Genomic DNA, 72089 nt, shown 5'->3' on the forward strand with positions numbered 1-72089 from the left:
CTGTTGCCTTAGCGTCTCATTAATAGCCTATTAATATTGTTAGAATACTGAACTAATTGGGCTTTTAGTCTGATCAAATGAGATTCTTTATATATGCTTAGAAGGGAAGGGAGCTTGCTGTTCAGTTCACATGGAGTAGATTGTATCTAGACCTGCGTCAGAATAAGGTAGCTGCATCGTCTGCTGTACTCCTTCTGGCTAGAGAGGAGAGGTGCAACTTTTGAATGCTCCACTAAGTTAAAAAAGAGTTTACTGGCAAGAAAGCTGTGTACCCCAGTTCCCTCCTTGCTACATTTTGATTAATGAGTTGAGGAACATTGCAAAATTTTATTTCCAACTTCCAGTCTGAAATAGTATAGTCCTGTGATGGCGAACCTATGGCACTCCAGATGTTCATGGACTACACTTCCCATCAGCCCCTGCCAGCAAGGCCAGTTGGCCATGCTGACAGGGGCTGATGGGAATTGTAGTCCATGAACATCTGGAGCACCATAGGTTCGCCACCACTGGTATAGTCCATTTTATCATATCATGACTACTGCCTTATTCTACTGCTTGTGTAATCCGTGCCGCAGCTGGCAACTTCTGGCAGATGCCTGTACCATACAACAATTACTATCGGTTTTTACTGTAGAGCCAATTTTGATTCACGTAGTGACTTCTGGCATGGGTGGCTTCTCTTATTCTCTTCCATTTCCTTAAGGAGTTGGGCCTTTTGCTTCACTCTTTTGTAGAAACAATCATCTAGGATGTTGTGCACATTCAAGAAAATATTGATGGTTTTTTTTCATTCCTCTGAACACTTGCCTCCCCATTGTATGATTGCAGGTTGCATTTTGGGGGCTAACAACCTTTCTGGTCTCCAGCTGTTATTGTCTGTACCTTGGCATGCTCACCGCCTGGCTGTCACTTGGAACGATGGGTTTGTATCTGTCATAGTAAAAATGTTCTTTATTTTGTCTGTCTTCCAGCTGTACTTGTAAGCTTGGTATTTACTTGGGTTTAGATAAATAATGTCTTGCGGGAAGGAAAGTCCATGTTTGCCTGCTTGTTAGCAGCTGTGCTTTGGGGAATAAATCCTTCTGCATGTTCATTCAGTTGTGGGCGATTCAAATGAATATTGCCAGCATAATATTTTTTATGATTTTTTTCCCCACAGTCCTGTTTTTTAAAGATACACTGCAGACTTTGAGTATCTTTGGGATGGAATGAAATGTTCACATTAGTTGGTCTTCAGAACCATCTCTGAGAATTGGACTCCCTTGTCAGCAATCAGAGTTTTACAGTGAGCTATCATGTCTGCTATCAGAGTGCTTTTTCCATGGCAAGTACAAAATATCGCTAGCTCTTTATCTCTATTTCTTAGCACCTTGATAACTGCTGTGTATTTTAGTGAGCAATTTTTTCTCCAGCATATTCCAGGGGGAAAATGTGTCTCCCTGTGGCGGTACATATAGAACTATACTGTATTAGATATGGAAATAGGCTTGATTTATAATGCATTGACCAAACTATCTCTATCACTGTAAAATTCTATGTTGCTGGCTCCGTTTTTCTTTAAGCTAAGATGCTGTAAAAAGCCAGACTGCCTGTCTTGTTGATTTGCATATGTTTGCATAGAGTAAAATCAGAGGATGAGAAAGGACCAAACCTCATACCTCATGTACTACAGACTGTTCTTTTAACCACACACCCAACTGAACAAAAAGAAGAATCACTATCATGAGGTATTTGGAATCCTCCAGTGGCCCTTATGTTAAAATCAGCTAGGGGAGGAAAAATGTAGGAGAAAGACAAAGCACCATGGAACAGCATGTGTTTAGCATGCGAGAGATCCTGGCTCAAGCACTGCATGTGACTAGATGCCAGACAGTCCTGGAAGGTGTGGTAAAGAGTTACAAATAATAAGTTAAGAAAGAGTTGATATTTGGAGGAGAGACCATCTTCCTCCTGGGGGTGTCTGGGAAGAAGACATTGTTCCAGTTAGAGCCTCTAGGTCCAAGATGTAGATTTATAAATAAAACCTGAAAAGTTCCTTCACAGATGAATGAGATCTGTTTTTTGCAGAACCTAGAGGATCTTCCTAAATTTCCATTGTAACAGAAGGAATCCCAGAAGTATTTGCAACCTTGTACCAGTGTACAAGGATGATGGATGCTAATCAGATTTGCAGATGTCACCAAATTAGGAGGGGTAGCTAATACCCCAGAGGACAGAGTCAGAATTCAAAATGACAAACAAAATGAATTTCAACATAGGTAAATGTAAGATTCTACACTTAGGCAGAAAAAAATGAAATGCACAGTTATAGAATGAGTGACACCTGGCTTGACAACAGTACATGTGAAAGGGATCTGGGAGCCTTAGTAGACCACAAACTGAACATGAGTCAGCAGTGCGATGCGTTGGCAAAGAAAGCCAATGCGATTTTGGGCTGTATCAATAGGAGTATAGTGTCAAGATCGAGGGATGTAATTGTAACTCTTTATTCTGCATTGGTTAGACTTCACCTGGAATATTGTGTACAGTTCTGGGCACCGCAATTCAAGAAGGATGTTGACTAGCTGGAACGGGTCCAGAGGAAGGCAACCCAAATGGTAAAATGTCTGGAATCCATGCCCTACGAGGAGAGACTTAGGGAGCTGGATATGTTTAGTTTGGTGAAAAGAAGGTTAAGAGGTGACATGATAGCTATGTTTAGATATTTGAAGGGGTGTCATGTTGGTGGGGGAACAAGCTTGTTTTCTGCTGTTTCAGAGACTAGGGCCAGGAGTAATGGGTTCAAGGTGAAGGAAAAGCGATTCCACCTAAACATCAGGAAAAACTTCTTGACAGTAAGGGCTGTTCAACAGTGGAATCCACTACCTCGGAGTGTGGTGGAGTCTCCTTTGGAGGTTTTTAAAGAGAGACTCGATGACCATCTGTCAGGAGTGCTTTGATTGTGTGTTCCTGCATTGTGTGTTCCTGCTGACTTTACAACCATTTTTGTATTTGTATTTTGATTTATCCTCCCCCCCCATCCCCACAGGGCTCATGGCTGCTAACAACATATCAAAACAATGTACATTAAAACAGAGTAAATACGAATAGAATACATGAAACTAAAAATAAGAAACAAATATAGATGGCGACTTAAACACATCAAGCGTAACAATTTGCCAGTAACAATAACAGCAGTACTATATCAATACATATCAATTCATTTCATACTGAGAGACATGCAGCAACTAGTGGTGGCTAATTTATTTGCAACCCAAATTCTAACACCCCCCCCCCCGCTGCGAAACACTGGTCTGTAATGGCTGCACTTATGATTTAGCGGCTGAAGGTCCTTCATGCTGCAGTCGGCTTGGGCAGCGGCGGAGGAGAGTTTGGCGGAGAGGGCTGGTAGCAGGAACTCTCGGACGATGCCAGTTTGGGGATACCCGGTCCGTCCGGGGTTCTGTGCGGTGGTGACGGATGAGGTGGGCACCACTCACTCACAGTGAGAGTGGTGGGAGCACTCGAGCGAATGGAGCAGACCCAGCTGCAAAGCGAGAACAGTTTTCAGCAGCAGCAGACTCCTCCAGACTCCCTAGAGTTTATTTATTTATGTTTGTTTTATAAATAAAATATACTTTATTTATATTTATGTTTTATGTTGTACACCGCCCAGAGCCCCTTGGGGATGGGGCGGTATAAAAGTTTAAATAATAAATAAAAATAATAAATAAATAAATAGAGTGGTGGCAGGGACTAGTGGCAGAGTCCCCTGCCTGGCGCCTTATAGAAAACCTTCGAGCAGGAGCCCTTGGGTGGTGGCAAGTGGAGAATATTCAGGCATCTTTATGGTGGTGGCGGAGGAAGCGGAGGCTGCCTGCAAGTGGTGAGAACACTTGGAAGGAATGAGCCCGGCTGCAAATTAAGTTCGGTCTACAGCAACAGCAGCCTCTTTTGGACCCCCTGGGGTGGCAGCAGGGGCCATTGGTAGGGATCCTTGGCTGGCACTCTACAGGAAGCCTGTTAGAAGCTACTGACAAACAGGACCCACACTGCAGCTGTAGAACTTTTGGCTGCCTGTCACCTAAGAAGGGGTTAAGCCACATAAGTGACCAACAGATGTAGTTATTGGCCAGAATTAAGATCTCTATATCTTGCTGCCTTCTGTCAGTCCCTATATGCTGGACTCTGTCTTGAGTTTTAAGATCAAGTTGCAAGGGGTGTGTGTGTGTGGATAGGGTCAATTAGTTTGATAGGGTAGATAATCAGACGGTTCCCTTTAGTTGTACTTTGTCTATGTAATAGTGGGGTAGTGAGCAGTATAGCGTTTAGGGCTAGCTTAGGAATATAGTGACTTAGCTTAGTAATAAGCATTACTGTTAGTTAAGTATTACTATTAGTATTAGTTACTGAGCTAGGTCTCATCTTATATTTATTATTAAGTTATAAATTAGCTAGCTAGTGGGGTTTGTATTTTGATTAGTCCTAGGCAAATGATGTCTTTTTCTGCTTGCACCCATGGACAGGTCATAGGAGGGTCGGGGATCCCAGTCATTGTGGGGCGTGGGAGATTAGTTTGATAGGGCCCAGTCCAAATGCAAGACACAGGGGAAGATACAGTTATGCTCGCTCTTTGTCTGACCTGCGGCCTATCCCAAGGGATGCAGGTTGTGTGGTAGGGGTTCCTTACTTTGCTCCGAGGCTGCTATTGATGAACGCAAAGTCTATCAGCAACAAAATTGCTTCTCTCCGGGATTACCTCAGAGAGCAAGCTGTCAACCTCGCATGTGTCACGGAAATCTGGGTGAGGGAAGACAGTTGCTCTCAATAACCTCACCCTGGATGGTACCGTGGCAGTCCAGCAGCCTCAGACACAGGGCTGGGAGGATGGTGTGGCGATACTAGTTTATGATACTATTCACTTTAGGACATTCCCTGTCTTGGTGATTGATGGCATTGCCTTCATTGTGTTTGGGCCTTCATTGGGATCGCCCTGAGAGGCTGGCTGTCCTGCTGGTTTACTGGTTGCCTAGTTCACCAGCAGACAGCCTGACTCTCACTTCTTCCCATGGGCAGTAGGCGGCAGCTCACCGGGTCAACTTCTTTATGGCTGGCTGGCAGGCAAACTAATAGGGAGGCTCTGTCCCAGGCAGGGTTGAACAAGCTGGCTGCCTTGGGCTGCTGGTGGAACTCCTGCTGTTTCTGCCAGACTCCACCCCCTGCAGGTGTTTCCAAATTCACTTATATAACAGTTGTCATTAAAAGTAGGTTAGTCCAAATGTTAAAACTGGAGTTTGTATCTCAGGTGCAAAACAGATGCACTATATTTATTTAGGCACAATATTTATGATGTCTGCCGAGGAGAGATCTGAAACTTTTAATTACTGCACAAAGGTCTCATTGATTATTTGTAAGTGAACAAGTTAAATTCAAGGTAATTACCATGTCCATTTTTAAAAAATTCCTACCGGGAATCTCTGTTAGGGTATCTCTGCTTGATATGCTGCTTGGTTCTGCAGTATATTGCATGGTATATATGGTTGTTATTTGTGCTTGTATATTGTCAGGCATCCTCAGTGTTAGCCAAGGAAAATTTTTCAGTATATATCTAAATGGACTCAGGTATGCAAATATGCTCAAGGCAGAATTCTGGGGAACGACTGTAACCATAATTACATAAGCTGTTAACACCTTTGCAAAGTGGATTGTGAGACCTGGATTTACAGAATGAAGAATGCTTAAAATGTTAACTGTTGCAAGCAAAATTATTGAAGCCCAGCTCTTCCTAGTGTTGCCCAAACCTCTGTTTATATTGTTTTTAGCACTTGGAGGTAGATGATTGGCTGCATATGAACTGGTATTTTTTATTTGGTTTTGATTTTTGGGGGGAGGGGGGGAAAACTCCTGCATCATCCAATGCCTGCTTATTGCTGATCTGTACTGAAAACAAGATATTAAAAAACCTGACGGCAGAGATCTGGTTTCCCCCCAAATCTTTTAAGTGGCTTGTATTCCATTAAATCTGTTTCCCCCCCTCTCCTTTGATTGTACTGTTGGAGCGTAGCACAACTGAACCCAGGGTGCCAGCATCTCCTCTCTCTCTCCTCACCTCAGTCTGTAAGCTGTTTCTTCTGGCTTTGTTGAGGGATCTTGCTGCAAATGCTTCTGGCTGCTGTTCCTGCATTAGCAAAAAGCTCCTTCTGTATGTCTTTTGGAACGAGCATCTGCTGACTGTGCAACTGGTTTAGTGAAATTCTACTTTAAAATTGATGGACTGTTGATCAGCATGTTTTAACTGCTCATGTGCCTCTTGATGCCACTGTAAGCAATGTAAACGCAAAGCCATCTTTCCAGTAGTTTCCATAAGGGCTTATTAACCGTAGATAAATTTGGAATGAATATCTCATAGTAATTTATCATCCTCATAAATTCTGGTAGGTCTACCTTGCATTGTGATGCACATATTATGGCTAGCTCTTTAGTATCACCGGGCTTCTTTTTTTACATCAGTCATTAATTAAACTTTCTTTCTGTATGTCAGTGGTACCTTTTCTGTCCGAAGGAGCATAGGCTAGCCTGGCAGAAGACTAAGGAGGATGCATTCCATCCTTTCTCATGGAAATAAAAGAATGGTTGTAGGGGTTCTGAGCCTTCCATAGCTAGTCCATAATCTTTTAGTTATCAGTTTCTGCATTCAGGTAAATATCTGCAGAAGTTCTGCCTGAGTTAGAAGTGTCTGTCAACCATACGGCTGTCAGGGTTGTCACATCATGATCTATCAAGACCCTGGAAATTCAGTGATCAGATCTCTGGTGTGTTTTTCCTTTATAGATAACAACTCTTGGAGGGTTTTTGGGTCAGGGCCTGGCTGGCAGAAGGGAATTTAGCTCTTTCTTCCCTTCCTCGTGTCATTCTCTTGACTTCAAATGGCTCCTAGAGTTCATGTTTGCCCTTTTGGGGCTGGCATGCCGGCAATTTTTCTGTTTTTCACACCAGGGGAAAGAGTTCTAGGAAAATATTCGAGGTCAGGAAACTGTTACAGATGAAATCTCTGGTGTTCTTATACACTGAAGGCTCACTGTCACTCAGGGGCTCCTACAGATATTTGTTCATGATGCTAAAATGTGATGGAGACAGATTTTGGGTCTTCTAACAATTTGATGTTGCTCAGAGAACCCAGTCTCACAATCTTGCTAGGGTGCATTGATGGTGAACACTTTGCAATTAAGATGTGTTATGCCATCACAAAAGTTCTAACGTAATACATATCAAGGAAAATAAAATATTGGGGGTTACAGAAGAAATGTCCACTTTGGAGTTACGAAGCAGGGAGTATGTCATATAACTAGACTCCATAGATATTGCTGTCATGCTCAAACCCCAAAGTAAAATATGATCTGCAGAGTAAGAAACCCAGGAGGTCAAGAGGCTAGAGATTACAGCAAATCTTGTCCTTTGGCCCCCCTGGAGTCTACATGCTGGTGAAAATCCTCCAAAGAAATCTACTATAAAAGACAGCAGATTTACAAGTAGAAATTACAACCTGTCTGTCACTGACCCCAGGAATTCACTTCCATCTGCATCCTCTGATGCTGTGTTTTGTTAAAGCAACATCTACTCTAAGGCTCATTGCCGGCCTTAATCCTAGTTCTGGGACTCATATTTCTCTGTCCCTGGTCCTGAACCCCTTTTGCTTTTTCTGACTGACTCTTTGCCCTGGGGCTCAGAGCCAGCCAGTTACCAAAGTCGGGAACTTAACACCACACTATCTTGCAGAACTCTGTGCAGGTGCCTGGTGGGCTACAAGCAGAACTGTGGCAGCTTGGTATGGCGTGTTGTCATACTAGGAGCTGTTTGTTTGTTGCAGTGTAGCTGTTTTCCTCTGCAGTGCCAGCCTAATGGACTTAAGGCCAGGATTCACAACTCACATACTTGCATGAGGCAGAATTGATCTTGATTGGAAATAAGTAGGTCGTAGTGCAAAACTTGGGAAGGCTGAAGGCAGCAGGAAAAGAGGAAAACCCTGCATGAGATGGATTGACTCTACGGTATAAAGAAGCCATGTGTAACGTAAGGCACTCATATATAAGTTCTGCTTTCTGCGCTGCCACCAATAATATTTTTCCTCTATATAGCCCACTCAATACTGATTTTCCACACGGTCCCCACCCTGACTGGGGAACACAGACACACATGAACAAATAAAAAAGGAAGCTGGAGAGGTTTTATATAACAAAAACTTAGAAGCGTTTATTTGCTGGCTTAAACAGAGGCTTCTCAGGTAAACTGGAGAGGAAACAAGCGTGTTGGTTTCAGAGAGAGTTTGCTTAAACTTAACGGTTGCAGAAGGAAAACTTATTTTCTTGAGATGTTACTTCACAGATACTAGATGGTCTCTGCTCCACACACACCCCTTTCTACCGTTCATATACCACCCACAGTGCTAAGAAGTCTGAGGGTAGGACTGGCACACACTAGCCACCCTACCCTCTCAGTCCCCTACTCGGAGGCCTAAAATGCCCCCCTTCCGGGACCCTGGACTTCCTGGTGACTGGGTTTATAACAGGGGATGGACAGACTATTTCTGGGCAGGCTAGCTGCCAGGCACCTGAGCAGCGGTTCACACTCCACCAAGACTCAGGGCCTTCCACACACTCCCTCAAGCTTCCTCAGCTTGAGTCAGAATCCTTCTCTTGTCAGAGCTGACAGACTGCCCAACTCTGCTCTGCTCTCTGACAGACTCCGATCAGCACTCCACTCCACTCTCAGTCCTGTAAGCCCACTGGCTCCCCCTAGCTTTTTGTAAACGTTACTGGAGCTTTCTCAACCAATCAGGTCGGTTCTCTTTTTCTGGCTGTTGCTAAGGCCTTCTCCCTTTGGCCCGCTGCACGCCAGCCCTTCAGGGTGGGGCAAGTTCATTACACCATGACTCTCAAGTCTGCAAGAACCGTGCAAGGCTGTTAAAGATAGGATGTTTGGAGGACACTGATTCATAGGGTCACCATGAGTCAAAAGGGATTGGATAGCATTTAAGACACACGCACACAGAGCAAAACATATGACATTATTAGGCTTATCCTCATGAGTCTTTGGCTTTAGGCTGCTGGAAACTTGGAAATTATCTAAAGTAATAAAAATAAACCTATTAATCATTAGGGTAGCCAGGACAGAAAGAGGAAGAGAACAAGCACTTCTCAAGTTGTGTGCAGGGAGTCAGCTGTTGTATCTACGCTACTAAAATGCTGGACAGTTACTGCAACAGTCCTTCCCTCAGGCACTCCTGGAAGAGGATTCATGCTTAGAATATGTACAAAACTGGGGAAAGATTGGCTTCTTCCTTTGGCTATTCCAGTCCCTGAATATCCCAGGATTCCTCTTCCTCAGAGCTGTTACTGTTGCATCCGTACTCTTTGGGTAGGTTGTTCCCCCGTCCACTCTTTATTAGTGGACGCAGGGAGGATGAGGCAAGCTTGGCCTGGGTGAGCAGAGTCGATTCCTTCTTCAGTCTGGGAAGAATGACTGAGGGGTGGAAACTTGCTGACCATTTCTCAAGGCACCATTTCATTAGAAGGCATTTTATTTTCCCCCTTCCTGCTGATGGGGCCCTCTCCATCTTTCTTTCTTCCCTTCCTGTTTCACCGGCACCTTCCTTCCTAAAGATGCTGCCTCTTCACATAGAGAAAACGAACATATCCTTATCAGGCCTCTTTAAATAAAGCCATGCATCATCCTTCAAAGCTGCTAGATCACATCAGAATTGTGACGAGAGCTTGGGAGCCAGAGGGGCTATCTTGGCAACCATCCTAGGCAATCATGTCTCTTGGCTGCTGTCTCTTGTGATGCTGTTTCATTGGTATCCAGGTGCCTGATACCATTGAGATGGACCCTCCTTGGGTAGCTAGTCAGGGATATGAAGTCTGATAATGCTTGCTGATCTACCAGAGGTTGCTTTGAGGGGTGCAGCCCATGTGCTAGAGGGTTGCATGGAGCCCTGAGCCATATGTTGCATACCCTAGTATAATTTATTTAAAAAACATTTATATCCCACCTTTCCTCATGGTTCAGGGAATAGCTTTGTCCTGATTTTATTGAGTGTCCTATTCCTAACAGTTTCAGGTGGACAGCTACATTGGTCTGCAGTAGGAGAACAAAGTTCAAGCCCCACCAGGTTTACAAGATATAAACTTTCAAGAGTTGAAGCTCCTTTTTGAAAACCATGGAAATCTTCTTGGTCTATAAGGTGCTGCTGAACTCAAATCTTGTTACCCTTAAAACTGTACTTAAGCAGTTCCAGTTAATTTGGCCCCAGATAACATGGGGGATGTATACATGAAACTCAGAATTCGAACGGTAGAAATAGAACTCGGGGGGGGGGTGTCTTGTGTAACTGAGGGGAAGGGAGATTTGAATCCCGCAGTCAGTCTTGTCAGTGGGAACAGGACTTCCTCACCTTCCTCCTCTGAATTAAGCCCAAATCTTCCTGCCCTGCTTCTCTTGGTGGGCAGGGGACTATTAGAAACAACATGGAGGGTGAATTGGGGTTATATAGTTGGATGAGGGAAACAGCAGAAGTTGCCATTCTCCTTTCATTAGTGAAAATTCCCACGGGATCAAAACCATAATCTTTTTAAGCTGTAAGAGAATTGTTCACTAGAATGAGTAGACATTTAGAGGAGTGTAGTCATGCATATGGGAAGAATTGAACAGACTTGTTGAAATGTACATTTAGTTTACCAAAGTGATTCTTCTAAATGGAGAGGAAAGTCCACGTTCCACAAATAGATTATTTATTGAGAAGTAGAGATGGGTTTTTGTTTGTTTGTTTTTGCTTTGGACTTTTTGATGGAAGTTTCCAGGGCATGATGCAGTATTTCTATCTAGAGATATGGCAGTGACAGTTCACTCACTGGGACTGATTTATTTGCATTTTTAACCAATATATACAGACAATTAGGTTGATAAATATGGCTAGTCACTGAGTCATTTTCATTTCCATAAGGAAAGACATAGGCTTGTTGTCAAATGGGTTATGGATTTTAAATATGCTCTGTCATTTAGAGATGCATCTAACCTGGATGACAGATTGTATGCAATTTTCCAAAAAAGAATTTGAAATGTGCCAGTGAGAATAATAATAGTTTGGGTCGGGCTGACATGCAGGAGGCACGCGGGATTCTATAAAGTGCTGAGTTTTGCACTTCAAGTGTTATGAATATTAATTCACATTGCAAAAAAAAAAGTGGTGGGGGAGATTCCTATGACACCATATACCAAAAAACCCGTAGGTGGATCCTATGTATTCAGAAACACATTCTACTACTTGGCGCCTACTCCGCAGTAAGTACACATAGGATTGTAGCATATGAACTCTTACTAGCATTTGCAGAATTTCATTTTGCCATGGATCATACCTTGAAGGTTCAATTTCATGGCCAAATAATGCTACTGATCTTAAATATCTGCAAGATAGTATCACAAATGTACCGTTACTGTTGGCATACTAATGAGGGAATATGTATGATCAAGTAGAAGGTGTTAAGTATTCTATTTTTCTACATCAGTGAGGCTCTTTTTTTGGTCATGGTCATCTCTCTGCTCGCTGCTGTAGAGAAGGTGGTGACCATTTTAGATCCTGACAAGACAAGATTTTCTATGTTTTCCAGCATGAACTGGTAGAAGCAAAGTAGGAAGCGCATGAAATTGGTTGTAGGCACAGAATGGTAGAAAGTGACTACATCAGGGAAACTCAGCATGCCTCTTTGACATGCCACTTGTGGCTCTTCTGAGCACAGTTCGCCAATATGACATCCACCCTATGTTTTCGGAAAATGGGCAAGTCCCTTGCATGGTGAGGATTGGGGTTGACAGTTGTTTCCCACCGGCTGCCACAGAAACAGAAACGTTGTCAGCCAGCAGGCCTCATGCTGGGGGTGAAAGTAAAAATGGCTGTTGTGGTTGATGGTAGTTGCAAATGTGCCATGACCTCCAACTTAGTACAAATAAGTTACACAGAAGTTCACCTTTGGATTAAAAGACAGGTTTTCTGGGAGTTGGGGTGTGTGAGTGCGCGTGTGTGTGTGTGTGAGAGAGAGATTCTTAAATCAGAACAGACTTTGTGTTTTGATTCAGAGAGCAAACCTTGTTTCACAGTTTTCATCTGATGATGTTCACAATTAATGATTTCATGCTGCTTCTGTGGCTTAAAGCATGTTCATGCTTCTTTGACCTTTCAATGGCAACCACAGAATTGTAATTCATTATTCTTCTCTTTTTACGCCCCCCCCCCACCTTTATGTGTTGCCAAATTGTCATGAAAGACCTTAATAGTTGAAAGGTGGAATATAAATATTTTAAAGAGAAATGAGTAAGTATTCCTTTTGTTGGAATAAATGGTGATATCCTGGGGGAATGCTCGTGGGCATTATTGATAGTCTGGAAAAGGCTGAGGCCTTTTAGAACCAGTAAAGAGGGGTTATAATCTGCCCTCATTTTTGTGCCTGTCATCCCTCTTGCTTTGGCTTGTTCGAACTCCAACAGATGTTTCCTGTTCCCACAGACACCTATGCCCCCGCCCCCTCAGCTGAGGTCTAAAGCTTCAACTTCATATTTGTCTGCACTGATTCATCCTGACAGGGTCATTTGTTCCCATGGGTTTCTACTCTTAGTCTATGGGATTGCTTTTTGCCCTTTTATAACTTCCCTTTACCAGTTCCCTGATCTTTCCTTACCTCCCTCTGACTTCAAGCTTTCTTGCCCTTTGCTGTTCTGGAGCATGAAGCAATCTGTTCAGTTCTGTGCTAGGAATAGAAAAGCGATTTCTTCTGCCGTTCTATTCACTATATAGTACTATCCTATATACATCGTTGTTGGCAGAGCTGGTGGGATTACTGCAGGCTGTGGAATTCAGCTCAGACACAGAGTAGTTATTTAGATTTTATTTTGAAATGTGTATCCATGCCGATCTAAGTGTCTTACAAAAGTTCACTTCCTTATATTAGCAAAGTGATTTGTTTGGTAAACACACCTTTCTCCTCATGCACCACTGGCCTGCTTTCAGCCCACAATGTACTAGGTGCTCTGTCCCTTACCTACCCCATCAACATTCCAGTTCTCAGCATGTCTGCTTGTCCAGCGCACAATTTTCTTTCTCTTCTTCCTCCCATGCAGGCCCATAGTTCAACAATACATACATATCTACAATTTTGACATTGTGTATGCTCATTTGTGGGTGTTAATCTTTAGGAGTGTGAATTGGCTTTAACAACCTTCTGGTTCTTCCCCATCCTGTAATGAATTGAGCACATGCATCAGTATCATGAGCTCATATTCCAGTGTGAAGTTTTTCTACAACTGGGGAAGAGAGAAAGCCAAATTTTCCTCCCCTCCAACTCAAGCAGTTGATGATTTTAGGAAGGATTTGTGAACAGATCTTTATGCCATTAATGCTGTGATCAAGGATTGACATATTATTGCTGTTCTTGTGATGCATGGAGTGTACTTTGAGCACGTAGTACAGTTTGGAAGCATTTCCTAATTGTTGTGTTTATGGTATAACTGATTAAACGCTAGGCATGGATTGTTCTTGGCTCATGTTCTCAGCTCTGTCTAGTGATTGATGCAACTTCTATTGGGAGTCTTTATCCATTCAGTGCCCTGGGAGCTGGATCCAAGTTTCTTTTCATGCTTGACAGGCAGAGATTTTACTCCTGATTTGCTGACAGTTCTGGGTTTCCTTTATTTCTAATCTTGCTTCTTTGAAGGGGGTGAAGGAATCACATCCTGCAGTGTTCAGCATCAAGTCACTTAGTACCCACATCTGCATTCCAAAGGCAACACAGACATTTATAGCTCTGGTAAAGGTTGAATTGACTTCCCATGACATCCTGTGACTTGCTTGATCATTTTGCTTCCACTTTGGATGAATCTTTCATTTAAAAGCCATGTGAGATTGGCTGGATTTTCACTGTAAATAACAAATAAATGTTTCTCCTTCGCTACTTCCTCCCCCCTTGAGGTTGCATGTGGCTTTCAAGATGTATCTGCAATCTCTTCTTAATCCTTTTTATCTCTTTCTTCCTGCCATGTGAAAAGCCCATTCTACCTGCAAGACCGTTAAGCCTACAGGCCTTTCTAGGAAATAAGTTTAGTCCTTAATAAATGTACATTTATTTCTTGTCTGTTTTCATGTCCTCATGCAAGGCAGTGGGGTGCTATTGCTGTTGTTGTTGAACATATTATTATGGCTGCTGGCTGGACATTTCTTTGTTAGGCTAATGGCCCAGGTTGGAGTGCTGATTAGGAGATGGTCTCCAAATAGCTCTCTGTAGCTTTCTTGTTCAATGATCCATCAGATGTTGGAGAAGGTGACATCCCTCTCACCAACTGAGGATATGTTTGCATGCATGTGTGTACGAGAGGAAAAGAGAATGAAGAACAGTTTGGAAGAGATCGAGAAAAATGAACAGACTGTGATTGGCTGAAATGGGACATGGGGAGAAAGACAGAGAGTTGGTTTTTTCTCCCTGGAATCTGACGTGAGATGGTGATCTTCTGTTTTGGGGGGAGTTCCTCTTTACTGCCACTGGTGCACTTTCTACATATCCATAAAGAAAACAGATATTACAAAGACTCCATAACACTGTAGTTCTAACAGAAACTAAATTTGGGTATTGCCCCCCCTGGAAGTAGGTAGCATGTAACAATATCACCCAGCCTCACACAGAGTCAGATCTTTGGTCCTTCCCCCCCCCCCCGCCAACCTCTATTTAAAGGATGTTTATGCCATCTTTTCCCCCTTCAGATCAGTTCAGTTTTGATTTCAAGATGTCAAACATCTGCTACATATTTTTTAAAAAGTAAAGATAGTCCCCTGTGCATGCACTGAGTCATTTTTGCCCCATAGGGTAACAACACACCATGGACATTTACCAGGCAGTCTATGTTTATGGTATGGTTAGTCAATGTTTTCCCCAGTCATCTACACTTTACCCCCAGCAAGCTGGTATTCATTTTGTTATCCAAAGTGGTGGGAAGTCTCTCCCTTTTAGAGTAAGGAATTAGCAGGAACAGAGTCTTGGCTTAGCTCGGAATCTTGATTGCCTATGTACACGAGAGTCAGCTTTCACAAGAAACTCGCACGAGAGCAAAAAGTTTAACATTTTTTGTTTAGGGATAATGGGGGTACACAGTAAAAGCAGCAGAACACACATACACATTCCTAGGATGTAAGCAGTTGTGAGGGAATAGGCCTGGAATAGATGAGGAATAAAAGGGGAGGGGCAATAAAAGTTATAGACACCTGATCTTGGAGCAGAATGGTCCGATGAAAAGAACTGAGTGACTTGCACTTAGCTCTGAAGGAACAGCCCTGTGGAACAGTATAACAGACAGAAAGATGTCCAGAGATATTGAACACCAACTATTGGGAGAGTGGGCTTTTTATAGGGAAAAATGGACCCTCAGGGTTATGCAGAGGGTTAATCTTAATCTGCAGGGTTATGCAGAGGGTTGAGTCATTGACAGGTAGATGCCATGGGGACATATAGGGTCATGTGTCCCCGAGTGCCCACCATTTGGTCATGTGCGGGGCAGAAAAATACAGGTTCGTTTGTATTTTTTGGTATTTTTTAGTGTTTTTTCAGTTTTTGGCCTTCAGGGGATGCACTGTTTAGGCTAGCAGCACCACAATTTGAGGGTGTTTTCAGGAGACTTGCCTGATGTTATCACCCAGTTTTGGTAAATTTTAGTTCAGGGCATCCAAAATTATGGACCAAAAAAAGGGGTGCCCCCATCCCCCATTGTTTCCAATGGGAGCTAATAGTAGAGGGGCTACCCCTTTGAGAGTCCATAATTTTGGACCCTCTGAACCAAACTTCACCAAATCTGGGTGGTATCATCAGGAAAGTCTCCTGAAGATACTTTGAAATGTTGGTACTGATGTCTTAAACATTGTACCCCTGACAGGCACCCCCCAAATTTCCCCAGATTCTCCCTATAAATCCACCCCTTCGACATGGATTTAAATGGAGAATCTTGGCTCCTTAGTTTAAACAACATTGAAAGTGATGCTGTTTTGGGGTGGATTCCCACTCCCTCAAAACAGCATTCACTTTCAATGTTGCTTAAACTAGGGAGCCGAGATTCTCCCTTTAAGGCGGATTTAAAAGGAGAATCTGGACTCCCTAGTTTAAACAACATTGAAAGTGATGCTGTTTCAGGGTGGATTATCCCCACCCCATCATCACCCTGAAACTGTGACGAAGGGAGGGGAAACTGCGCCTGGGACGTGAACTCCCTGCGTGTCCCCTCCTGCCCCCTCCCGCCCTGTCCAATATCTGCCCCTGCCCCACTGCACCCCTGACACGCCCCTGCCCCAACACATGACTGCAATGGCGGTGCCCGGGGCAAGCTGCGTCAGATGTCCTCATTGCAGCTCTGTCTCTGTCCGGAAACAGCACCACTTTCAATGTTGTTTAAACTAGGAAGCCCAGAGTCTCCCTTTAAGGTGGATTTGAAAGGAGAATCTGGGCTCCCTAGTTTAAACAACATTGAAAGTGATGCTGTTTTGGGTAGATTCATCAGCATCCTATGAGCTGTCGATCCTCCGGAACCAGAGCCCATGCCGGCATGTTGACTTGGCCCCTTCCAGCCCTGCCTAGCAGTATACCTGGGTGCTGCTTCGTGAGATTGGCAGACGGTTCGATCTCCCCCTCCCCATATCTAGGGAAAATGGAGCACATGTGGGGGGAGGCAGAAAACTCAGATTTTGCCCTGGGCTTCATTGTCCCTAGATACGCCTCTGGTCATTGGTCTAATGGTTTGAGACATCAGTCTGAGGTTCCAGACTCTGGAGTGTCTCCAAGGGGGAAGGTGGCCTTTGAAATTACAGCTGATAAACAATAATGCAAATAAGGTGGTCAATAAAGGTATTAGTCCGAGGAAGAAACACTAGTTAGTACAGTGATAGTGAACCTATGGCATGGGTGCCAGAGGTGGCACTCGGAGCCCTCTCTGTGGGCACGCGCACACAGAGTTTGTCATGTGGGGGCGGAAAATCACCCACCCCACAAACACACATCTAGGCTGGTCTGGGCCACTGACATGTGGTGAGCAGGGACGTGGGTGGAAGTTTATTCAGCCCCTGAAATAGACCTGTTCGACTCTCCCGCTCCTTTCCCCAGTGAGCCTTTGCCGTTCCTTTGCGAAAGGAACACTGTGGTGAGCAGGGAGGACTCGGCTGGCAGGCCTGGTGCCTGTGCTCTGGGTGGCTGTTGCCTGAGGGGGGGCGCAGAGGAGGCAGAGAAGCTAGAGAGGCACAGAGCAGTGCGTGCAGGACTTGCTGGAGGTTAGAGCAGGCTGGCCCCTGCTCGAGCGGGTGGGGCGGAGGAAGAGGATGCCAACCTTTTTTTCTAAACTAAAACCTCCAGCATTGAGGGTTAAATTGCCAGGTTGGCAGCACTTTGCGATAAATAGAAGTGGGGTTTGAGAGTTGCCCAATTTGGGCACTCTCGAGGTCTCAAAAGGTTTGCTGCATCCACTGAATTGAGTGGTATAATAATAGCTCACTGGGCAGGTAAGTGCATTAACACACTCATTGTTTTCACCCGGGTGTATGGTCCAGGGCTGGAGATGGGATCTCTCTCCAGGGCAAGGTCTTTGTGTTGACTTAATTCGGACAGGAAGGGTGTGAGAGAAGCATTGTGCAAGTAGATTTGGAGGGAGACAAGTCCAGACATAGTTCTTTCTCCTTGGGTGCACTGAGCCAATGCAAGGAATGGGCTCCCCATTTTGGCACCCCAAGGATTGGCTGAGGTGGATAGAAATGCCACTGTCTTCCAAACGGGATCCCCTTGGTCCACCATGGGTCAGCCTGGCAACAATTTCACCAACCTGGGAAGGAAGGAAGGAAGGCTGAGTCAACCTTGTGCTGACTACCTGAAACCTACTTCCATTAGGATCTAACTCAGATTGGGAACAGAATGTTTGACAGCAGAACTGGAACTTACAACTCTGTACTACAGAGCTTTTTAATATACTGTGTAGAATGACTGTAACAGATGTCTGGCAGAGAGAGTGTTCCTAGTCCTGCTACTTGAGATCCATTGAAGAAGAAAAAAAGTTTGGATTTATACCCTTCTTTTCTCAACTGCAAGGGGTCTCAGAGCAGTTTGCAAACACCTTTGCTTTCCCTCCCCACAACGGACACCTTGTGAAGGCTGGTGGGGCTGAGACACCCCGAGAGAACGGTGACTGGCCCAAACTCACCCAACAGGCATCATGGAGGAGTGGAGAATCAAATCCAGTTCTCCAGATTAGAGTCCACCACTCTTAACCATTGCACCACGCTGGCTCGATGATGAGCATCTGTTTTGCATTCAGTCCCCAAAATCTCCAGGTAAAGCTGACTGAAACAATTCTGGACTAAATTTGACCACTGGCATGCCTCTAAAGCAGCTTCACATAGCCAGTCTTTTTTCTAATTAGTACCCACCCACACACGTGCACTATAGATATGACAAATGAACATGAAATTAAGCAGATATTCTTGATCAGAGCACTACGAGTCTTGGATCCAATATCATCAGTCCTTATTAATTTTATATTTTAATCGGACTGTCCTTTTTACAATGCCCCTGTAAGGGTTGTCATTTGCAGACTGACAATTTAGATTAGGCTTAGTAATAGATCCTTGTGAATTATACTGCCAGAAAATGTATGGCTGAGCAAGGAGTTTCCCAAATTGTACTATGACAAGCTCTGGTCCTTGCCTTGATATGTTGGTATCCATGCCTAACTGTTTGACGGTACTTTAAGATACTTCTTCACCATCATAGATGAACTCAGTACCTCAAAGCGCACATAAATACAATTTTGGCATTGAGGGTTGGGGGAAACTGTTGAATGTTCACGGGTCTTGTCTGAAGTGCACAGCAACATGGTTGCAGTCTGCCAAAGTATTCTGTTGGTGGTCAGATCAATGAAAGATCTGTGGTACAAGCCATACCACCACTGTGACCTGTGGAGGATAATTGCAATTTCATTTTTCTTTCCCAGCAAACATGTTTTCTTTTGTAGTCCGCTGTAGGTCCTCTAGCAACTACTTTGTTGCCATTTCTTAATGTATACTTCTGAGGAACTAGCTTTCCTAATTAATAATATCATGGCTCCTTTTTGGCTGATGAAGTGGGGCCCAGGGACAAATCAAGTTAAGAAATACATCAGAGTGGCTTTTGTTCTTTTTTTGTCTTGGAGGAAACAAAGGAATTACTTTTTTAAAAACCTGTGTACCAGAGAACAAGGAGAAGAACGAAGAGTAATGCATTCCACAATGGGGAGGTTACTGCTTCTTCCTCCTTCTATGTACAGTCTATAATTAAATCCAGAATAGAGCACTGTTGGATGTGGGGAGGGGGAGGGGGTGGGCTCCTGACTTCAAAAATATTCACTCCAGAAATAAAATTCTCTTCCTCGCCTTCTCAAGTGGATTAATTTCCATTTCATTGTTCGTTACCATCTTTTTAGCATTCCCCTCCCCCGCTTCCCTTTTCTCATATGATTACCTAAGAAAGCAGATTCATATTTCCTATATTAAAGAATACAATACAGGCTTGATCTTTCTATTGCTGCCTCATTGACGGGGTAACTTGCAGGAGGTTGTATTCTATGTTTCCAAAAGATTTAAAAGTTAAGTGTATCCTTATAACATTTTTACCTGACTTTTCCTCTGAATAGAACAGTTCACGTACATTTCTTACTCAGATGCAGCACTTCTTTAGAGTTGGCATCTTTTTTGCAGTCGACTGTGGTAGATGCTTTCTGACCAACCTCTGCATCCTTCCCCAACATTTTGCTGATTGATTTCTAGAGTACTAATATTTGTTTCCTTTGCCCCTTGAAAGGATTGGGTAAGGGGACACAATTCCCATGGCCCTGGGCAGCTATGGAGCTGGACAAGTCATGTGGTGTGTATTTGGGCTGAGTCATGATAATGTGAGGCAGAGGCCTATGTTGGGGGGAAAGGGCATTCACCCCAGGCACCATTTGCCTGGGTCATGTGGGGGCACATTTTGACCATTTGTCCCCTGCCCCCCCCCCCCAGCCAGGAAGGCAGCTGGAGAGCATGACCTCATGTTCGGTGGGCAAGTGGGGGCCAGTGAGAGAGTGGGCAAGCGATCAGGTGAGAAAGTAGGCTGGGGGAGCCTCAGGCCTCCCTCCCCCCACCTGGGTCTCCACCTGATTGATCTACACACAGTGGCGAGACTTGGTTGTGGAGTGAGTAGTTTCCTATGGATCAATGGGGGGTCTGGGGCAATGGAGTAAGTTGCCAAATGCATTAGATTTCCAAGCAAAAGTCTTCCTGCTTGGGCTTGTAGAGGAACTTTGCTTGTCTTCCATTTTGAGGGTTGGATCCAGGGAGTTGGTCGATTGTTCAGCTAAAATCTGCTGTTCTTCTTAGCACTGAAAACTTGGTGGACTGGGGATCCTCTATTGATTCCCCTCTTTTCCTTTCCTCTCTCTCCCATACATTCCAGCAAGTCTTTATCTGCCCCTCCTGTAAACAACATTTTAGGAACTCAGGGTTTAAAAACTCCTAGATCAGTTTGTTGGAAAAACAAGAGGAAGGGGGCCAGCCGCCGGGCCTGGCGAAGATGGAAGAAAGCAACCCGGGTTATATGGGCCACCTGGGTCTCCATAGAAAGAGACGAATCCAGGTGGACCCCCAGGAGGTCGCGCCGGAGAGTCGGCCAATGTGACTCCCTCCCACGTGACTGAAAAGTCCGCCCTGGCCGGCCAAGCCAAAGGATCTCCGTCTTCGATGGATTCAGTTTTAACCTGCTCTGTCGCAACCAACCAGCAACCGCCTCCAGACAATGCTGTAGAGCCGCAGGGGCGGCGGCTGCTCCCCCCTCCATCGACAGAATGAGCTGAGTGTCATCCGCGTACTGATGACAGACCAGCTAAAACTCCCGTACCAGCTGAGCAAGGGGGGTGCGTACATAGATGTTAAATAATGGCGGGGATAATAAGCCCCCTGGGGTACACGCAAGATAGCGGGCACTTCCGGGAGGCTGATCCCCGCACCTCACTGCTGATTCCGACCGGAGAAGCGAGGCAATCCATTGAAGGACCGTGCCGCACTCCGGAGGCGGCCGAAGTGATGGGTCAAAGGTGAAGTGATCGAAGCCATATCAAGCGCTGCGGTAAGATCTAACAAAACCAGCAGCGCCGATCCGCCTTGGTCAAGCTGTATCACCGGGTGTGTCTGTGACGGCAACGAGAACAGTCTCCGTCCATACCCAGCGCGGAGGCCGGACTGGAAGGGGTCAAGCCGATGTGTCATCCAGAAAGCCTTGAAGCTGCTCCAGCACCACTCTCTCAATTACCTTCCCCAGAAGCGAAAGATTCGAGACGGGGCGGTGAGTGTAGATCCCTTGGATCTGCGGTGGTCTTTTAAGGTGGGTGGACCACTGCCTCCTTCAACCCATCGGAAAGACTCCTTGCTCAAGGGAGGCATTGATGATATTCAACAGATGGGGTCGTAGCTCCTCGGCAGGCTTTACAAGCCAGGAAGACACGGATCAGAGGACAGGTGGTTGGTCTAACAGCAGCTAAGGCCCTGTGGGCAAAGCGACTTCAGAGAGCAGGGAAAACTGGGCAATGCAAGGGCCCAAAGAGCTGACAAGGGAGCCTCCAGTTGGCTAATTGTATCCAGCGTGGGGAAGGTCTTGGCCGGGCGACGCGACCTTATCAAAAAAGCTCATAAATGCCTCACAGCTAATGCTCAATTGAAATTTGAAGAACCCTCCGATAGGGAGGTTAGAACCAGAATTATACGGAACAATTGTGCCGGGCGAGAGCTGGCGGATGCGAGAGAGGAGGAGAAGAAAGCTCTCTTCGCCTCGCCGCCATCTCATAGGCTTTCATAGCGTCCTATAAGATGTTAGCCCGGCCGTCACGAGATTTCCTCCATACTACGCTCTAGGCGTCTAAGCCCGTTTCATGCGGCGTAACTCCCTCCGTGTACCATGGAGCACGCCGAGGCCGAGCGTAGAGGCCGCCAGGGCAACTCGGCTTCGATGGCGTCAGAGAGCGGGAATTCCAGTCCTCTACCTGCTCATCAGCAGAGTGTGCGGTGGAGTTCAGGGTCCCGCAGAGCATTCCAGGGAAGCCAAGTGGATCCATAAGTCTCAGCGGGCGGGCGTAAATCAGCCCGTCGCCTAGAGCAGGGGTGGTGGGGCATGTCCATCGGACCCGACAGGGCGTAATGGTCGGACCATGGCACTCTGTCAATAGAGGATACGACCAAGTCAATCCCCGACCCAAAGACCAGATCCAGCGTGTGCCCGGCCTCGTGAGTGGGGCCCGAATTTACTAAGGAGAGGCCCAGCGTCGCCATGGATGACACCAGGTCCGCCGCCGCTGTACATGAGGCGGCATCGGCATGGACGTTGAAGTCCCCCAAGACAGTAAGCCTGGGGAACCGCAGCGCCCAGTCCGACACCACCTCCAGCAGCCGCGGCAGGCTGCTTCCCGGCGCGCTAGGCGACCAGTACACCAGGAGAACAGCCAACCTCTCCAGGGCCAACCACTCTAGGCCGACACACTCCATGCCGGCGATCTCCGGGATGGGGAGCGCCCTGAAGGGAATAGACTCACGGACGAACAATGCCACCCCTCCACCCCGGCCCTGTGTTCGTGGTTGATGGAGACACGCGAAACCCGGGGGCGCGACTTCGCCCAAGGCGACGGTCTCACCTTCGCGCACCCAGGTTTCGGTGACACATGCCAGGTCCATCTGCTGGGCTCCGAGGAAATCTCGGAGCACCATGGTCTTATTATTGATGGACCTGGCATTTAATAGCACCAAAGACGAAGCAGAGTTTCCCCGAACCCAACCACCTTCGTTTCTCGGGATAGGTCGGAGGTCAGAAGGCGGACGAGCAACTCCATATCTCATGCGCCTTCTATCATATGGCCGCCGCCTACCGCAATATCTACCCCGTCCCATCAGCACCCATCAGCAACTTATGAGTGTTAAATTCAGACTGGGGAAACCTGAGTAGAAATCCGCACATATATTTAATTTGCCTTGTTGATATACCTCCTGTCTCTCAAAAAAGGGGCTCACATCATTCTCCTTGCCCCCATTTTATCCTCACAACAATTTTACAAGGTAGATTGGACTGAGAGTATGTGACTGGCGCAAGTTTCCATGACCGAGTGGGGATTTGAACCTAGTTTCCCAGCTCCTTTAATAACTCTGGCATGAGAAATGTGAATGGTGGTAGACCAACCTTCGTGTTTCAATCAAGCCTACCTCACAGGGTATTTGTGATGGGTCCATTTATACTGTCTGAAATGCATTAGAGTAGAGAGAAAGAGCAAAATTAGTTACATTACTGCATGCGTAGACCGTTATGGGGCTCTGGGAAGGTAGAAGAAGAACAGAATTATTACAAGGCTCCAGTTCTGTATATACTTCAAACTGCTTCAGGCCTTTGTCATTGAGGGGTTTACAGTCTAAATTTGGAGAGGTGAAGTAAATGGAGGGAAAACAAAGAAGTGTTGTAGTGGTTGTCAGACTAGGACTTGAGAAACTTGGGTTCAGATCTCCACTCAAACCATGGAAGCTTGCTGGGTGACCTTGGCCCAGTCATGCACTCTCAGCCCTGACCTAGGCTAATATTTGAACAGGAGAGCTCCAAGAATACCTAGTGAATGTTTCTGCACTCTTCTGGGAGATATTGATAAACATTCTTATTATCCCCAGACTTAGGAGGGTTTTTAAAGGAAGCCACAAAGGCAATTCACATGACCGCAGTGGTTGTGAGGAAAAAGAAGAGTTGGTCTTTATACCCAATTTTTTCTACCTTCAAGGAGTCTCACAATGTCATACAATCTCTTCCCCTTCCCACAACAGATGCCTTGTGATGTAGGTGGGACTGAGAGAATTCTAAGTGAACTTTGACTACCCCAAGGTCACCCAGCAGGATTCATGTGGAGGAGTGGGGAATCAAACCTCCCTGTTCTCCAGATTAGGGTGTGTCACAATTTACCACAATGCCAGCCCCTATGAATTTGACTGATCTTGAGTACACCAAGTCCACGTGTTTATGTGAACAGGAATGTCAGACATGTCTGAGTGTTCCCAACCTGAGAACATCATGCCAAAAATGCCATTATGGATCATGCCATCCTTGTCAGGATTTGAAATTTCATCATTAATATTAAAAGGGACTGGTCATCTCAAAACAATTAAGTTTGTTGGTCCTGTAATACCTACTGCTGGCAACTTGAAAATCCACCTACAGGTGTTATGAAACTCACTGATGAATCAGAACCAGTATAATTAGGAAATTTTTCTCTCTGTCCGGTCCTAAGAAAGGATGTAAAGCATCCAGCAATGCATCTTAATTTTCTTAATAAAATCTTAATCATAAATTATATTAATAGCATCTCTGTTAATTTGAAAACTGCTTTAAAATTTATATCATCCTCACATTGTCCCTCTCCATTTTTAATTATGATGTTCTGTTGTGATTGAATTAACAGAGATTGGTATGCCACCTCAAGGTGAGAAAATGTTTTAAATAAAATTTTCCATTCTGCCTAAATATTCTGCCTCAGTATTCTGCCTCAATATTCTGTTTGATCAAATGCATAAAGTCATTTGTGACAGCTGTGGATCTTTCCTAAATTACTCCCCCTCCACCCCACACCATCCTTTTTAGACTCAGGAATGTTTATTCCCAGTGTTGCAGGTGCGTGGTCTAATAACTGCCTTCAACGAAAGGTTGCATTGGGAGGGGAGGAGGACAAAAATGCCTCCTCCCCACTGCATCTTCCCAAACTGTGTGACTATTTACTGGGGTCAGACAGGACTGCTGAGGGGAAGAGAATGTAGGACAGATCCACAATCTTTGCATCTTTGGATTGGGGATCCAGCCAAGTGGACTGAGCACATGCTGGGTAGTGTGTGTGTGTGTGTGTGTGTGTGTGTGTGTGTGTGTGTGTGTGTGTGTGTGTATACATACATGGGATGAACGAACGAACGAACGAACGAACGAACGAACGAATGAATGAATGAAGCACAACAAAAATCAAATTAAATGGGAAGATGTTGAATCCCGCAATGGCAGTCATGAATTTGCCTACTGCTTTGGTAAGGGAGAATAAAATAAAATTTAAAATGTATATACCCAGGTTGATCTGCTTCCCCTGAAAACCATGTAGCAGATCAAAGGTTCTTAGCTATAGCTAGTATATTTACAGCTATGGAAGTGGAATGGTATAGTGTAGCCAATTTCATCATATTTCAGAAGCTAAGCAGGGTCAATATTTGGGTAAGAAATGGGAGAGGATAGTCCCTACCCCCATTGGGAACTTGACAGCCCCAGTTAAGACTGAGAATGTATATAATAAATAGAAGTCATTATATTATATTAGTAAATTAGAAGTCTTTATATTGGTAAATATGGGAGTTAACTTACAGAGACCCTCATGTAAATAATCAATTGTCTCAATTCAGTGCTATAGTCTAGAGCAGTGATGGCGAACCTTTTTGAGACCAAGTGCCCAAATTGCAACCCAAACCCAACTTATTTATCGCAAAGTGCCAACCTGGCAATTTAACCTGAATGCTGAGGGTTTAGTTTAGAAAAAACTGGGTGGCTCCCTCTTCCTCTGCCCCACCTGCTTGAGCAGGGGCCAGCCTGCTCTAGCCTCCTGCAAGTCCAGCGCGCACCGCTCTGTGCCTCTCTAGCATCTCTGCCTCTTCTGCACCCCCGCCCCTCGGGCAGCAGCCACCTGGAGCACAGGCACCAGGCCTGCCAGCCGAGTCCTTCCTGCTCACTTCGGTGCATGCACATCATGCTCAGTGGCCCAGGCCAGCCTAGATGTATGTGTGTGTGGGGTGTGTGACGAACTCTGTGTGTATGTGCCCACACAGAAGGCTCTGAGTGCCACCTCTGGCACCCATGCCATAGGTTCGCCATCACTGGTCTAGAGAGTTTGGAACCTTCTCTGAACAAAGGTTCACTAAATGTGCATATAACTTTAGATGATTAAATTCTAGTCAGAGTTTCATATCAAATACTTGGCAATTACAACAGAGTCTTGTGGAATCTTAAACACTAACATATTTATTGTAGTTTAAGCTTTTGTGAACAAGAGATCACTTCATCTGACACATGAAGTGAATTTTTAATTAGCAGATTTGGGTGAGAGAATGACCTTTGAGCAGTGGTGGAAATGGAGAAGCCATAATTCAGACATTTCTATGCAAAACTTAAAAGTAAAAGAGATAATCCTATGCATGACAGGAGCCATTTTCGCATGGCACAATTATACTGGGTTTGAACCAGGGTCTTACATACCATGTCTAATTCATTCCTGTTTCTTCTTCCATATGGCTCCCTGCTTCTTCCCAGGAGTGAGGACCAGGAGGAAATGCTCCAGTTTGCTCCGCACGAGCCCAGGACTTCTGTATTTACTTTGGAAGCATATCTGAGCATGCCCGCATTCTGATTCACTGTTCCCGCATTCTGATTTGCTGTTGCTTTTGAGTGGTAGCTGCAAGCACCTCTGAGCATGCCTGGTGTGCCGCGTTCTGATTGGCTGTTTCTTTGGCAGTTTGAATGACTGTCAGGTGGGGAGATCAGTCAGCTGGGCAGGAAAAATAAACCAGTCCTGCTCCCAATTGGTTTTTGCACGGAATCAGGCACAAGCAGGAATTTTTAAAAAAAGAACCTCCAAACTGACGATTTTTGAACATCCCAGGCTAAGGTAAATATTGCCTTGGGGCAGGCCTGCGTTAGCACCAGGAACCGTGTGGAATTCTCAGCCGCACAGGGATATTTTTCTTGCTCACCCGGAATATTTTGGCCTTGTGAAAACAGCCAGTGTCAGCATAGTTATAGAAAGCTGTGGCCAATAGGTTAAATGCCAAATGCTCAGATCATTGGGATACATGACCTAAGTGAACTTCTTGTTGCCCAGTTGGAGGATGGGAAGATGTCTGAACAATGGGATGTGGTAACGTGCATCGCACATACTTTGTTACAGAAGGGTAGAGAGCTTTACTGACAATACACTGACCATGAACAGCTAGGAGGATGAGTCCCCAACCTTTTTGAGTCTGTGGGCACCTCTGGAGTTTTGAGAGGGCATAGTGAGTGCCACTCCAAACAGCTGCCTTAGGAGATGGAACCAAACCAAAATTTGGTGCCACAGGAATTCAACACCTTCCTACCCAAGTGTTATACATTCCTTCTTTGTTTGCAAAAGAATTGCATAGCAACCATGATGCACACAAAAAGTTGTCAAGATTTTCACTTGAAACTTGAACACTTATGTTCCTTCCTGAAAGAGCCCAGCTGCCTGGACTGTAAGAGCTGAAGAGAGTGTTGGGGATATGTGTTAGTTAACATAGCAGAATTGCATAGTCATAGAAGCATGGTATTGCATGCAGTAGATACACTTTCAAAAAGTATATTGCAAAAGGTAACACTTACATTTATTGAGGGAGATTCATTTCACACCCATGTTGCAGTTGAAAAGAGAAAGGGGAACCTAATCTAAAGAATACAGCTTCCTATTACAAGTGGCCAGTTATTCCAGCATCATATATGTATGTGCGAGTCAGCTGGCATGGCTCCTGCAGAACAGACCTGTAGCTGTGTCCTGCTCTTTGCAGAGCCACAAGGGGAGCATGAGAGAAGGGCACAGGAAGAGGAGGAGGAGTCAGAGGGAAGTTCCCAAATTTCATTTATTGAGGCATTTCATTTATTGAGAAGACAATATGTATACACGTAGAACAATATAGCTGGCTTTGTTCTAGCTTTGGCAGACACTGAAGCTCAAGTTCTGAAAAGAGCTGCATAAGCCTGTCAGGATGAAGGAGAGAGCCAGACAAGTCAAAATACTCCTGAAGCGATCTCCTCTAGGCCGGATCGTGCAGTAACACTCACTGTAGTGATCCTCTGGAGTTAAGGAGCTGGGGTTAGTGGTATTGCCATCTTTTCCAACTTGAGCTAGTGACCCCCACCCTTTGGGAGGAAACATCCAACCCTTGCATCCCTTATAGATGGAATGAAGATATAAAAAGACTAAAAGAGGAGTCCATCACCTGCTGCCAATAAGCCCAATAAAAACCAGAAGATCTTCCTGAGAGGTATGGAATAATGAGCAAATGCAGACTGTAGAAAAAGAGTTTAAATAAGGCTATGCTAAAACATATTCCCAGATGAGAAGGCATCGGAGTGAGACAGCTGTTTTAAGGCAAAAAACATTTTTCCAGAACTTATTTTCCTCTCAGTTGGTGGGTTGCAAATATAAAACTGGGGGGGGGGGGATGATATTTGGAATACATCAGCAACCAGAGAGAGGGAGGAATATGATCCCTGCATTAAACTACTGAAAACTTCAGGAAATTGTGGAAACAGTGACATCCATTGGGCAATGACAACTACTAGGAAGGTCTCTGTGTCCCTTGAAATAGGTGAGATGGGCATGAATATCCAGAGTATATGTGCCAGCATGCTAAGTCTTAGGGCAGAAATAGACTTTCTGAAAGACTCTGTTAATAACAATATTATCATGATGAAGTCTGAGCTAGACTCTCTGAAAGACTCTGTTAATAACAATATTCTCATGATGAAGTCTGAGCTCATAAAGGATACTAAAGAAATAAAAGTTGAGTTCATATAAACAGAACAAATAGAACAGAAGGTGGAAAAAACCAAAGCTTAAAACAAGATGTGGACTATGTTCAATAAGAGGTTAAAATACACAAAATACATTTTTGACTGGAGTATCGGATAAAAAAAGGGCTTGAGACTTAGGAAGATACCAGAGAATCCAAATCCATTAAAAGAGGAGCTGAACAAGAAAATTGCCTCAGTCCTGGCCAATCATTTGAAGATCTAAGAAGAAATGGTGTCAAAAATTGAAAACATCTATAGAGTTGCATCAAAAAAATCTAAAAGTGAAAGGACTGTGTAGAGATTTTGTTATCTACTACTACTATAAAGAAATGGCAGATCAGATTTTTGAAATACTCAGGAAATAAATAAGCAAGATAGAAGACAAGGAAATCATCATGGTGAGGGAGTTTCTTTTAAGAGTCTTACAGAAAAAGAAAGAGCATGCATTTTTGGTGGATGCTTTAAGAAGAAACTAGGTAAGATTTTCATGGCTTAGATGGCAAGGAGTTTTCTTCACTTGCAAGGGACAACAGCAAAAAATTACTTCAGTAATGTGTGCCTAAGAAAACTTCAAGAAGATTTTAAAAAGACCTTACATAAAAATTCTCTTCTAGATTAATTAATGATTTAACAAGCAGAGAAGTTAATGGGTTTATTAGAGATTAATGATAAATAAAGTTGCGATTATAAATTTAGATATAAGGTTAAGCAGAGGGGAATAAGGGAGGGAAGGGGGAATTTATGTTAAAAATCTTTGACGGTGGGAAATTATGTTCAGAAAATATGATTTTTTTGTTTCAAATTGCCTCAGTTGCATGTTGATATATTAGAAAAGGTTTAAGAAAAAAGAGGAACCTATGTTGGACATGAGGTTTAATAAACAATGTAATAACGTTATGGATAAGATTGACAGCAGGGTCTGGGCAGAAAGTCAATTAGTTATATGTAGTTTATGTTGTTTATATAGTTTAAGCCTTTGTTGTGTAAGTAGAATCGGGTGGCTGGATCACTTTTGTTTTTACTTTCTGTGTTGGTTTTGTTGTAGTTGTAAAAAAACCAATCTCATTTTTTAAAAACAAACAATGTAGCATCCCCCAGTATTCAGGCACGTTGTCTTAGTCCAACAGAGAGCTCCCTCTCTGATTTGCAAAAGAAACTCATGGCAAGTCAGTCAGGCTTGAAGGAGAAATGGAAACACACACAAGTTGAGGAAAGGCTTCTTACAAGTTCTTCTGATCCCTCAGTGGTTGTGGCTGCTTTCATTTGAATGAGGGCAGAACGTAACAAGTCTTACAAAGGCCTCATCCATTTTCTGAAAAGCTTGGAGGGTATCAGGAGATATTCTGGATGGTGCCATGGAGCCTACAGATGCCACATTGGGGAACCTTCTGTTAGGAACTCTGTGCAGAAGAGTCTAGAAGCAATGTGAGCTTATCAAATCCATATGTAGGATTTTAGTTGCTATCACACGGGAGAGGAAATACGGCCCATCATAGCTGATAAGCCCAAGAAGTATTTCACTGCCAAGGTTTGGGGGCAGAAGACCAGGGCTGTGTCACCCTGATAAAAAGAAAAATCGAACTCTGTTCTTAGACTGTCCAGAAGCAATTTCTACACTATCTTTCTTTAGCATGATTGTCCTTCTTGTGACCTCTGTGTTATTTCTCATGTTATGTAGTAGCAGCTTTCTGCTTGGGGTGAATGGGTCATTTCACATGCAACTGGACAGAATCTGCAGTTCTTTATGCCTTCACCTAGCTCAGGGGTAGGGAACCTGTGGCTCTCCAGATGTTCAGGAACTGCAATTCCCATCAGCCTCTGTCAGCATGGCCAATTGGCCATGCTGGTAGGGGCTGATGGGAATTGTAGTTCCAGAACATCTGGAGAGCCGCAGGTTCCCTACCCCTGACCTAGCTGAATGTGAGTTGAATGATGCTGAGCAAAATTTCAGGTTCCCTGTGTAACAGAAAGTGAGCCGACCCACCTGCCACACACACAAGGAGTAGTCTGATCATGGGAATTCACCTTTGTTGCTTGCCTCTCTTATCTTTCCCCTTTCACTTGTAATATTTCACAATTTCTGCTTCCATTCTTTTGCTCTGGCTGCCTCTCTTCCTTCCTTCGGGGAATGGTCTGTGTGGATTTTTTTTTTGCGGGGCTGATTAGTCTGCATTAAGTATCCACAAGATACTCTTATTAAGAATTCAAAATGCTGTTTTTCGCCTTCACCTTCATCCCAAAAGTTAATGTTATCTGTAAAAGGGCATTCTTCTTGATAATGAGTATATGGGTTTAATGCTGGTTGCTTAAACGATGTTAACTAATATTAATTCATTAAATGTAACACACGTGCATAGATAAATCCTTCCTCTTAATTTATTTTCCTTTCTCTTTTGTTTGCTTTCCCATTAATTTGATTACTTAGCTCCAGCTGTGCCCACATTCTGCTGGGCGTATTCCAGACATATACTTGTTCTCTTACCCCAAAATTGCTTCTAATCTAAGTTCAAATAACCAGAGGCAACAAGTGTTGAGGCAGCAAAAATGAGATGGTTAACAGACAACCCTCTTAATCTCCCTCCCCTCTTCCGTTCCTTGGCACCTCCGTGCACTTTCTTGTTCTTCTCATATACATTCTCTTTTGCTTTTGCCTGGTTTTTCTAGGGCAGCATAATTATAATATAGCCACAAGGTAAAGGCCGGCAGGCTTCCAAAAAAAAAAAACTTACCTTGCACAATATGTGGGAAATTCAGGTTAATTTCATACAATGAGGTTAAGTAGTTGGTAAATCTTTTGAATGCAAAGAGTACTGGTTATGGACCAGGGAGAAAGAGATGGGGAGAATGTGAGTGTGTGGTCCTGGCTTATCTGTTCTGTCCACTCCTGAGCATTAAAATATTATGGCATTTGGCAAAATGATGCTCAGCTGCTGAAGGCAAGCCAAGAGATGGGACAATGAAGTTGCTTCTGTTCAGAGCTTTTCTCTTGGCTAGCAGAAGACTGTTCTTGCCAAACTCTAGAGGAGAGATTGCAGCGACAGAGCATCAGTCTAATAAATAAGAGGCAGGATGTCTATGCTCAAAGGAATTGGGAGCTGCAGAGGTGGTGGTGGTGGGAGCATAAAAATGGCAAGTGATTCCTGCGTGAAGAATGAGAAGAAGGAAAATGTCCAGCAATTGCTTTATTGATCACTTGTAATTAAGGAATATATTTAAATTTCTGCAAAGCCATCAGAATTATCCAATTACTCAGATTCCTTTTGAAACGAAACGTCCAGATCCACTAGAATGAGTAGGGGAGGGTAAGATTGGCAGAAGGAGAGAAAAAAGAAAATCGGTTTCTTGTCAGCTTGCAAGGCAAATGAGCCCTTGTTTGGCTAGAAATGTGCAATGAGCAATTGATCCCAAACTGATATCTGATTGGAGTATATTTTGGTAGACCTCGAAGCATATCGTTTGGAAGGGAGCTCAGATTCAGGGATGCTTGTGTAGGGGTGAGGATGGGAGTGGTTTGAATTTCACACTTGAGGAAGTGATCAAAAGCTCAGTATGTGAAAAAGGATACGTTTTCATCAGGAAGTGATGGAAAGTTGGACAGCAAGAAACTGGTCTGGTTAGCTGTCATTTTTGTTTTTCAGCCACAAAATAACCAAAGGGAAATGTGTGCAGAAAGCAGTTCAAAAGTCTTGGGAGGTAAATGAAAAGACATAAGGGATCACTCTGAGTGAGGTAAGTCACAGAAGTAATTTAACATATAAGCAACAAAACACGACTAAAATATCAATATTCTATAGAGATGGGAATTGCAAGAGATGAATAAATTGTTATGGTTTTGTTACTTAATTGTCAGGGGATACAGATGTCTATGTATGGCTGAGATCATCCTGTGGAGCAGAGCATGGCATATAATGGTCTAAAGGGAAGATTCAAATGTTTGAGAATCTTAGCTTTCATGTAAAAAGTTTTGTAAGCAAAGTTGACTGCTCTTTTTGACATCTTCTGGATTCTTGAATCCCCTTTCCTTTGATATTTTTAACTTTTGCCCACCATGTGCATAGTTTTTGAATTAACTGGGGGATTGGGCTGTCGTGCAAATATTAACATAATATTATATCTATAGAATATTGATATTTTAGTCGTGTTTTGTTGCTTATATGTTAAATTACTTCTGTGACTTACCTCACTCAGAGTGATCCCTTATGTCTTTTCATTTACCTCCCAAATCCTTGTGACTATGCCCTTGTTACTCCAAACCCTTTAAAAGGAATCTAGATGCAGATAAAATAAATCTAGATACTAATAAAAAGCAGCTTTGCTTAGAAAAATGTATAAATCACAAAAATCACAACTGGAAAGATTAATGGTCCAGAAGTGCCTGCTGCCTGGGAGCTATGCCGTGTCCAAGAGCACGTTGAGCGTGGCATACGTCTTTTTCTGCAATGGGGCTTTTTGGGTGGCAGACATTTTTTGCCTCCTTTCTGCACTGCCCAAAACCCCTTTGGCAGGGCTGGATTAAGACCATTAGAGGCACTAAACACTGAAAAGATTATGGTACCCCCATATACTGTATACATAATTCAAAATAACAGTAAACTGTAAAATATATATATTCTAATGAAGAAATATTATTTGTATGGAATAAAGCATCTATATATTCCATTGCTTTCTTGTCTTGAAAATACATGACATTTTAACTTACGCATATCAAATATGCAAAATGATGTTTATTGTTGCTTACTTATAACTTTGTTTATACTACAAAAAGTTTTCTCCTGCGTTTTTTAATTGCAAAGTCATTGATCATATCCTCAAAATTAATCTGATGTAACAAATCTGCTTCAATACTTAGCAGAGATAAAATGCAGCGGGGCCTTCTTTACTTGAGGCCCTAAGCACATGTTTACTTTTCTTAATGGTTAATCTAGGGCTGTCCTTCAGAGGTGGCACATCGCTGCCTTTGCCATGCTATCCCGAGCTGTCACAGAGCATCATCTCACAATCTGGATTGGGCTGTAAATTCATTTGCAGTATAAGTCCCTTGAAGTCAGTGTGCTTAGGAGGGTGTGGCTGTAATTTGGACTAAACTGCGATTCACATTTAAATATTTCCAGTTCCAGATTATGAGATAACTGGAAGTTCTTAAAATGTAGACATCTAAGTTCATGCCTATGTTTCGAAACTGTAAATTCCTGCTGATACACAGTGATGTATCTGTAGGCATCACTACTCTATATCTGTAGGCAGAGGAAAATACATTTCAGTGACATATAGTGATCATCAATTTTGTTAATAGCATATAAAGATGATTTCTTAACCGATTGATCCTGATGAGGGAATTCTTTGATTAAATATAAAGCTCAGATTACCCAAGAAGTCAAATTTTATTGTCTTAATGGCCACTTTTGATGTGAGTGGCTATAACGGAGCATTTTATATTAAAAAATGAAAGAAATATAGAACTTGAAGTGTGGGGTCTTTTTCCCCTTCTTTCATTTTGAACTTGCAATCTTAATGTATTGTAAAGTAACTGCTTTAAGTGGAAATAGGATTGGACTGAAATATTGACCCTGTATAACTACTGTGCTTCAAGTGAATGTAAATATAACCTATGAGAGCACTATCAAAAGGGTAATTTATGACATTGACTTTATATGTGTATGTGCACTGGAAATATTATGCATCTGAGCAATTTATCAAGGAGTAGTTGTGAAAGTTTTGTACAGTACAGTGTCAAACAGCTAAGGGGTTATGTTGTGGCTGAACATGAAATTATGAGGATGAACAGTTTCAAACATGCAGCCTGCACATTTTTTGTTAGGCAAATTGCATTCCAAATGAAATAGTTTCATAACCAGTTTGCACAGAATTAATACAAGATACCTTTGCTGCTGTCCTCTTCTCTCCTTTAAAAGACTTTTAGATGTTTGCACCTTAGTGCAAAAGAAAGTAACAAATAAAGATTGACGTGGTACTGGTCAGTGACTCTCTGGTCTGAAGCAGCCCCAGATGAATTCCACACTTCAGCTAAATGCTTAAGGTCTGATGACCCGGAATTGAACAATGTTACATTGCCAAAGCTAAGTGTGTGTGGACCTGTGTAAGAGCTGAATGCTAGTATCTTAGTATGCCACAGTTATTGTTCCTTGCTGCAACAGACTAACAAGGCTACCACTCAGACATTTATCAGTGTAATAATTGTTTTAACTGTGAAAACTGTTTGGAATCATAGAATTATAGACTTGGAAGAGACCACAAGAGCCATCAAGTCCAACCCTCTGCCACGCAGGAACACACAATCAAAGCACTCCTGACATATGACCATCCAGACTCTGTTTAAAAACCTCCAAAGGAGGAGACTCCACAACTCTTTGAAGCAGTGGATTCCACTGTCGAACAGCCCTGACAGTCAGAAAGTTCTTCCTAATGTTTAGGTGGAATTTCTTTTCCTGCACCTTGAATCCATTCCTCCGTGTCATGATTGTTTCTGCATGGTCCAAATATTCTGGGTTGAGCAAGGGAAATATCCTGGTTTGGTCAAGAAGTTCACACAGTTCTTGGTACTAAAGTAGTACCCCATGATATTTCCCTCATTCTGGGATTTCCAAAAATCGCCGATTTGGTGGTTCTTAAAAAAAAACCTCATAGTGAAACTTTCTGAAACGTTCCTCCAAGCACATTTTCTGCTCATGGTATCGACTGGGTGCCATTTCGCCTGAGTTAATTGGGAGCAGAGTCCCAAAATGTCCCCATTTTATTTTCTGTACATGTACTGGTTGTTCGGATTGCATAGCTAGGGAGATGTGTACTTTGGCGCGAATGTTAGTGGGCATGTCACCGGAGGCAGGGGAGTCTCTCATTTTCCACAAAAATTTGAGAACTTGAGTGGGAATGTGGTGTGTTGTGATCCCCCTGCTGCTGCCCCAAAACAACAGCCAATCAGAACATGGGACACCGGGGATGTTTGCGGATGCGCAGATAAGCTTGCGGTGTAAACACAAAAGACCCAGACTTGTGTGAAACAAACTGGAATATTTTCTCTGGTCTTCACTCAATTCCTTCACATAAATGGGCAGCCATGCAAAGGGATAAATCGGGATAAAATAGACCTGGATTGTAAGATACCAATTGTAATCTGGTATAATTGTGCCATGCAGAAACAGCCTTAATCTTTGAGGCAGCAGAAAACAAGCTTACTCCCTCTTCGACAAGACATCCCTTCAAATATTTAAATGTGGCTGTCATGTCCCCCCTTAACCTTCACTTCTCCACACTAAACATCCCCAGCTCCCTAAGTCTCTCTTCGTAGGGCATGATTCGAGACCCTTTACCATTTTTGGTTGCCCTCCTCTGGACACATTCCAACTTGTCAATATCCTTCTTAAATTGCGGTGCCCAGAACTGAACACAGTACTCTAGGTGAGGTCTGACCAATGCAGAGTAGAATGGGACAATTATTTCCCTCGATCTAGACACTATACTCTTATTGAGGCATCCCAGAATTGCATTGGCTTTCTTGGCTGCCATATCACACTGCTGACTCATGTTCGATTTGTGGTCTACTAAGACTTCCTTTTGCATGTAATGTTGTCAAGCCAGGTGTCACCAATCCTATATCTGTGCATTTCATTTTTTTTCTGCCGAAGTGTAGAATCTTATATTTATCACTGTTGAAATTCATTTTGTTAGTTTTAGCCCAGCTCTCTAATCTGTCCAGATAATTTTGAATCCTGCCCTTGTCCTTTAGGGCATTAGCTATCCTTCCTAATTTGGTATCCTCTGCAAATTTGATTAACATGCCCTCCGTTTCATTGTCCAAGCCATTGATAAAAATATTGAATAGCACTGAGCCCAGGACAGAACCTGGAAGTGGAAGTGCAAATGTAACTGATAAGGGGCTTGGTAATGTTGTGGAAAGCATCAGTTTTAAATGTTACATAAGCCTCTTCTCTGCTGGCAACATGCTGATATTAGTGTATAGAGCTGGTGCTGGAGCTTGAAAACCAAAAGCGGATTCTGCATGGGCCCAGGGAGCAGTGGAGCACCGGTGTACCTGACACTGGTGCAGCCCCAAGGCCCTTTGCACACGTGTGTACAAGCTGCCGCGCGCCAGGGCAGCGCCTCTACATGAGGCGCGCCACTTTTTAAAAACCTACCTTCTCTTCCTACGTAGCTCTGTCACAATGAGGGGACACCTCCCCGCCCCATGGCCCTGGCAATGTCCCAAGGGTGGAGGTCTGGAGGAGTTTTCCCTCATCTCGACAGAGCTACATAGGAAGAGGAGGTAGGTTTTTTTTAAAAATTAAGTAGCACCCTAAAAAACTGCGCCTTCCTCCTGTTCTCTCAGCATTGGGTGAGAGGCGCCGTTTTCCAAAAGACTTGCTCGTTTAGCGAGTCAAGTGAACACTGGTTGATGGAGGAAATAGTGGTGCTGCCTCGATTTGTAGGCGGCAACTGTAGGAAGTCTCTCTCCCCCACAACCAGTGTTTTTACCAGGCTGACACTGGTGATTTCAACCTGTGCAGAATCCGCCAAAGACTCTAACCACCAGACCCAAGCACCTTAACTGGCATCCTCTTTACTGTGCTTAGATAACTTCAGTGCAGAAGGTGTTTCTACAGAAGGTGTTTCCTCAGAAGCTGCCAGGTGATACAGGTGGCCAGTAGAGTTTCACCTGGCATTAAAAAACCTCTGATTTGGCTCAATCTCTGCACCATTTACTGGAACTGAGACCAAACATGCTTCTGATGGATTTCCCCCCTCGTTTGTTTGTATCCCTGTTTGCCTGCTCAGAGCTTCCAGACCACCAACAGTGACAGAGGGTCACAGCCACAATCATTCTAGAATGACCATTATCACTGGTTATTCTTCATCAGTTCACACTGGATGTGGTAGTGCCCACTGCAGAGTATCTTTCAGAATTTTAGCCATGATAAGAAGAAATGTTGGTTTTTATTATCTCTCTTTTTAGAGTCTCAAAGTGGCTTACAATAGCTTTCCCTTCCCCTCCCAACAATAGACATGGTGTGAGGTAGGTACGGTTCAGAGAGAACTGTGACTAACCCAAGGTCACCCAGCAGGCTTCCTGCAGAGGAGTGGAGAAGCTAATCTGGTTCACCAGATTAGAATCTGATGCTCATGTGGAGGAATGGGGAATCAAACCCTGTTCTCCAGATTAGAGTCCACCGCTCTTCACCACTACACCGCACTGTTTGCCCTCCGTGATACACTCATACTGTCCTGTGTGTACAGTTTTTTCAGTATCCAATTCAATACAAATTAAAATTACAGTAACAATCAGCTATAAAAACTAAAACAAACCTTGCCACAATTGTATTTTAAACTAGCTAGGAAAAGACACATTTCCCCAGCAACAGTATATTGTGGTTTGTATTCTGGGAAAGATGTGATGTCCCTGAAGCAGAAATACTGCCTTGATGGACGACATTCTAGATCTCCTGCAACAAATATATTACAGCTACCTGTTTGTTGTACTGAGAAGTGACGGGGGGGAAGTATGACTGAGACACTGCCAAAAGAACCTTGTGATAGAAACTGAAGGAGAGTGCCTGTCTGCTGCTCCACCAAACAGAAATTCATCTAAATTGCTGGCTCGACAGCAGAGATGATTAGGAATGCCTCGTGAAGGATTCTAGAATGGGGAAAGCAAAGGGAAGCTGCAGTGATGCAAAAATGGAACAAATTCATGCAATAACTCAGCTTTGGAAAGAGAGGACTTTTCAGCTTTCTGATACCACTGTCAGGAACTGAAAGGTACTCCTGTTTGAAAGCCTCCTGCAATCCTGAGCTGTAGTATATGTATATATCAGCCCATTGGGGGGCTTTGTTAAGCGTGAAGTAGTACAATTGTTTTGCAACATCAAAGACAAGTCCCTCTGTAATATGTGATAGATGCACAACTCTTAATTATATATTTGGGACCACGCTGATTTCTCTGACAGAGGCAGCACCCCTGTTGAGAGATGTGTGGCAGAACCTATTGCTTTACGTGTGTGTCTGAGGACCTTGCATGAGTAGCACTTGGCAAGCGGGAAAATCCAAGAATAATGGGGCCAATGACAGGAATTAAGTGCTGAGTGCTATAATGCTGGAAGGTAAGAGAGAGGATTTCTGTCTGTTGCTGAGTCAGAATTTTAAGTGTCTGTACAGCAGTCCTGAAAGAGAGCAGATGTTCAACAAGCACACTTCATCCCCTGCAGTTTCGTCTTGGGCCACAGACATCCTTCATCTGCCTTGACCTGTGCCCGTGACTGGGAATCACCTGGTGTCATGCGATCGGTATAGCAAATGATACACATTTAGATTGGAGATAGACCACTCATTTTAAGGAGAGATGAAAATGGTTGGAGAGAGGCTTTGCTTCCTCGTATTGGCCAACCAAGATTTGTAAGGTTGTTTCGCAGAGATGAGGAGTATATCACTGCAAGCAGTGATGTCTCTTTCATACTACCTTCAACTCTCTGGAGGGAAAAAACCTATTGTCTGCTGTCAAAAAATAATCTTTTATTAAGTTGTACATTTTGTCCTGCTTCTAGTTTGGTATTCTGTCTGAGCCTTCTCCAGGGAGTATAGATTTCTATCACTTGCATAATCCTCTCTTTCTGTCCCACTACCCCGCCCCCCCAACATATTCTCCATCTACATTAGGCAGTGTAAAATGGATGGGGGACATGGTTTGCAAAGCAAGGTGGGTGTGGGCAAAATGCTTCTCTGTTTTTTCTGTAATTCAGTGAAAGGATGCGGGGCTACTGATGGCACCAGCCTGGTCCATGAATGGTTTAGGATCATAACCTATCTGGCAGTTTTATTAATTATTTGTTCATTGGGAAAATTAATATACTGCCTCTCCAGAGAACTCCTGTGCATAGTTCATATAAGACCTGTCCTCTACCACCTGCACTGGTTACCAACTGAATTCTGGATTGTTTCCAAGGTTTTGGTATAAACCTTTAAGGCCATGAGAAGTCTGAAACGGTTGTATCTGCAAGACCGCATTTCCTCAGACTGCCTATGGAGGACTCTTCAGTCTTCTGATAGCAATCTTCTGGTGATCCTGGCCCTAAGGTCGTATGGTGGAACTTGCTCCCAGCAGATATTAGGGCTCTGCAGGACATTCAACAATCCTGCAGAGCCTGTGAGACTGAAATATTCACCTTGCTGACAATGGAAACTGACCCACCCCCCCTTTTTTTTTTTGCTTGCCTGCATAAGATCTTATGATTGGGTGAGCCTGCCAGAGGGGAGTGCAGAAGCTGGGCTGCCATCGGCCGGTCTCAGGGAACCCAGGTGAGGGGGCGGTGAGGGGGTGGAGCCACAAACCCAAGGTGCAGGGGGGCGTCCGGAGACAATTTGTCTCTGGGTGCCATTTCCCCCCCGATACTCCTCTGCAGATCAGTGGTTTGACTCAGGATAAGGCAGCTTCATGAGCGTGGCTTGTATCTCTGATGCTATGCACATTCCCAGAATCATCAGGTTTGCTGTTCTCTTGAGACACAGTATGTAAATCCCTTGTAAATCTCTTGTATGTGAAGCTTTTCTTGGAAAAACACAGCATATAAAGCCAATTAAGGGACAGTTAAAAGCATAGATTTGTTTACAAAAATTGTAGGTGACGTGAAAGAGACCAAGTCAGATCTTGGTTACTCAAAGTAAGAACACAGATAATACAGTCTGAACCTGTAATGCAAAGGCCGTGTGGTGGTAGCTGAGCTATCCACCTTCTTGCAGGAGGGATGATTTTAAATAATAGAAATAAGGAATTTCTAGGTAATTAGCAACTCAAAGGAGTGTCAAAAGTCACGAGAGCTGCAGGCAGTTTCTGTACACGGAGAACTGAAAGAAGCGGGGAATGTTTTTGACTTTTCACATCTGTTTTGTTTTTCCTTTGGCATAAAATTCTGTCCATGACAGGAAGGAACAAGCTGCTTCAGTGCCCGCATTTTACCAGTCTAGAGAGTAGCCTGTGGGAGTTTTACTTTGGAGTTTTACAGGCTGTGCTCACCAAGCCATGCCAACAGAATGGTTTCTGTCCAGGCTCCTCCTTTTGCTCCCTTAAATTGGCTTTCTTCGCACACAAGAGTCTGCAAGCACAGACTCTCACTTGACAGCAAGATCCAATCTGGGTTATTTTTTTAATATGCATCCAAGTTCTGATAGTCCCATAGCAATGAAAACAAGTGGAGTTGAGAAATATATATTTTTGTTTATGGATTGAAAAATTGTTTGTGTTTTCATACCTACCTCACATGGTTGCAATGAGAATAAAATGGAGAAGAGGAGAAAGATGTAAGCCACCTTGGGGAGAACGGTGGGGCATAAATGAATTAAATAAATAAAATAAAATAAAATTATACACTCAAGGAACACATTAAAAATCCCAGGTTTGGGCAGCATAACTTTTAAAAAAACCACAGAGCAGTTGGGATCCTTGCTGGTTTTTCCCATATTTATAGTCCTCTATAAAAGTGTGAGAATTCAAGTAGAAGTAATACCGGTATACTCTTTCCATTTCATTGGCAACGCCGGTGAATTGTGTGAAGTGCCCTTATACTGCTGTCCTCAACTTCAAGTATCTATGTATGCACTCTTAAGTTCAGAGGATATGGAACACAGAGTGATGTCGTTCCATGCTGGGCAACTTTCCTTGTAAATTTGTGCTCCCTGGTGTTAAGCCCTATACACATGACACAGATAAGGACAAACCAGCTCAGGGAAGTGGGGGAGGAGTGATTGTGGTATGTTAGGCAGACCTAATCTACCACTTTGAGGGCAACCCTTTTTCACAAATGAACAGACTAAGCCAATAACAGTGGGGGAAAATAATGGAATTCTTTGGTCTGTGTCCATGCAGCTGTCAGTTCTGATGCAATAAATGTCTGTATGGGGCAGAGAAAGATGGAGAAGAGGCAAGATACTTAATAAGCAAATAGTTTTAACCTCACCAGTACATGGGGAAATCAGTATAAAAAGGCATGAAAACCAGCGCAGTCCTGTCAGCAGTAGCAACTTAAAGCCAAATACCTAACTGAAATTAGGGTGTATATCTCCCAGAGAGATCATTAACCTGGAGCAGGGGAGGGGGGATCCTGGCCATTGGTCAAATTGGGTGTGCAACTAGATGTTGCAATCCCATTGGACCAAAGGTATAAATTTGGGGCATCCTTTGTTGGATTAGGGATACAAGTAAGGATTTAGATTGATGCACATGGGGCCTGGAGACCCTGTTGGTGCAGGGGTCAGGATCTAGGCTGTGAGTGACTAACTGGGCTAAGTGAAAGGGTACCTGAACATTTTGGGGGCAGGTGTTAAGTTTCAGTTGCTTGATGGTACCTAGAAGATAGGCAAATGGCCCTTTTGGGCAGATAAGTATGTTATCCTGAATAGCTTTTGCAAATGACATACAAAAGGGGTCTGATAATTTTATCTTGCAAACCTAGGTCATCGTAGGTGAGCCAAAAGCTCAGGGTGCTATCAAGGGAGCTGGTGCTGATCTCTTCCTGCTGCCCTTCAGGTATCAAATTAACTTTCCTGCTGAGGATCCTGATCCTATTTCCATGTTGTCCTTGCGATCTCTGAGACGTAAAACAAAAGGATGTATCTTCACCTCTGCTATCCAGCTGGAGAAGTACATTGGACTAGATTTCCAGGAGTTCACTTTGGGAGGAATTATACATGGCTTCCCCTGTGTTACTAATCACATGTGATAATTCCTCAAAAGCATTTTGCCAATGCATCTTTTCCACAGTGAATGACTATTGTTATAAAAATTGAATAGGTTCACGTACATGCCATATATTCCAAAATCCATGTGCATTAAAAAGTATATGGGTGACGTTTTTCTTTATTGATACCATTACCCTAATTACTGCCATATAACAAAGTAATCATGGCAAATGCTCTGGAAGGGCTGCTTCCCTTTTGCAGTTTGTTCTGGAACATAAACAAGAGTGGGCCTTTAAAATCAATCAGAGAAATGTGCCTGAACTGAAAGTGCCTTGCCTGCCCTACTAAAATGGTGATTCTGTGGATGTCCCTTTGCAAGTGACATTTAAAACAAGACTAGACAAGCAAATAAAAGGTTTTGCAGGAAGAAATGTTGTCCCAGCCCTACATCGATGGTTTCTTTCTTTCTTTCTTTCTTTCTTTCTTTCTTTCTTTCTTTCTTTCTTTCTTTCTTTCTTTCTTTCTTTCTTTCTTTCTTTCTTTCTTTCTTTCTTTCTTTCTTTCTTTCTTTCTTTCTTTCTTTCTTTCTTTCGAGTTCCCTAGCCTCTGAAAGCAGGCCAAGAGAGGGCTCTCTGAAACCACAAAGCAGCTGATAAACATTGTGGAGAAAAAAAGTTGTGGAGAAAAAAGACTTTGCATGAACTCATCTATCATCCCTTATTTAACCTACTATGCAGTAAGCCTCATGTCTGAACTGCCTGGTGAAGTTTGGGAATCCTGACAGAACTCTTCAGATTCCTTTGTGGATAGGTGGCCTGTTTTGTTTAAGACTTGACAATTGATCATAGAAGTCTTGGTTGGTTGTGGTGATATTATCAGGAGGATCTGGGAGCAGATTGTCATAAATATCATATAGTCATGAGATTTCAGCCATTTTGGAATGGACCTGTGGACATATATTAGTATCCAGTTCTTGTGTTAGTATTTTGTTGTTTGGCCCTGATCCTATTAATTGGAAACTCCTCATGGTCAAGGCCAGGTGGTCTTTGGGGAGTAGCTGTAGCTCAGTTGATAGAGCATCTCCTTTGTATTCAGAAAGTTTCAGGATGAAAGCCAGTTCTTTCCAGTTAAAGGATTCCAGTTAGCAGCTGTTAGAAAAGACTTTGTTCCACCTGAGACCCTGGAGGGCTGCTGCACGTCAGACTGGACAATATTGAGCTAAATGGTCCAATGATCTCGTTTGGTTTAAGTTGGATTTAAGTTCATCTCTGTAAGCAATTGTACCTTGGTTGTGCCGAGAAAGTCAAATAATAAAGATTCTTAGTCTGCAAATTAGTTTACAAAATGAATTAGCTTTGAGTAACTCACACAGAGACAGAGAAAATTAAGTCTTTCCTATCCCTATTTTCTGCAGAATTATATGGAAACAAGTATTCCTAGATTTTATCTTCTCAATGTATCTGCCAATTGATATTTACTACCTGACAGCAAGGCTCAGAGCCAAAAATACAGAGAGGTAAGAGTCTCTGCCAAATCCACCCACTCAGTCCTCACACACTGTTCTCCCTGTGCAATTAAAACATGGCTCTTCACTTGACGTTTTCCACATGTGGGGCCTTCAGAGACAGCACGACTTAGTGCATTGCGAAGGCACTGTGATATGTATAGTGTTGCAATAAATACAAAAGGATGCGGTACTGTGAGCATTCAATACATATAACAAAAATATTACACAAACTAATAAAGAAATGCATTTATCTCCCTGGGCACGTTGCAGTATAAGAATCTGAACAAACTTCCCCCTACTGCCACAGTGCAAAAGAAGCACAATGATCACCTGCTCAGATGCTTCAATCTCCAGTCGTAAGGCCTAGCCGTTAAAAGATCAGCGCTGACATAACTGAATGTGCAGGGTGGCTCTTGGCATGCTTACCACATCTGCAAACTTTTTGTTAGAACACATCCATCTATATCACAAGAGATGACACCTGCTGTCCCAGTGTTGGGAGGCTCTTTTCATAGCATCCTGGCAGTATCCCCACAAATCCATTTTCAGTCAGCGGCTAAGAACTTGAAAATCTTGAGAAATATTTGTGGAGAAAGGGAAACACACACTCCTTCCAGATGTGGAATGCTGCAGGGGAGAGAGAGAGAGCAGTAATGGAAATTGAAATGCAAATTCTTTTTTCTGAGTGAAAAAGGCCCAATAAATCAGGAGTGACAGGAACACAAAGACACCATCAGGAGGCATTTGCACAATCAAGGGATGCTTCATATATCAGAGAATACCCAAGCTCTGCCTCAGTTCAGCAAATAAACCAAATTCATTTTCTCCCACCATCATAAAAGTAGCAGTCTCCAAATTGTTCCTGTTTGGAGAACAACAGGAAACAGATTGAGTTCCATTCCAGTCAAATAACAGAATAATATTTAAAGGACCACTTTCAAATGAAATAAGTCAATCCTCAAACTATATTGGTAAAGGGGGTAAGAATTTATTTATTTATTTATTTGTTTATTTATTTGTTTGTTTGTTTATTTAATGTTATTATAAGGCACCCTCCCCCAATGGACTCAGGAGGCTGTAGAACATTCAGTATAAACACAATAAAATCAATAAAACATCTTTCTAACAAATCTGGTGCCATAAAATCAGTTCAAGGGAGGGTAGACAAAACTAAGCCCATTCATACTGGAGGGCCCAGAGGAGGAAGGGAAGAAGGGAAAGAGGTGGGGGGAAGGAAGGGGAAGGTGAGTCCAAAATGGATAGATGATTGCTGCCTCAATCATAAGCTTGGCAGAATAGCTCCATTCTTCAGGTCCTGTGGAATGGTCCTAAGTCCCTCAGGGCCACAGTCTGGTGGAATGTTCAGTCAAATGAGACTGGCCCTGAGGGACTTAGGACCATTCTGCCAAGCTTATGATTGAGGCAGCAATCGTTTTTAAAAAGGAACCAACTAAATAGAACTCTAGAATACATTTTGTATGTATGTATGTGTTTAAGATTCAAGCTCTGGGAATGTGCTGCTTGTCGTCTTAGCAAACCTCTCTCTCCACTGCATATCTGTCTCTGTGAGTGTCCCCAGGTATTTTACCAGATACTTTATGTGCAAAAGGTGAGAAACCCTGCCAGATCTAGGAAGCCAAAGAAAGAGAGGGAAAAGGTACACCGGGAAACCAATTTGTCTTTGGGCACTGCTGAGGAAATTGATTGTAATTACTCTCTGTTTACTTGCTCATCACATTTACGTTGGGCCGCAGCATTTGAGGTAACAGGAATTATCCAGGGAGCAGCCTTAATCTGTTGCAAGAAAAAATAAACAAGAATCTGATGGCACCTTAAGGAATACCAGCAGTTTATTCCATAATAAGCTTGTTGGACTGAAGGCCTCCTACTATTGAGTTTCCAGCAGTTGCTTATATTTGATGAGCAAACCAATTCAGCTACTGTGATAGAAATTACACTAACGGCTGTGTGAACAGGAAAGAAGTATATAGAATAGACCTTTGCCATTTGCAGAATGTGACTCTCAATACAGTAAAAAAAAAAATTCTGGGGGCCCAGGAAGCTGAGCAAAATGCCTCTGGGTCCAACAATATTTATTAATCTAATGCATATGTATCTCACTTCTTCAGATCTCTTAATCAGCGGACACGGTAATCCTATGCAGATTCATTACTGAAGCCCATTGAAACCAGTTGTCTTAAAACTTGAGTAACTCTTCAGAAGATTGTACTGTAAATGCTCCTTATTCTTGATTGGAAAATCATAATTTCTTTTTATTTATTGCAGTTAACGTACAATATATTATTTATATACTTACTGGTACATAAATTGTCATATGTAGGCCCAGTAAGAATACCACCAAAATCAGGTCCTCTGTTTTCTTTTTAACAGCATGCTGAATACCAAATCTCAATATTTTTTTAGTTTTCATTTTAAAAATAAGCAGTTTTTAAATATACAAAACTAATATTTTGTCTTATTAATCCACTTCCCTTTGTTTGGAGCAAATTCAGTGGGACTCATCATAAAACCACACAGACCCATAATTTCTCACGTCTTTGAAAAGAAGTGAATGTTTCTGAGCATATGCAAAGTCACATGTGTCATTAATCACATATTGTTGAATGTAATGTGTCAAGTGTTGGTTGATGATCTGTATGGTACACTTGTGCATATTTCATATGAATATTTTTGTGCATAGGATACTTCTTATGCAGCAAATTATGAAGCAGTCAATGCTGAGACTAAGGTATTTCATAATTTCCTCTTGCACACCTTCAAGGAAAACTCAGAAAGGCAGCAGTCAGGAGGCAAATGCGAGGCATGTGCAAGATAAGAGTGACTGCTAATGGAGGAGGCTACTTGATAAAGAGGGGACATCATTGAAAATAGTCTTAAAGCATAGGAAGACAGGAGCTTTGTAAATGACAGCACAGCCCCCATGATAATTACCAGACAGAAATTGAGGCTGGAAAGTAAGTCTAAAGGTCAGCAGAACTAATTAGACAAAAGGAAGCAGTCAGAACTTGGCTTCCGTGAACATTTTTTTTAAAAAAATGGTATCTCATGTGCAAATGAGCAAATATTTGTAATTTTTTTCTACCTATCCTGCTATGCTTGATGTCATGCAGGTGGGAAATGAAGAGTGAAAAGGATGGGAAATGTCTTATCAAGCTTGGACAGAATGCTGGATTTTGAATGTGCCACTAACGCTGGACACTAAACAACAGGTCTGACTTGCAGCTGCCAGCCAAGCCAACAGCTGTCGCCTTGGCAACATTTTATCAGCCCCTGAGGTGTATGGAACTTTGGCCATCTGGTTGTTGACTGGTGATTTATCGTGTTCCGTAATGACCAAGTGGGTTCAAACTTGGATTGTCTTTCTGAGAAGACACTGGCAATACCTTTTGCACTTCAGTAATAATTTATTGTTGGGGTTTCGCTAGTTATGTCTTCGGCATCACTCTAATTCGTCACTTGGTCATTCTGACACAGAATCATAGTTTTGCCTTTTATCTACTTTCTCAGCACCTATGGTCATAAACATGTGAAATGCTTTAAGTACTGATACTACTCTATGCTTAACCATTGTTGAGGAACTATTCTGTGAGCCATTTAGTACAGTTCTTGTTCAACTGCCCTTGCAAATTTCCATCTCTGCGCTGGGATGGTTGATCCAAAAGAATATCATAATACAGAATTATCAATCGATTTAAAATATAATTTTGTTAAAATTTAGTTAAACATAGAAGAGTCTAGTGACAACTTCAGCAGTGAGTATTTTATTGTGCGATAAACTTTATTGTTCAGAATTATTTTATTTATAGTATTTATGTTATACCTTTCTCATTGGGACTCAAGGTGGATTATAGAAAATGTCAGTACAATCAACATGGCAGAACATCCAATAGACAGTGCAATAGGATTTGACTTTAAAAAATCTGGATGCTGTCAGAGGTGAAGGAAAGCATAAGTACTAAAATGACATGTTGAATGAATCCAAAAATTGCATAGTAAGGACTTACTTACAACAACAAATTATACAAGTGTTGTAGTCTACAGTCCCTGACCCCTTACGCCAAGTGGGCTCTGACTTACCATGGCATACGTCACAATAGATTCCTTAGATTATAAGGTTACAAAAACTGTTACTTTTTATTTAAATGAATAGATGCCCTGACCTGGATAGCCCACGCTACCCTAATCTTTTCAGATCTTGGAAATTAATCAGGGCCAGCTCAGGTTAGTACTTGGACAAGAGGCCACCAAAGAAGTTCAGGGTTGCCATGTAGAGGCAGGCAATAAATGACAAACCACCTCTGAACAACTCTTGCATTGAAATCCCTTGTGACAGTGCCAGAAGCCCCACAGAATACGAAAGGCATCAGGGCACCCAGAGCAGCCTGACTGGCCTGAAGAGGTCTATGATGTGCTGATGGGGAAGCAGGGCATGCTGCAGCTGGCAAAACCATCAAAACTCCACAGGAGAAGAGCATTGGAGCTGGCAGGAACTAAAGGAGAGAACAGCCAGGAGGAAGGCAAATGATGGGAAGCAGCAAGAAGCCTGCCCAGTCACTGGTCACTTTCAGCAGACCAGGCATGAAATCCTAGAACTGCAGGAGAGCCTGGTGATGATGCTGACAGAGGAGGCAGCCAGCTCAACGCTGGCAGGGATGCACTGCGTACAGGAGGACAGGGAGGAGAATTGGTCTTGTTAGGACGGCCCCTTCCTATGGCACTGTTAGGACCCCAGAAAGCCCCAGTGCTTTCACCAATGGGAGCCAAAAGGATGAAGGTATGACTGGAGCACCAACAGTGGGCAGGGGCGTAACGAGGCAGCCCTGGGCAAACTGTAGCCCTGGGCAAAACCTGAGTTGGATGCCCCCCCCCCCCCATGGGCGGCCACTCCACCACGACCAAATTTTTTTTGCACCAGGACATTGGTGCCTGCAGGGGGTGCACTTTTAGACATATCAGCACCAAAATTTCAGCATATCATCAGGAGACTGTCTTTATGCTACTCCCCAAGTTTGGTGAGGTTCGGTTCAAGGAGTCCAAAGTTATGGACTCCCAAAGGGGGTGCCCCTATCCCCCATTGTTTCCAATGGGAGCTAATAGGAGATGGGGGCTACAGTTTTGAGGGTCCATAACTTTGGCCCCCCTGAACCAAACTGCACCAAACCTGGGGGGTATCATAAGGGCAGTCACCTGATGAGACCCTGAAAGCTTTGAGACTGTGCCTTCAGAAATGTGCCCCCCCCAGCCTGCAACCCCCATTGACAAATGGGGTACCCCATCCCACATTCTTTGCTAAGGAGATGGGGGCTACCCTTTTGAAGGTCCATAACTTTGGACCCCCTGAACCAAACTGCACCAAACATTGGGGGTGCCATCATGACAGTCTCCAGATGATACCCTGAAATTTTGGTTCTGATACGTCCAAGAATGCCCTCCCTGCAAGAACATCCTGAAATTTGCCCAAGAATCTTTGTTCTGCATTGAGTTTTCTGCATTGCTGTCAATGGGGGTTGCAGGCTGGGGGGGCACATTTCTGAAGGCACAGTCTCAAAGCTTTCAGGGTCTCATCAGGAGACTTCCCTAATGATACATCCCAGGTTTGGGGCAGTTTGGTTCAGGGGGGCCAAAGTTATGGACCCTCAAAACTGTAGCCCCCATCTCCTATTAGCTCCCATTGGAAACAGTTGGGGATGGGGCACCCCCTTTGGGAGTCCATAACTTTGGACTCCCTGAACCAAACCTCACCAAAGATGGGGGGTAGCATAAGGACAGTCCCCTGATGATACGCTGAAATTTTGGTGCTGCTAGCCTAAAAACTGCGCCCCCTGCAGGCCAAAAATGGAAAACCACTAAAATACCCCAAAACGAACCCAGCATTTTGATGCCCCCCACAAGGTGATGCCCTGGGCAGCTGCCCACCTTGCCCAATGGGCATTATGCCAGTGACAGTGGGACCACAAAAAGAAAGGCCAAAGAGGAGCCACAAGACTAATCCAAGCTTATAGTGTCAGTACAAATGCTGGGGCCCAGGTTAATGTGACAACCCTATTGGTGAACTGCAGCTTGACACCAAAAATATTTGGATATGTTTACCAAATTTCTGTCCTCAGTGGACAAAAGTGTTGCCATCTCTGGGTTGGGAAATATTATTATTATTATTTATTGTATTTCATAGACCGCCCAATTCCCGGAGGGCTCTGGTTAGGGTTAGGGTCAGAACCCTAATCCAGGCACATCTGGAGATTTGGGGGGTGGAGCCTGGACAGGTTTGTGAGGTTTGTGAGGAGGGACCACAGCGGGATATAAGCCATAGACTCCATCCTCCAAAGCAGCCATTTTCTCAAGGGCGGGGAACTGATTTTGGTCATCTGGAGATCAATTGTAATAGCAGGAGAGCTCCAGGAACTATCTGGCGGTTGGCAACACTACCAGAGTGACTTACATTGTAATCCACATAAACTGAAATAATGAAATAGTCACCAGCCAACAAGCCAAGCCCTAAAAAAGTCCCCTCCAAAACGCCCTATTAGAAAGGATTTTCTTCAACAGCCATCAAGATAATGATAAAACAGGCATTCCTGTCTTGGCTGAGCACACCAAAGTCATGATGCTGCTATGAAGAAGAGTGTAATTCTACATAGGATTAAACTGTGAATGCTGAAATGACATTTCTACTGCTTGGTGTGTGTTTTTTTGAACCCCTCAAGAAATATATCAGCTCATTGCATTTAAAAATATATTTTTTCAATTTTTATTATCAGGGTTCTCTTCTGTTCATGAAAGGAAATTATAGAGACATGAAGCAGCTTGAGTTTATTAGTTTGGGTTTCCACCATTGTAGAAATATATTACTCAAAGTTACTTCAGAAGTAGGGCTCAAGGCAGGCCCTTTGAGGAAGCACTTGGTCATGTCCAGCTCTCCAGCTCTCCTGCCTACTGCAGTGCCAGATGGCATTCTGGATTTTGGCCACTTCCAACCTGCTTCAGACATGTAAAGGCTAACTGGGGCTAGTAGTTAGCACTGTCTCTGCACAAACCGAGTGGAATTTATTGCACTTTAAAAGCTTTGGAGGGATGATTATCCTTTCATGTGGAACACAGACAGCTGGATATTTGATGGCTGAGCACCTCAGAAGGAATTCACCTACTGGAGTTGCACATAAACAGTGAAGAAGCCAAGTTTGTGAGTGACACCAAAATGAACATACGGATGCCAGACCAAGGGTGGATGGCATTTTCTAAGCCAAGTTGCTGGAATCTTTCACTGAATGTGTATTTTTGTACCAGCAATGTAAGGGATATAGAGCAGAGTTCTGATTTTCTAAATTCCTAAAGCGGCATAAACCTTGTTAAGATGAATAGGTGGTTTTGCCAGCAGGGTATTTGTATGGCAAGAATAACAATCCGTATTTAAATTAAGAATACAAAGTCTGCCCTACCAAGATCCATCTAATTCAGTATTCCAACAGCAGCCATCCAGGTGCCCCTGGGTAGTTCACAAGCAGGGCAGAGATAAACAGCCCTCACATGCTTCTCACTGGAGAATTTCCCTCTGAAGATGGAAGTTCTGTTTAGCTGTCATGGCTGTTGTTGCTGACATGGCTGTTGATAGATTTATCCTCCATGAATTTGTCTAATTCTGTTTAATAGGCTTCTAATCTAATGGTCATATCATTTTTTAAAAAAATTGTTGATTTGCAGATTACCTAAGCACTTAGGCGCCAAAGAGATACAACAATAATATAATTATGAGTTACAAGAGGACTTGGCCTGTAAGTATCATCTTGCAGATTTTGGTATCATCTGCAAATTCAGATACTTTATGGCTGATCCTAGATCTGTCCACTCAGGCATCCAGACTCAAGGGACATCCTGAAAGATTCTGTTTTTAATATTTTTCTGATACATGATTGCTCCTTTTTCATTAGAAGAACCTTTAGTACAGAACTTAGTTAAAAGTTTTTGAATATACCGTGGAACCTCAAATTTCGTTGACTTCGAATTTTGTCGGTTTTGAATTTCATCGATTTTTTTCACTGAAAATTTGTCCCGAATTTCGTCGATCGCCTCGAACTTCATTTGCGAGATCTGGTCGCACACTTGATCTCGTCGCACACGTGCTTTCAGAGCTGCTGAGAACTGCAGAGAACAGAGCTACTGTGCAGTAGAGTTTCTGTTGTGAGAAAGCTTACTTAGTGCCAGGTAATTGAGCGATGTGTATGGGGGGAGGGGGTGCAACCTTTGCCTGCTTTGTGGCATGTTCATTTTGCCTCCTTTGACATGCAGTGCTTAGTTGTGGGGGGGCGGGGGCTGCTGGAGAAAGTGAAGTGGAGAAAAAGCACCCGGACAAAGCTGTGGCAAGTCGTGTGTGCAACTTGTTCAATGACAATGATTTGACCCACTTTAGAAAAATCTTGAAGAGGCAGCAGAAACAAACCTGTTTGGACACCTTTTTTTGTCCGCTGTGAGTCTGAATGTGAACCTGGTTCTAGTGCCAAAAGATCAAGAAGGGAAGAAGGGAAGTGACCCCAGAATGTGTGCATAAGACAGAATTTCCTTCCATAGAATACGTTTCTGCAGGTTAAATTTTCATGTTCAGGTTGAATGTTAATCTTAAATGTTTGAAATGGTCTTTTCATTATGTGAAGTTGTCTTTTATATTCAGTAAACACTGTATTTTTACTCAAAAAGTTGTGTTTTTGCCATTATTTTTGGGTGCTCAGAATGAATTAACTGGATTTGCATTAATTCCTATGGGAAACTTTGCCTCGAATTTCGTTGATTTCGAATTTTGTTGATGGCTTTCAGATGGATTATCAACGAAATTCGAGGTTCCACTGTAATACCTGGAGCGGTTATGCCCAACATGGTTTCTGTGTCCACCATGGTACCTTCTAATGGACTTTCTGTTGCTCAGTGGCTTCTTCAACAAAGCATCTCTTCCCCAAAGCAAAGAGCCTGCCCTGGCATTCCTCCACCTCACTGAAGCAGGAAGTACTTCAGAAGAACCAGTTATAACCTTGAGCATTCAGGGAGCACTCATAAAGGAACACCTGCCTCTGTCATAGGATGATGCTTGGTTTGCAAAATCCTAATGCTCTGTGATTGACCCAAGCACACCATGTTAGCCATATTGTAACTGCCCAAGTGGCATCTATTTTGTGATTGTGCCCGCTTCCCATTCTTAAAATTTCAAAAGGCTTAACAAGATAGGAAACCTCTGATCTACTCGGGGGGAAAAATCTCATCTACCCCCTCTAAAATGTTGGTGAGGCCAAGTTTCCCTTTGCAGAGGCAAGAGTTCTGTTTGCACAAGTCATACCTTTTCCTCTTCAACAAATCGTGTTCTTCTCTATTACTTATGGTAGTTTAAATAATGATTTCCATCCATTTATCTTAGATAAGCTGGTAGGTGCAGTTTTTTCAACTCTCTAGATTCCTTTTTAAAAATTAAATTCTAGTTCTCTGGTAAGGAGACTGTTTTAGTGAAGCTTCATTTTTATTTTTAAAAGATCAACAGTCACATATTTTAACTCTTTAATAACTCTTCGGTGAATACCCCCTGGTCCTTGTGGCTTGTTCATTTTTTATTTACCAGTTTTCTCTAAAGATTCTTTTGGCAATTCTCATTGACATCGTTCTTCATATGCCTTTCTCAAAAACAATGATTCAGGTGACAGTATCACTGCAATAACTTCCACTGTGAAGAATGATACAAAGAATTGCATTTAGCTTCTCTGTAGTTCCCTGCCCTCCTTCTATAATCTTCTCACATCTCTGTAATCTAAGAGAACTTGATCTCGCACTTCTGGTATGCTTAAATTTCTAACAGTTTGTATTTACAGCTTCCCAACTTTTGCTTCCAGGCTTTTAATTTTTTTAAAGGAAACTTTCTTTCCTTTTATAAATCCTTTGACTCTTCCTTAACCACGTTAGCATTGCTGGGCCTAGTTTGTTTGTTTCCTAATCTGTGTCATACCTGGGTTTGAGATAACATCCAAGCTTTCTGAAGGGATTTGACTATATCTTATTTCACCTTCCATTTCACCAATTTCTTTATATTTGAGAAACTCTTCTGAAGTGTCATGTGATTGTGTTGGGCTTTCTGGGCAGTTTCCCCTCAATTTTTTTTAAATTGCAGAGCATTGCAGTTACTACTACCTAGCAAGTGCTGTAGTTAAATGTTGAGAAACCAAGCTTACAGACGCGTCCTCTAAACATAAAAATAGCATTCTTTTCTGAAATATTGCCAGATTCATGTTCTGAGCCATCTGGACAAAATGAATTAGAAGCAGAAGTGGAAGTACTGAAAGATGGTATAGAGAAAAGGAATTCGTAGGCAATGGTGAGCCTTCTTGAAAGGGAGTTCCTTTTCATAAGGAATATTTGCCTGCTGATAACATAAAGAATTCTCAAAAGGGATGTCCCTGTTCATCCTAGAAGGAGAATATTAGATTTCTTACCAGACAAGGCATTCTGATTACAGCTAAAGGCGATATCAAGTCTGAAGTATACAATAGGCAGCCATAATCCTTTAATGGACCTTGAAAACAGCATGCAACACAATCTTAAGTATGCGTAGTCAGGAGGAAGTTCCACTGAGTTCAATAAAATATACTCCCTAGTACCGGTAATTGTGCTTATTTCAGCTGTAGTGGACTAAAATGCACCGTCTGTGGTTTGGGATAGCTGTGGTAGTACAAAGCCAGTAGAGTGGAAAAACCACTGTTGAGAAAGTCACTTATACATTTTCTCCCAGTCGTAGTTCCCAGCTCAGTCATAGTCTCCTTTATTTTTAAATGGCAATAGGTGTTGTGTGGGTGCTGGGGGGAGAGAATTAAGCAAGGTTCTGGTTTGATTCTGGGTGAGAGAAACTGAGGAGAAATCTACCACACTGAAACCCCATTGCTGCCAGGAATTGCGCGCGCTGGGAATTGCGCACAGCAACCCTCCGACAAGGATAAGTGGGGAAAGGGCCATGGTGACATCCTGGCTAAACCTAATCCAGTTTCCATAGCACATTATCTTTTCTCTATACAGTGTACAATGGGACACTGGCGTAATGCCCATTGGGCAAGGTGGGCAGCTGCCCAGGGCATCACCTTGTGGGGGGCATCAAAATGCTGGGTTCGTTTTTGGGTATTTTAGTGGTTTTCCATTTGTGGCCTGCAGGGGACGCAGTTTTTAGGCTAGCAGCACCAAAATTTCAGTGTATCATCAGGAGACTGTCCTTATGCTACTCCCCAAGTTTGGTGAGGTTTGGTTCAGGGAGTCCAAAGTTATGGACTCCCAAAAGGGGTTCCCCTATCCCCAATTGTTTCCAATGGGAGCTAATAGGAGATGGGGGCTACAGTTTTGAGGGTCCATAACTTTGGCCCCCCTGAACCAAACTGCCCCAAACCTGGGATGTATCATTAGGGAAGTCTCCTGATGAGACCCTGAAAGCTTTGAGACTGTGCCTTCAGAAATGTGCCCCCCCAGCCTGCAACCCCCATTGACAGCAATGCAGAAAACTCAATGCAGAACAAAGATTCTTGGGCAAATTTCAGGATGTTCTTGCAGGGAGGGCATTCTTGGATGTATCAGCACCAACATTTCAGGGTATCATCTGGAGACTGTCATGATGGCACCCCCAATGTTTGGTGCAGTTTGATTCAGGGGGTCCAAAGTTATGGACCCTCAAAAGGGTAGCCCCCATCTCCTTAGCAAAGAATGGGGGATGGGGCACCCCTTTTGAGGGTCCATAACTTTGGACCCCCTAAACCAAACTGCACCAAACTTTGGGGGTACCATAAGGACAGTTTTCAGATGATACCCTGAAAGTTTGGTGCCGATACATCCAAAAATGCGCCCCCTGCAGGAAAGTCCCAGAAATTTGCCCAAGAATCTTTGTTCTGCATTGAGTTTTCTGTATTATAGCCGTCACATGGGGGTTGCGAGGAAGGCTGGGAGCACATTTCTGAAGGCACAGTCTCAAAGCTTTCAGGGTCTCATCAGGAGACTGCCCTGATGATACCCCCCAGGTTTGGTGCAGTTTGGTGCAGCGGGGCCAAAGTTATGGACCCTCAAAACTGTAGCCCCCATCTCCTATTAGCTCCCATTGGAAACAGTTGGGGATGGGGCACCCCCTTTGGGAGTCCATAACTCTGGACTCCTTAAACCAAACCCCACCAAACCTGGGGAGTAGCATAAGGACAGTCTCCTGATGATATGCTGAAATTTTGGTGCTGTTATGTCTAAAAATGCACCCCCTGCAGGCACCAATGTCCTGGTGCAAAAAAAATTGGTCGTAGTGGAGTGGCCGCCCATGGGGGGGGGGGTATGCAACTCAGGTTTTGCCCAGGGCTACAGTTTGCCCAGGGCTGCCTCGTTACGCCCCTGCAATGGGATAGCCTTGATGCCACCTGTAATTTTTTTTGGGGGGTGAGGAATAGTGATAAGTGTGGCCAAGTGCTCTGGATACTATTTTGTGCAACATAGAATAGAGCTGCTAAGTCAGGACACTGGGGGTTTTTTTGCCATCGTGTCACAGCCCACATATGGCAGCCCCATCGGTCTTCAAGGCAAGAGATGTTCAGAGGTGGTTTGCCATTGCATGCCTCTCCATAGCCATCTTGGTGCTCCTTGGTGATCTCCTATCCAGGGCTAATCGTGCTTAGCTGGGAATCCTGAAATGTGAGGAGATAGATCCATTGTGGTTCAAACTGACGTAAAACTTGTATTCCACTCCAGCGTTGTGGTATGCTGAGGGAATAACCAAGTGCAGAGGATATTTTGAAAAAATTATGTTAGAAAAGCAAAGTTCTTAAAATGGCACAGGATGAGTGTATGGGTGTGTGAAACAAAGAGACAACTTCAGTTGGTGAATGTTTATGCTACTAACCATGTCAACAGTGGTGTAATACCTTTTATCAGAACCAACCCAAATGCTCAAGGCTGTTTGCGGACTTTCATCTGGCTAGATGTTAAGCAAAAACAAAAAGGAAGGAGGAACAAAAAATGAGGTTGTGCACAATGGAAGAACTTCACTATCTGCAGATTTCTACCGTCTTCACATGGAGTACTAGAAATGTTATACAAACTTAATTAAATTATGCCACATGAGATGCAAAATAAAAATACTGGGATACAGAATGCAGTGGCAGCTTTCCCTCTGAATCTGAGAAAGTCAAAAGTAATTTAGATCTGACTTTATCTGTAATTGGAACACATGCATTCCTTGTGGGACAGAGAGCAAAGGGTGTTTTTTTTTAAGTGGTCATCTTCATATTGAGAGCCAGCATAATATAGTGGTTAAGGTGTTGGACTAAATCTGGGAAATCCAACCAGGTTTGAATCCCCGCTCTGCCATGGAAACTTGCTGGGTGACCTTGGCCCAGTCACATCCTCTCAGCCTTAATCCTGGCAAATGGAAAACTTCCAAGGAATCCAGGGGCATGATGCAGAGGCAGGTAATGGCAGACCACCTCTGAATATTGTTGCCCTGAAAATCCTATGAGGTCGCCATAAGTCAACTGTAACTTGACAACAAAAAAGTCTTTATATTAACATATTGGAACGTTAATTTCACATGGAGCTCTAAGTGCAGAGTCAGTAGAAATCACATTAAAGTTACCTAACAGTCAACATGGCTTCTCTCTGAACCTAGGAGTCAATAGCAGGTCACCTCATAAATCAAGGCCTATTGTTAGAGGTCCATGATATTGTGGGCACATTTCACAAACAGAAGATAATTGCCACGAATATACCAACTTGGGTCAGACTCATTTTTCCTGATGACCAATGTTATCACTCCAAGTGCACACCTACCCAGAGCTCTACCCAGAGAGAGGATATCAGGGCTTCTGCAGTGAATGAGTAGCAACTGTTCATTTATTGAACTAGAAAACTGTCTGAAAAGGTGTCTTGATGGTGCACAAATGCATATTTGCGAACTCCCCACCTCCAGCATTTAACTTGGATTGTTTTTAGCTTGATCTAAAACCTTCAGGGTTATTATGAAAAGACTTTTCAATTGAAATACTATGAAAAGCCTAGAAATGCACATTTAACATAAGAAGTTAGATACATTAATTCATTGTGTTAAAAGAAAATTGACAACTGGGCTGAATTTTCAACATTGCTGTAAGTATTTGTGTTTACTATTATTGTTTGGTTATTTTCTATAATCATTTTTTATGAACTGTCCTTTTTCCCTCCTCGGGATTGTCAGTTTCATGGTGAAAATGTTTCAGTAGTCGTGGATTGGTTTACAGTATAAAGATAGGTGGCATTAAGATAAGATATATGCTCTGTGAATCCAGATAGAGATAAGTTCCTGTCGGAATAAATTACTGACTATAAATCATAAGTGTAAGTCGGAATGTGACGTCCTCACCTTCATATAGGCTGCGGTGGGCAATCTGCCACTGTTGCTTCCCAGACCTCACCACTGCTTGAATGAGTAGCAGGGGAGGGGGAGAATGGGGGAGACATTATGCATGTCATGTCACTTCCAACAAAAATCTGTAAATTCTGTGGGTGACATCATTTCCAGGGTTTTGCTGAAGGTGATATCAACACATATATAACATCTTTCCCCCAAGCTCTGCCCTCTCCCACCCACCCCCCCCAAGCCTCCAAGGGATTACAGGCAAGCATATGACAACCCTGGCTTCATGCTATGCAGAGAATATGTCTGCCAGCTGGGTAACATCTTTGCTGAGGATTAGATGTTTCAGGTGTCTAATAAAGCTTGGGTGCGGCCAAAGCATGTCACAGGGCAAGTGGGTTACTATTACAATCATTTTCTCTTTCATTATAATTTTATTTTGGTGTGTCCATACTGATATCTATCGATGTATATATAGACAGTCTTGCATTATTGCTTTCTGGTACCCTGTTTGGTTAACTTCTCTTGCTCTAGGTCCAGTTTGGGATAACAGGAGATCTTGGCATTTTAGCTCTTAGCCTGTGGTTCACAGCCTGTACCTTCAAACAAGTCAGCGAACATCTCCAGAAAGTATTTGTTTTCTTCTTTGTTTTGTTGTTTGCTCATTGCTTCTTGATTTAGAATAATAATAATTATTATTTGGCTGGTTCTGGTGGGTTTTCCTGGCTGTGTGGCCGTGGTCTGATGGATCTTGTTCCTAATGTTTCGCCGGCATCTGTGGCTGGCATCTTCAGAGATGTATCACAGGGGGAAGTCTGTTACATACACTGTTACACAGTTCTGGCGAAAAGGCACCAAGCAGTTGATAATATGGATAGTATAATCCCCACCCCCCACATGGGAACAGAGAGAGTCAGAAGTGTCCAGCCTGAAGGTCCTTCCCAGCTGCAGGAACTCCAAGGCCAGAACAGTTGATAGCAAGGCATCTGCAAAAGCGAAAGAACTCCCAGACATTTTCCCCCTCCCAGCAAGAGCATCCTGACACCAATCTCCAGAAGAGGTCTGGAATTCTCCTGCAATTACAAATGACGTCCAGGCTACAGAGATAATTTCCCCTGGCGTGAATGGCAACTTCAGAGGGTGGACTCTATGGCATCACATCCCTGCTGAGCTTTCTCCCCTCCCCAGACTCTGCCCTCTCCAGGCACTGTCACCAAATCGCCAGGAATTTCTAGAACCAGAATTGACCACCATAAGTGGAACCATTACACTGACTAGCAGATTGGGACTCAAGAACCACTGTGTTACTCAGATGAAGTTCCATGTGTGCACACGGTCTCTCTCTCTCTCTCTCTCTCTCTCTCCCTGCCCCCATCACCTATAGTACATGCCTGCTCTTCCTATCATTATCTGCTTGCTTGAGATCTGAATCTCTAAGCATCATCTACTCCTGAATATGAAAGATGTTCCAGGGCTTATAATTTGATCCAGTGTGCACTTGAGATGCTCTTGTTTGTGGGTTTTAGTCTGTTTCAATTCTAGTTTGTATGGTTTAGATTTCTTTACGAACATATTTTGTTTTACTGTAACATGCCTCAGAGCCCCATCCGTGTGTGTGTGTGTGTGTGTGTGTGTGTGTGAACAGACCGATGGAAGTGGCGTGCAGCTGCGCCGGTGGATTTGCCCTCCCAGTGCCACTTACCCCAGCAGAGGAGCGATTCCACCAGCAAGCCACTGCTTCCCTCCAGTGCTGGGATGCGGCGCCAGGATTGCTCCAATTTCCCAGCACCCCCGCCGCAGCTGGAATAGCAGGGGCAGGCCAGGTGGGGAGGAGCTAACTTTTGTCAACACCCCCCCCCCCCCAGCCATTTGCATGCAGTGTTACGCTGGAAGCCAGGAATTCAGACTTGTACTATTGAGTCCCATAAAAGCTTCTTGGTGGCAGGGTGTCTTTTTCACTTTTGGAGCCTCCCATGCCACCAGGAAGCCTCTTGGGTGCCTGGCTATTGGATGGGGCTCCCTGGTTCTTTGGGAGAAAGCCAGCATAGAAAGGTTTAATATCGCCTCTTCAGAAAACCTTCATTAATCAGGTTCTTTCCACATTTCTTGGCAAATTCATTCAAGATTGGCTCACAGAAATGGTGCTGAGACTGGACAAAGTGGTATGGTGATGCTAAACTAACAGGGGGGCATAGATCGGGTTGCAAGTCTCCAAGTGGGTCCTGGAGATCTCCCTCTATTACAATTGAGCTCCAGGCAATAGAAATCAGTTCCCTTGGAGAAAATGACTGCTTTGGAGAGTGGATTCTACAGCATTGCACCCTGATGAAGTTCCTCCCCAACCCCAACCCCCTTCCCAGACTTTACCCCAAAATCTCTAGGTATTTCCCCACCCAGAGGTGACAACCCTAGGCAGCGGAGATTTGCAAAGACCTGAGTGGCAAGAAGGTGGAGGAACTGATTTGGCCAGCACCCTGGGCAGTTCCTTTCCCCTGTGTCTGATTGTGCAGGAAAATGGATATTATGAATGCAAATTCCAGATCAGAAGCATTTAAATGTTAGAAAAATACTTATCCCTTTGATATTCTGGATCAGAATGGTGAATGCAGAATCGGTGTGTGTGGGGGGGGGGGCGGGATCTGCATGAATAATGCACTTACATGTAGGAATAATGGGAAATGTCAGTTATCAAAATTAGTTGCTTGAGTGTCCATTATAAGCTGTAAATCTCTTTGCGGAGCAGTTCATTCTCTAGGAAGTAACAATAACAACCGTATATTTTCAAAGTGAATTAGGATACCAGTAAATTTGTTCCAACTGAGAAAGAATACCAAGCTTTAAAATATTTGGCTGATTTGCGTTGCAGCCTGACTGTGGGAGAAAGAAAGGACGTTTACTTATTTGCCAGTCCTTTAATTTTCTTGGCCTGGGTCGATGTGGATTGCTTCATCTGCTTCAGGATGAGAAATTGCGAGTAGCGATTTGATTCCTCTGTGGTCATTGTGTCAAGATTTTATTTGGATCAGCTGGACCTAGGCTCTTGCCAAAATATCTGAAAGCACCCATAATCCTCTCTGGATACAAGACTGTAGCCTTTTTTGCACCGTCTCATTGCTTAGACAAATGGAATTTATAGCCTGAACTTGAAGTTAAGTTGGGCATCATAGAAACACTTGGAGAGCATACAAAGAAGTCAATGGGCAAAAGTCAGGCAGAGGAGCTAGTGGTTTCCACACAATGACAGGTTTGTGCAGTTCCCAGAGGCGTATCAATGGAAAAAGGAGCCCAGGGCAAGAATGGAGTGGCCACCCTCCTCCACCAATTTGTGCCCCACTCCTTCCATAGTTCCCTTCTTGGCCCGCTTTTGCCCTCCCCTGTAGCTTCCGGCTACTGAGATCTATATTGAGATATTTATCAGAGACTTCACAAGCAGATATTCTCCAGGGATGGGTGATTGTTCTAACCCGACTCTTGTGAACTCTGAGAGATTGTTTTGGAGAACCTGGATGTTTACTCATCAACAGTAAGAAAAGTAACTGTTGTTTGTTTACATGGTGAAGGTTGTTTGACTTCTTTAACCATCATGGGTGTTTTCACACATGTTGAATAATGCACTTTCAATCCATTTTCAATTCACTTTAGTGATCATATGGCAGAATCTAGTTTTAAAGAGCTTTGAAAGAAGAGTGGAAATGCAGTATTCATCAAATGTGGAAGTACCCGTCATGTTGTGTAACTTTCAGATCGAATTTAGTAACAGCAGTTACATCATCCCTTTCTTTGGACTTGCCCATACAAGCCATCATCCTAGTGTCAGTTTACACAGCCAGAATATTCATGAAACAGCCTAAATGATTGATTACCTACTTTTGTGAAACTTTGTTCTTAAAGTGTTGAGCAGGGCTTTTCTGATAACAGGTTCAAGATTCCTTGTTGAGATCTGTCACAATCCATTTTTTGACAGCTGTTAAGAGGTCATGTGAAACTTCTTCTATTCAGGTGGTAGTTACAGGGTGGTTGATGAAAGGGCAGACTTGTAAATATATTTTTATTTATATTTATTAAAATATTTATGTCGTGCCTTTGCTTATGTCTTGAGGCAGCTTGGAAGTCAAAACTAAAACATCACAGTTTTAACTGATCCCTAGCCTAGAAAGATCAGTTCCTTTGGAGAAAATGGCCGCTTTGAAGGGTGAACTCTATCACATTTTACCTGGCTGAGGGCCTTCCTCCCCAAACTCCACCCTCCCTGACTCCATCCCCAAATGTCCACGAATTTCCAAACCCAGAGTTGTCAATGCTGTTTTCAAGTAAGTTTGCTGGAACCATGCCTGGAACCCCCAGGAGATTTTGAAATGGAGAAAGGATACCATCAATGCATCATGCTCGCTTCTGGTTTTCACCAGTGCTTTGGGATTTTGCTGATCTCTAAGGTAAAACTATAGACTGGCCTCTGTAGACCTTTAGTTGCCTCTGAACAGTTCAGACAAAGTTTTTCTTGGCATTATTTCCTGCCAATACCGTGTTTCGTCGAAAATAAGACAGTGTCTTATATTAATTTTTGCTCCCAAAGATGCGCTATGTCTTATTTTCAGGGGATGTCTTATTTTTCCGCTCCACAGCTGCATGCTCTGGTGTTCTGTTTGACAGGCATGCTTCCAAACAAAAACTTTGCTACATCATACTTTCGGGGGATGCTTTATATTTAACACTTCAGCAAAACCTCTACTATGTCTTATTTTCAGGGGATGTCTTATTTTCGGGGAAACAGGATAGTAGTGGATTACGCTGTTGTTAAAGGCACAGGAACAGGGGCCAGCTAAAACAGCTGAGTCAGACTCTCACCTTAGGATAGTCATGTGAAAAAGGAGAGCCTAAGAGACTTAAGAGTGGAGGCAGATCAACTGAGGAAAAGGGGGCCTCAAAATGCCATGGAGGAACAAAACTGATTAGAAGCTCCATACCTAAAACTTTACAAAAAGATGCTTGGGGAGTAAAAAAAAACAAAACGAGAAAAGAAAATACTTAGTATCATCCAGGGTACTAAACTTATGAAAGTGAAAAGTGGCCTGGAGGGAAAGCTGAGAACTATAAAATGCACCATCAGCAAGGAAGTGGTAGAAGGCCTAATTAGAGGCACATCTCTGTCAAACTTCACTGCTGTCAACATCGTTGCATTGGCACAAAAGGAGGCTGTCAGAAGCCAGACAAGTAAAACAAGGGGAATCCCCTTCAGCAATTATGTGGGCAGGTACATGTATTTATTCAGGCCAAAATAGGTATCCGTTAAACACTGATATAGCTAATGGAAGAAATTGGCATTGGCAGCTGAGATACGAGGGGATTTTAAGAAGCTCAAAAAAACAAATAGCTAAACATACTAGGACAAATAATTATCATCTCTATATAAGAAAACCGTTAGGCTCTAAGGCAGGCAGACTGGCAAACAAAATGAATAAAGATATATTTAGGAAGGCTAAAAAAAATCTGTTTAGCTCTTGGCCCTCGCCAATTAAAATTGCAATGAAGAAGAAGAAGAGTTTGGATTTATATCCCCCCTTTCTCTCCTGTAGGAGACTCAAAGGGGCTTACAATCTCCTTGCCCTCCCCCCTCACAACAAACACCCTGTGAGGTAGGTGGGGCTGAGAGAGCTCCGAGAAGCTGTGACTAGCCCAAGGTCACCCAGCTGGCGTGTGTGGGAGTGCACAGGCTAATCTGAATTCCCCAGATAAGCCTCCACAGTTCAGGCTGCAGAGCTGGGAATCAAACCCGGTTCCTCCAGATTAGATACACGAGCTCTTAACCTCCTACGCCACTGCAGCTCCCTGTTTCTGTGGTTATGCAACTGAGGTAAGTATCTGCTATGCTGCTATTCTGCTATGCTGACCTTACAATTGAAGGACCCAAGATAAATTCTCAAGAATAAAGTTCACAATGTTGACTGGGTTTTTCATTGCATGAATCTGCCACTAGATCTCAAGTCGAGGTGTTCACAAAAAAAGAAAACAGAGTCAGGCTGAATGTTTTATTTAAACACTTCTTTGAGAAAGGACCAGGCTAAGCTGCGATCTGCTGAACACACACCTTATATATTCTGCACTTCCTCCCTAGCTTTCGTTTCAGCTTCTGTTCCCTGGCTTCACATTGATTGTGCTTCCATGTTGGGATCCTTGGACCCACTCTTATTTTCCCTGACATACTACACATTGGCATTGCTGCTACTCCTGGGCAACCAAGGAAAAGGAAGTGGGGGTCCTGAATTCTGTTCTGGAAGGTAGAAAGAAAGTTCACAGATTATTTTACTCCAGCAACAAGCAGAAACAACAACAACAACAACAACAACAACAACAACAACAACAACAACAAATAGCTAAGGTAGATTTTTTAAGGATGAGTTTTAAGTAGGGTTGCCTGTTCCAGGGTGGGAAATATTTGAGGAGGATGGGGTTTGGGAGAGGAGGGATTTTAATGGAATTTACAGCCATACAATCCACCTTCCAAAGTGATCATTTCCTCCAGGTTCACAGGTTCACTGATTTCTGTCACCTTGAGATCAGTCGTAATCACAATAGATTTCCATCTACCGCCTGGAGTTCCTGAAGTCTTCAAATACAAGCATATGAAATTCAGTCTAGATTATCCCAAGACCTTAGTTACAAAGGCAAGATTCCAGTAACCAAGAAGATACATTACCCTGTTTCTGTCATGCCAACAGTCACTTGGTAGCATGACCATACCATCTCCAGCTTCATAATTATCCCAAGTTGTCACCAATTTCCAGTTGTTTACTTTGGAATCCATATCTCATAATTTTCCTTGTGCTTACTGGATTTTTTAAAAAAATGTATCACAGTTTTCAGTTTACATGGAAGAAATATATTTGCTCTCCTTTGGGCAGTATTAGAATTCATGCAAACGTTTAGCTGGAAAAGGAGGAGGGGAAAGAACCACATGATGCAATCAATTCTGATTCAACCCAGAGATTTAAATTAGGTTAGTGATTTTGACACTCTTTCTGTTCAAATTTGAGAATGTTTGCTACAAGGTAAGTCCCCATTATCCATCCAAACAGTGACATAAGTAAGCTCACCCTAATTCTGACAGGGGCTGAAAATGTTATGTAGGAAATATTGCCAACCCAGCTGAATAAGGGGCTGAGAAGACCTGTCGTGTAGCAAGGGCTTTCCCCCCTTAAAGTAGGCAGGCAAGCTCTTTGTGTTTGAGAGAGGAATGCTGGAGAAGTAATATAAGTTAGACAACCCTTGATATTCAGGCTGACAGACTAAGACTGCTGCTGCTACCGGATTTGTCACATGTATTGTGTAGAAAGCTGAAGAGGATAAGAAACCCAACCACCAAAAGACAGATGAGTGCGAGTAGGAAAACAGAAGACAAAAAAGAGAGTAAGATGTGGGGAGGCAGCTGAAGAGATGGCAAAGAACTTCATTCCCTAGCATTGTCTGTTGATTTAACATTCATATTGCAAATAATTCCTTCTGCTCTAAATGAAATATTAACTGTCCTACAGCAGCCACAGGGCATCCTGTTCCCCTGTCTCTGTTGGTGCATGAGGGACACATTAGACTAGGGTCAGTAAGCAAGCCCGTGGAGAAATGTAGAACTGCTTTCCTATGCTACTTCAAGGAGAGGATAGAAAATTGCAGTTGTCATGAATCTGATTAAAATGAAGAGACTGTGAACACAGCAAAACAAAAGTGCTTGGAGGGAAAGAAGCAGATAAGAGAAGCACAGGATAACCAGAGTGGGCGGTAGTGTGTTGAGAACTTGGCTTCATCTGGCTGTGATGATTCTGTCATCACAGGCCTTTATGAATGGCAGCAATTCTGAAAGAAATGGAAGAAGAGGTGGATTTAAGTAGGTTGTTTGTGCCTGAGCACTACAGAATGATTGCTTCCAAGACCATTTCTTGTTTATCCTCTGCTATTTCAAATGACCATTTTCCTACCCAAGTTAATTTTTATACTGGAAAATGGTGTATCATCATGTGTGACAAATGCACCTGCAAACGTTCTGCTTGGGAATCCATTGTGTGTGTGCTACAGAGGTTTGTTATTCATGAGAAAAAAGAAGAGAAAGCTTTTCCAGGGGGAAAAACTTTAGCATAGTTTCTGTATTACTTATTCCTGGTCCAATTCATTTTATACTAATCCAATGATTAATGCCAATTATTCTCCCTATGTTACATCTGAGAAAAATGGAATAGAGATCTAGTGCTTTGTAGTGGTCACTTCAAACTATTCTCTTTGTTTTTAAATTGAGTATGAAACTTGAATACAAAATACTTGCATTATGAGTTCTATTTGAACTGTGCAAATGTGTATTTTAGATGCTTTGTCTCTTTAAAATGCATGCGTATAATCTTGATTGTCCTTCGCTGAATTTTAAGAAGACAAGAATCTGGTAAAAAAAATAAATGTGTATAGTTCAAATGATCTGCCATACAAGTCTTTTGTAGTGCAGGATCCAATTAAATACAAAAATGAAATGTTTGAAGGGGCACTGTGTCAGAGCACAGAGTTAAACAGTTTTTTTTTCATCTGAAAATACAACGTTGGGACTTCTAGAACTTATTGTCCTCATCCATGAACCAAGCTACCAAAAACCAGGATGCGCGCCTTAATAATTTTGGGTAAAACATATGCCACAGGATTTAGTGCCAGTGCATTTATGCATTATCAGTATTTTGTGATTGTTCCTCATCATGACCTATAACACACCTGGCATGAAAGCAGTTCTCATTAACTGCATGCCAGAAGCTGCGGCTTTTAGCAGTTAAAAGTCTCAAGCTATTCCACATATTTCAAAATGAACTGTGGTCTTATTAAAGTCACAGCTGGATCCTAGCCAATCAGTAGCCGAGAAGAGGAGAAAGGCATTAACCAATTGGCAATGTGAATTGTCACTAAAATGGAAATGAAATTATACATCTGGTTCACACATTTTTTTTCAGATGAAACCAGCTTTCAACTGAGAAGAAATTTTAATGGCCCTGCCAGACAATCATTCATTTGGGGATATGTGGGGATAGGATATTGTAGTACTGGAACTGAACTGGTAATAGAATGAACATAGCTCCAAGATGGGAAAAGGTGAAAGTTTTATAATTCAGAAAGAATCTTGAAAGGCTTTAAGAGCCCCATCCAATAGGGAGGGGTACACAAGGGCTTGTGGATCAGTGGACCCTTGGACTGGTGCATTTGCCCTCCCCAGGGCACTTACCCAAGTGGAGGGAGAGCCACGCCAGCATGTGGTTGACCCACAGTTCTGCCACTGCTGAACCCAGAAGACTGGGCTGTGGTGGGGTTGCGGTGATGTCCCAATTGGATGCTAGCATGGGAGGGGATGGGCTGAGGTATTCCTTGGGGTGGGGCTGACTGTAGTCGACTCCCTCCTGGGATTGAAGGCCGGTAGTGTGGCATCCTGGCTCTCTGACTTTCTTTGGTGTATGTCCTTTCATCTCTATGGGGCTTTCAGCCCTATGGTAGCAGGGAGGTTTCAAGGCTTTTCCCTGTTCCCCACACTACCAAAAGGCCCTTTTGGAGGAGGCAGCGCCATGGCCTGCCACCTCCAGCTGTGGATGGGCTGCCTAGATGAGCATCCATTCTGGAGTGTTTACAGTACAATCCTACTCAGAGTTAATGGGTTTCTGCTTTGCTTTTAATAATGCCCACCATGGTGTCCAACTCTGTAGCAATTTTGTACATACTTCTGGGATCTAAAATGGTGACCCTCAATGACAGCAAGACAGGAGAAAGAGGACTTTAAGAGAGATTAGCAGCAGAAGAGTGGAAGACCTGTTTGGTGACCCAAAGAAAGGGAAAGTTCATTGCTAATTAAAAAACTGGAACCAAAGAAAGTTAATTAGTAATGAAACTTCTGACTGAATGATGAGGATTCTGAATACCGGCTTTGTCAGCTGTTGAAATTAATTACACGCTCATACATTGGGAGAAGGGAGAATAGGAAAGGATATAGGGGAGATTACCAGAAGGCAGAGTTTTAAACCTGATCAAACTTGTTGCCGTGGTGACTGACTGACCCACAATGAAGGATGCAGGTAGATCTGATTAACCCCTTCTGTATGCTCTCCTGATTTTCAATGAAGAGGACACAAATTTGAATTTTTTTTACCTGACTTCCTGTGTCACTGGACTGCTGGTCATGTGTATCTTTGAGACATGCAGGAACTGTTCATTTAAGCCCACGATTGAGACAATTTTATCTCAGATTCGCCTTTACTGCCATAAGCTGGAACTTGTCAGTTCCCCACCTCCCCCATGTACCAATTGCTCACAATCAGTTCAAAAAATAAATAATCTGTTTAATTGATGATGCTGGGAACTGTCATGAACCAACATACAGACTCTCCTCCAGAGGAGGAAGGAACTGGCCACTTACCACTACAATAGAGTGAGGCAGTTGGGACCAGTGACGAAACAAGAGCAAACTGCACCCGGGGCATGACCTGCCCATGTGTGCCCCCTGCCCCACCCGCCCCACCCCCGCCCCACCCTGGGAGGAGGGTCTAGAGGTTGTTTTCTGCCCCCACATGATGCCAATGTCATGTGCCCGAGGCGTGGTGCCCCGCTCCTGCCCCTTTTCAGCTTTGCCACTGGTTGAGACACCTCTGGAAGCCCCTTTTGATGTAAAGGAGGAGGTCCAAGAGTCTGAGCAATGGAAACCAGCCCTGCCTTCAGATCTTAAATCACCTCAGCCCCTTGGCAGTACTCATCCATGTCATTAGGCATGGCACCGGCAACCAGTTCCTGTAGGGAAGGGACCTGTACCTCCAAACCCTTGCAGTAGCATTTAAGGCCCGAACTACCCCACAGCTCCTTTTGTTGGCATGCAAGCCCATGGTAAGAAAAGTGAGCCAGTTTCTGAGACGTGCCCTACCAGTCACTTCTCTATTTGTGCCATAGTAGTTCAGACTAAGATGGAAGCCAAATCTTTATTCTGGATTTTGATACTAATGGGAGGGGGCCTCTGCTCACCACATTCCTCTCCACCCCACTCCCTAATCAAATATGCATATTACTGTCCTTTCCCGAGAATGGAACCTTCCTTTGTCCTGGAAGATTTCCTCTGGTCGTTTCCGCACGGTACAAATATAACAGGTTGACAAAATGAAATATCCTGGTTCTGGCAAGAACTTCACATGGGTCCATTCCTTAAAGCAGGATTGACCTGTGATATTTCCCTCAACCCGAGTTTTTTTTAAAAAAAGGCAAAATTGCATTCTTAAAAAAAAATCCCGAATTGAACCCCATTCCATAGGAACAGCACAGGCTACAAGCTGCTTCATTTTTTCTGCCCTGCTGCCAGTTCTCCTGCCTTACGCCATGTCAGTTTCATTTCTGTTAAGCTGCCGACCAGTGTGATAGCCCACCATTTCAGAAACATGCCCCAAGCACGTTTTCTACCCTTGGGAGTGACTGTGAGCACCATTTCACCCAAATGTGAACAGCGATGGATGCACAACAAATGGGGGTGTTGAGAGCAATGGCCCTGTTTCCTTTCCTTTTTATTTGTTTGGGTGCTCTGAGCACGTAGCTAGGCAGATGCACACCTTTGAATGTGGATGGGACATATTGCTTTGCACCTTTTTTGGCCAGATTTTATTATTTTGTATTTTGTATAATGCTGGGGGTGTTGCATGCTTCATGTTTACATGTGTCATGGTTTCAAAGCGCCCAAAACTTTTTTTCCATGCTGGAGAAATGGGAGGTGGAGGTCCTGCCTGGACTCCCAGGATTGCTGCAGATTCTCCACCAATCGGAAGCGTTCCCTTAGCAGAGGGTGGGTGTGGGCACAAGGGGGACTGTGTGGTGGAACAGCCAATCTGAACACAGGAAAAATGGAATGTTCATGCCTGCACATTTGCGTTGTAAAAAAAAAAGTGGGTTCATATGAAGAGGCAGAAAGGAAACTGATTATTTCCTTCATGGAAAACAGACACCCAGGTGAAGGATAAAAATGGAATAAAATAAACCCAGATTAAAAAATAACAGATGTAACCAATTATTATTATGCTGTGCAGAAGCTACCTCTGTTAGCACTGCCAGAGGGCTAAAATTTCCTATATCTAATCCTTCCAAATGAGGACACTGCCCTGAACTGCCTTTAGTTAAGTCCCACTGTGCCTGACATTGCCCGCCCCCCTGCTCTCTCTGGGCTTTGGATACTGCCTCCTTGGACCTTTCTTCTGGAGCTGGTAAATGTTCCCCTCCCTACAACAATCTCTACTATTCCCATCTATCCTTCACCACTATCTACATCCTAGGCTCCTTGAAACTGTTTGTGCGTGTTTTGCCCAACTCCATACATACCTTTTATTATTTTTGTTCTTCGATAAAATTGTTAAACTTTATTTAAATTCCTGTTTCCTGTGGTTTTCCGAAGGGAAAAACTCCTGTGAGACATAGGTAAAAAAGATCCCAGTTACCTCTCCTCTCACAATGCAAGATCTGTCCCCGCTAGTTCTCCAACCTAAAATGAGACAGACCCTATTAATTTGGGTATCACTTTGATGGAATAATATCTGTGTGGTGATTTGGGTTCAATGCCCACCTTGACTTTGTGCACATATATTTGTGGAGGTGTGTGAATCATTGATCCAGGCTTAGACTTGGCTGAGCAGGTGCAACCAGCTTTCACACAACCAAGTCATAGCATTGCAAGAAGTTTACTGCCGCTGCCAGGGGCTCAGACTGTTGGCAAATAGACTCTTTCATGTGACAGAAAGCAAATTGTAGTTTGAAAAGGCCAGGTTTTAACATAGAATCTTGGATTCATAAAAATGGAACATTTGGTTTAAATGTTTCTAAAAAGGAGGGAGGGAGGAAAATTACTTTTAGAAAAGCTTACTCAACAGAGACAAGTGATTCTGCACTTGGCCCTGGATGCATACCTTCTGCTTAAATAATGGCAGTAAAATGTCTGGCAACCTGTGAAAAAATTAAAGCCAAAATTGGTTGAGTATTTTGCTGTTCCTCTTTTGGCTAAAGTAGAAAAGCCATATTCCTGCTAATGTTACTGCTGACAGATGCCCAAAAACTGGGTAGTCATTTATCTTTCTCATAGGTTGCCTGAACTTCCATCACTTTCTTTGGAGCAGGTTTGGGGATTCCTGCTCAGGCTGACTAACCATTAGATGAGACTACCAAATTTTCTCAGGAGAGTTCTGTGTGTCCCTAAGTTGTCCCTGGATTTCACCCTGTGACAGTTGACGGTAGATCTGAAGTTTCTTCTCAAGTGAAAAATCTGCGTTGGTGATATTTGCAGTTTTCAAACTGGAGGAGCTTGAAATGCAAACTTCCCAATTTTTTTTAAAAAAATCAATAATAATTTAGCATTAAGATGTATAAAGTAACTATTAGTTTAATACTATATGCAAAAGCTTCAAACTGACTAGATCAGTAAGAAAGCGGTTACAACGGTCATTTAAGAGAGTATAGGAATATAAGTTAGCTTATTCAGGAGATTTAGATAAGTGAAAGATTGATCATAGATCTAATGTTGAAGGAGAAGTCGATAAGATTGATTTCATTATATGTATATATATTTTTCTTTTTCAGCTCCTGCTTTTTGTTTTTGAATTAAGTTAATTAGAAAGTTTCTTCTTTTTTCTCTTCTTGATTACAAAGTTGATTAGATAATACGTTAAAGAACATAATTAAACGAATTTACAGTTTTGTATATAACAGTTGAAATACGATACTTTTTCCTCCTATCTACCCTTTCTTTCTTTCTTTCTTTCTTTTTCCTTTTTGTAATCTCTTTTTAAAGTTTTTTCAATAAAGTATTGTA

The sequence above is a fragment of the Sphaerodactylus townsendi genome, linkage group LG06, assembly GCF_021028975.2.
Source record: "Sphaerodactylus townsendi isolate TG3544 linkage group LG06, MPM_Stown_v2.3, whole genome shotgun sequence".
Taxonomy (NCBI): domain Eukaryota; kingdom Metazoa; phylum Chordata; class Lepidosauria; order Squamata; family Sphaerodactylidae; genus Sphaerodactylus; species Sphaerodactylus townsendi.